Here is a 60,948-nt window from a genome sequence, read left to right on the forward strand (position 1 = left end):
TTAAAGAACCAGTAACATAAAAGTAATGTTATATATTTGCTGGGAGTAGCTGGGTGGTGGTGCTGGTGCGGTATGAGGTCCGGGGCAGCTGATATAACGCGGTGTGCTGTGTCCTGGTGTTGTGTCTCGCGTCGCGGTGCCGCGTCATGCATCAACGTCCTCCATCTTGTAAGTGCACAGTCAGCGCAGCAACACAGGTATACATCAGCTCGGACCGCTCCATTTGAAAAAATGAATGGGGGTGGCATGGGTGGCGCTGTCCAAACAATTAAATGGATTCCACGGCACGGTGCCCAATTGTGTCTAATCGGCCTAAGGCCGGCACTGCACATGGGCTGTTTTACATGATTTAGTCTTACAAAGACATGCAATGTTCAGAGGGACAGTTCCCTGTGTTATTACTCTGTCCAGGAAAGAGCATAGGCTTTCATAGCAAAATACATATATTTAATTGTTACTGTTCCTTTTAACCTCACCTTTTTGTATGTGTAGCTGAGCAACGGAACCAGCCCTGGCCAAGGTTTTGCGGTCGAGGTCCTCACAACAATGCAGCTGGTTCTCTGTATATTTGCCACAACTGACAGTCATCGAATGGACAATATTGGATCTCCATCTATTTCCATTGGACTTTCAGTTACACTGGGACACTTCCTTGGGGTTTGTATCTAACCGTGCTACAGTTAAAAACACAGTCTTGCGGATGCTACTGAGTTGCAAACTCCTGTTAGTTGGCTGAGAATGATGGGGCTGGTCACATCTATGATTTAAGTCTGTGATTCAAATTCTTTATAGTGCATATTATATTAATATCATATTAAGTGGCTTATTTAAAAATCTTACCAAACCGGAATATATATATCAGTAAATATTGCCCTTTTACATCTTTTCCCTTGAGCCGCCATTTAGTGATGGGCTGTGTGCTCCCTCAGAGATCAGCTGACAGGAAATAATGCAGCTCTAACTGTAACAGGAAGTAGTGTGGGAGTAAAAGACAGAACTCTGTCCATTCATTGGCTGATGGGGCCTAGCATGTATGTGTGCCTTGGCTTGTTTGTGTGCACTGTGAATATACATCATCCCAGGGGGGGCGGCCCTTAGTAATTAAGATGTCAGTTTTCTATTTAGGATTACCCGATGGCACATACTACTAAAAAATGATATTTTTATGAAAATTGTTAATTTAGATGACACAAGGTTTTACATATGGGTTGTTTTTAGGCAACACATTTTTAGAGACCTAAATTGTTTGGGGGTATGGTTTTCCTTTAAAGTATTTTCAGTATATTCTAGTAAATACATTAATACTGCCTACAGTGAATACATATTCATTGATTTTCCATTTTCAGCTAAGCTGAGCTGCACACATTTGCAACCAAACTATTTGGGTTTGTGTTGATCATAGTTACATGTTCCTTTTATCGTATCAAAAGAAGATTTGGGTCTCTGTAGACAGAGACGACAGATGCACCTTGTAATGATCATGTCAAGCATTTTTCTTTTTGTGCTACCTTTAGATTTACTTCACTGGCTGTTCTATGAATCCTGCCAGGTCTTTTGCTCCAGCATTGATCACAGGAAATTTTACCGACCACTGGGTAAGACTCTCCAGATAAGAATCAATAACTCAGCCGAGTGGCTACTATCTGTCCTTATCTATGTTAAATGGCAAACCTCACTGGCAATTAGCAGTTTTGTAAAATAAAGTATGTATTATGATTCTGAAGGCTCTTATAGATGAGAGTGCACTCCTGCGTGCCTCTGTGGTGGCTCTTTCACACATTTCACCACAAGGGAATGCGTCAACAGTCTATTCTTCCCTATGGGTTTGTACTCACTGTGCCGCTGGAACCATGGAATTTCACTTGGAATTGAACTTGATGCATGATGTAAACATGAGTGTACATTCAGTATACAGTATTATAGGTTTACAGGAGGAGCTAAATAAAAGAATAAGAAAGTTGCAGTCCAAGACGACAGTTTTTTCTGCTGATTCACTGCACATTCTCTGTGCTGCTGTCAGTTATCTGCGATAAGGGACCCGCATAAAGCAATACAAATACTAAACAGATTAGAAATAATAAGGATTTATGTTACATGGCAGCACAGAAACCAGTGCATCCTACAGTAGAATTCATTTAATGATTTGCTACAACCCCTAAATTTAGCTTCGCAGCAGCCCAAACACAATGAAAATGTGCAATAGCACTGGCAAATAAAAGATGGCCTAAGAAGCTCAGGGGATAGGGAGCTGCTGTTGACACCTTTTAAGGTATTGTGGTACAAAGAAACATGTTTTTTTACAAAAGGCATCAGTTAAAAAAGCTCCTCTGACAGAATTTTTCATTGAAATCCATTTTTCAAAAGAGCAAAATTTTTTCATATTAATTTTGAAATTCAAAGCAGGGCTAGACATGTAGCTTCAGTTTCCCAAGTGCCCTCAGCCATGTCACTTGTACTTTGGTAGACTTCAGTCTCTCTTTACTGCTGTGCTGCACAGCTGCACTGTTACCTCCTCCCTTTTCCCCCCAGTAGCCAATAAGTACATAACGCACTGAGATGGCTGCCTACACACCAGTATTAAAACTAAAAAAAAATACATTTATTGGTTTAAGAATAAAATTTTAAATGGTAGAATGAATTATTTGCAATGTACACGGTGTAATTTAGTAATAAAACTACACCATAAAATCATGACAGAATTCCTTTAAAGTCATGGATCATTACTGTTGTAAAACCTCTGAGCTGGTACAGTATGGTATGTACAATATATAACATTTATATAGTTGTCCTATAGTGTTTTAGTGTTTGTGGCTATTACAGGACATTAAGGTGTGAGGGGACCACAGTGCAAGCATCAGTTGCTTTAACACGCACTCCCCAATGCAGAGGTTAAGTATCATGGGTGGGATTAGAGGATGCAATTAAGAAAACTGCTGGTTATTTAGTTATTTATATATGAAATCCAAGTTGGCTCTATGGACTAAAACTTCATGCTAATTTACCTGCCACTTGTGTCTGGAGCATTGCTGCATTTAATGCCCACCATTGGCAGTAAGTATGGGTTCTATTGTATCTTGCATCTGCAGTTACTCCCTAACTTGCCAATCTGAATGATGTGTGAGTTAGGGGGTAGAATGCCACTTCCAGGATTTCATTTTATTGTAAATTTTGCACCTGACTTTGTCAGGAGCAGTAATGATGCATGATAATATTTTTCAAAGACATTATTAGATATTGTTAATACATTTTGGTGTCCTTCATGTTTACCCCAGGTTGTCTGGGTTGGCCCCATGGCTGGTGGAATCTTTGCCTCTCTGATCTACAACTTCATACTTTTTCCATCAAAGATAAGTCTTCGCAACAGACTAGCCATTCTACAGGGTAACTATGACCCTGAGCGGGAGGGGGACAGAGAGGAGCACCGCAAGCAGTCCATTGAACTGAATTCTATGCAAAACAACATGGAGACAGGCTAAAACATTGGCAGAATGAGATATCTTTTGAAGCTGTGAACCTTTGAATCTAAAGCACTTTTTTAATAAATCTAGGTTAAACTAATGACAATTATTAACAATAGCTCCGAGTCTCACCAGGGGGCACCATGCCTGGCACATGGTTCACGACATTTCTAAGGTTTCCAATTAGAGGGTCAGGAAGACATGCTTATACGTAAATCCTTGGGGGGATAATATAAAATAGTTAAAGGGATAAAGGGTATATAAAGGATATATTTTCAGGTATGAAGAAGCTACTTTGAGTAGAGTATTTACATTTATTTGAGATGCCACTAAGAGCATTATATATTAACATATATAAATACATTTTAAAAAGTTATTCATTCAGAGTATACAGTGTAACAGTATATAAATAGATGATTGATAGCGGATACAGATGTTTATATATATATTATAAATATAGTTAGTTCAATTCAGCAATGTTTTATATACAATATATAAATAAAGCTTTCTCATGCTGTGTATTTATAATATTTGACATGCTTACACACAATACATTTTGTATCAAAGATACAAAAGTACCTATAACGTCTGCTAGCAGCTGCTATTATTCTGTCTTTTGGCTCCTTTATTTATTACAGTATGTTGAATCATACCTAGAGCAGTGTTAGATTTCTAGGGAAATAATTGTTCAGGTAGAACAGGTCAATAAGCTCTAACGGGGACACTTGTTGGTAGGGTTTGCAAGTGCAAGCAGGCAGACTGTTTGGCCCATTTTGCCTTTCTATAAATATACATTTCTAGTAAAATGTCAGAATACTTTCTGGTTATTGTATAGTTGCTGTAATTTGCTCATTTCATGCTACATAAATAGGAGATGTTGACAAGTAAATATTATTCCTGAATCAAAAGGCAAACTTCTCTTTCACTCTTTTATACACACCAATACCAATACGATTTTTGCGGAAAAACGCGAGTTTTTCGTAGCCATTCCGAAAGTTGCGATTTTTTCGTAGCATTAAAACTTGCGCAAAAAGTTGCGATTTTTTTCGTAGTGTTAAAACTTAAAAGGCGCGACGTTTTGCGCAAGTTTTAACACTACGAAAAAAATCGCAACTTTTTGCGCAAGTTTTAATGCTACGAAAAAATCGCAACTTTCGGAATGGCTACGAAAAACTCGCGTTTTTTCGCGCAAATCGTATTGGTAACGAAAAAGTCGCGATAATTTCCGAAAAGTCGTAAAGGCGCCGAAAAAATTGCAAAAAATACGAAAAAGTCGCAAAATGTTCGTTTTCCAATCGGAATTTTTCCAATTCGGTCGGAATTCGTGTCTTAGTAAATCAGCCCCTTAGAGTCCTCCCTCTTTTCCCCTCCCAAACCGCAGCACCTGGGCCACCTGGCACAGTTTGGGAGAAGGAAAGGCTCTGAAGGGAAGCCCATTTATTCCTCTCGCTTTAATTCTACATTATATTTTTGAGTATGTTATTAAAAAGTGAATGAGTAGTTTGCCTTTTGAAATTAATATTCACTTGTCAACATCTCCTATTTATGGAACATCATAATGAGCACTAAATTACAGCAACTCTTTTCTCTGTAAAAACATAGTAAAGCCCCCCCAAAAGCACTAGGTCTAGCATTGTTCATAGCTGAGTTATTGTTATTACAGACCATATTGGTGGTGGATTTCTATCTGAATCCCATTGTCTATACCATTGCATAAACTATACCCCCAGAATGAATACTTATCCAACAGATTTTATAATAGTTTATATTATGTTAAGTGACCTATTAAGGAATCTTGCCAACCTGGAATACATACAGTATATGAGTAAATATTGCCTTTTACATATTTTCCATTGAGCCACCATTTTGTATTGGGCTGTGTGCTCCCTCAGAGATCAGCTGACAGGAAGTGATGCAGCTCTTACTGTAACAGGAAGAAGTGTGGAAGCAAAAGACCTAACTCTGTCCATTTATTGGCTGATATAGCCTAGCATGTATGTGTGCCCTTGGTTTATTTGATTGCCCCGTGATCCCAGGAGGCGGCCCCTTATTCTTAAAATGGCAATTTTCTATTTAGGATTACCCAATGGCACATACTACTAAAAAAGTATATTTTAGGAAAATGGTTTATTTAGATGAAGCAGGGTTTTACATATGAGCTTGTTTATGCAATAAATAGTTTATAGAGACCTACAGTATTCAGAGGTTTAGTTTTCCTTTAAGTCAATGGCACATTGAGCATTTGGATTCATAGCTCCTTGTGTTTCATAGCTCCATGGCCAGGGGCAAATCACTCCAGATCATTCCCTGCCCCACAAAGCAACAAAAGTGCAGGGTGATGAAAAAAAGTATGTATAAAGTGCCAGCATATTCAGCAGCAGCTTATATATATTTAAACACAATAAATCCACAGTAATTTCAAAATATATTATAAAAACTATATTTATTTAACCAAAAAACATTCATTACTAAATAAAACTACATGCATGAATTAAAACTTCCAGTATGATTATTATCCTTTATTTTATACAGGACATATTTGCAGCGCTTTACAGACATTATACCTAGTACAGGTATGGGATTTCTTTTCCAAAACCTGTTATCCAGAAAGCTCCAAATTATGGGAAGGTCATCTCCCATAGACTCCATTGTTATAATAGAATTATATCTTGTGTACTTGATTTCAACTAAGATAGAAATGAATCCTTATTGGAGGTAAAACAATTCTATTGGGTTTATTTCATGTTTAAATGATTTTTAGTAGCCTTAAGGTATGGAGATTCAAACTACGTAAAAATCTCTTATTCTGAAATCCCAGGTCCTGAGCATTCTGGATAACAGGTCCCACACCTGTATCCCTTTACATTTATGCCTTCAATTAATAATAAAAAAAAAAACAAAACTAACCAGACGTGTGGTCTGTTCTGCCTGTAAGTAAGGGAAAGAATCATTAGTTCTTACTTTCTGTGAATCAATCCAAGAGGCTGCCATGAGATATCTGCCCTGCATGGGGTTAAACAGAGGAGAATATTGAGTAGTGGTTTGTCACAGCCAGAACCTTAATTGATTCTCATCCCAGATACAGGAACACGCGTAGTTAACTCTATTCACCAACACGGTATCGGTCTGTTTGCTGTAACAAATGTCCCGTCTCTTCATCTGAATATGTAGCACTTCTCTCCTAAAGAGCCCTATGTTTTATATATTTATGCAATGCTCTCTTTCAAGCATTTCTCTGGTGACTTTTCAGGTTATGTAAATATAGGAAAACCGTGTATAAACTATGTCCAGTAAATCTGCTGAATTTATCACGGAGTACATCTGGTCTTTTCTCATAATATTTTATCTAAGTATTTTTGGTTCCTCATCTCTTAACATTAGAGCCGCAGAGACCTCTGACTAATGGATGCTTCATAATTTGTTGCAACTGAAATGATTTTGCCTAATTTAAATGATCGTTAATGCTGTGCTTGTCATGTCCCTGATACCAATGCTGCGCATAGGACACAAACCAATTTGACTAACAGCGATTTGTAACATAAATGTTTAAAGGGGACCTGTCACCACCACATAAAAAGTTGTATAATAAAAGTCCATTGCAAATTAAACATGAAACCCAAAGCCTTCTTTTTATTAAAAACATCCTGTTATAAATGCATTTTAAAAACCCAGCTGTCAATCATATATTGCTTGCCCCTCCTCTCTGCCTTAGGTATAAAGATGGGGCAGGTAGTTCCTTTCACTTTACATTCTGTACTTCCTAGACTGGTTGCCCTAGGCAACCCGGTTGGCCACCTCTCCCCTACACCTGTGCTAATGCACCCCCAAGCCCCCTCCCCGTTTTTGCCGTGCATGCGCAGTTCGCGGGGGGGGGTTGCGAAGGGATAGTGGGGGCGGGGGCAATGAAAACGGAGCACACAGACAAGGGGTAGGCAAGAGAGCCTCCTGCTTGGCACCCCCCAATCGTTGCGCCCTGGGCAGCTGCCTCTTCTGCCTACCCCTAGTTCCTGCCCTGTTCCTAGATGTCCCTGCATTCCTCACTTTCTCCCTCCCTCCTCACCACCTATAATTGTGTATCCTGGATTGGCATGGGCATTAGGTCCCCCATTCTTGCATATACACAAGATTATGGGGTGATACAAAACTTGCCATAATAGCAGTGTCCACAAAATGGTACCTGCCTGCTTGTTCTGATTGTTAATTCCAATACTGAAGGAAACAACATTTAAATACTTATTATAATGTGAGTAAAGTTTATATTGCGCAACTAACATGATAAAAAGCATTTGGAATTACTTCTTATGGTAACAGGTCCACTTTAAAAGATGAAAAACGGAAACTTTAGTATTTAGTGACGTCACATACACAAGTTGGGGGCCTAAATACAGCCCTGGGCCAGAACATATACGGTGCAATGCCAACACATCAAAGGGAATGGTTTTCAGTGTCGATCTTATTCGAGCTTGAAACATCTGAATACATTGGCAATTCCAATACGTCTGAATTGTGATTTTTATTGAGGTAATTTGGTCCTTTTATGTGGAAATTTATTTAGAATGTTATTCAAATCTAAAAAGGAGATGCTTCAGATGCTCATTTACAACCGCAAACGCAGTGGGCAACCTGCACTTTTCCCCGCATGGAGCTGCATATAAAATCACTTTCATTAAAGGTATTTGCATCAAAATGAGCTCCTTGCTTCACCCTATAGTTGCACTCAGCGCTGTGTAGTCCTTCTTGCCACTGCTGCACCTATTGATGCAGGGAGATCCCTGGAGGTACAGCCACCTCTGGACCAGGCCTTAGCTCCTGGATTCCCTCAGCACCCTAAATCATTAAGTGCAGCATACTGGTGCTGAAAAAATACGATGGAAGTCACTTGCACGCTGAATACCAAAAATTATATTAGCAAACACCGGAAATTATGCCAGACAGACTTCAAAAATTGAGCCTGATCTGTGACAAAGCAATAATTCAACATTTGAATCACCCACAACTGTGATAGGCGAAGTGAAATCTCCTGTTTATGACACTGGACTTGTGATGAAAAATGGTGCATTGTGGGGAAAAACCATTGGGAAATTGCACTTTGCTCACTGCACTTAAGGACGTAAATGAGCCCTGTTATTGAATCATTTAGCCACAAGTACAGTGGCTTGCAAAAGTATTCGGCCCCTTGAACTTTTCCACATTTTGTCACATTACAGCCACAAACATGAATCAATTTTATTGGAATTCCACGTGAAAGACCAATACAAAGTGGTATACATGTGAGAAGTGGAACAAAAATCATACATGATTCCAAAAACTTTTTACAAATAAATAACTGCAAAGTGGGGTGTGCGTAATTATTCAGCCCCCTGAGTCAATACTTTGTAGAACCACCTTTTGCTGCAATTCTAGCTGCCAGGCTTTTAGGGTATGTCTCTACCAGCTTTGCACATCTACAGACTGAAATCCTTTCCCATTCTTCTTTGCAAAACAGCTCCAGCTCAGTCAGATTAGATGGACAGCGTTTGGGAACAGCAGTTTTCAGATCTTGCCACAGATTCTCGATTGGATTTAGATCTGGACTTTGACTGGGCCATTCTAACACATGGATATGTTTTGTTTTAAACCATTCCATTGTTGCCCTGGCTTTATGTTTAGAGTCGTTGTCCTGCTGGAAGGTGAACCTCCGCCCCAGTCTCAAGTCTTTTGCAGACTCCAAGAGGTTTTCTTCCAAGATTGCCCTGTATTTGGCTCCATCCATCTTCCCATCAACTCTGAGCAGCTTCCCTGTCCCTGCTGAAGAGAAGCCCCCCCAGAGCATGATGCTGCCACCACCATATTTGACAGTGGGGATGGTGTGTTCAGAGTGATGTGCAGTGTTAGTTTTCCGCCACACATAGCGTTTTGCATTTTGGCCAAAAAGTTCCATTTTGGTCTCATCTGACCAGAGCACCTTCTTCCACATGTTTGCTGTGTCCCCCACATGGCTTGTGGCAAACTGCAAACGGGACTTCTTATGGTTTTCTGTTAACAATGGCTTTCTTCTTGCCACTCTTCCATAAAGGCCAACTTTGTGCAGTGCACGACTAATAGTTGTCCTATGGACAGATTCCCCCACCTGAGCTGTAGATCTCTGCAGCTCGTCCAGAGTCACCATGGGCCTCTTGGCTGCATTTCTGATCAGCGCTCTCCTTGTTCGGCCTGTGAGTTTAGGTGGACGGCCTTGTCTTGGTAGGTTTACAGTTGTGCCATACTCCTTCCATTTCTGAATGATCGCTTGAACAGTGCTCCGTGGGATGTTCAAGGCTTTGGAAATCTTTTTGTAGCCTAAGCCTGCTTTAAATTTCTCAATAACTTTATCCCTGACCTGTCTGGTGTGTTCTTTGGACTTCATGGTGTTGTTGCTCCCAATATTCTCTTAGACAACCTCTGAGGCCGTCACAGAGCAGCTGTATTTGTACTGCCATTAGATTACACACAGGTGCACTCTATTTAGTCATTAGCACTCATCAGGCAATGTCTATGGGCAACTGACTGCACTCAGACCAAAGGGGGCTGAATAATTACGCACACCACACTTTGCAGTTATTTATTTGTAAAAAATGTTTGGAATCATGTATGATTTTCGTTCCACTTCTCACATGTACACCACTTTGTACTGGTCTTTCACGTGGAATTCCAATAAAATTGATTCATGTTTGTGGCTGTAATGTGACAAAGATGTGGAAAAATGTGGAAAAGTTCAAGGGGGCCGAATACTTTTGCAAGCCACTGTATATTTGGAGGTAATAATACCATCAGTTGCATTTTAATCTTTACTTTACATCCACAAACGATTATGGGTGGAAGTCCCAAGCCTGTTATTTAGTGTATGGAGACTGCTTAGGCAGAGAAGGATGAAAGAAGACCAGAAGATTTTACAGGGTTAGTAATTATCCTTGGGAAAGTGTACTTAAATCCTTATTTACTACACACCTATGAGTCAAGAGAGTGAAGTTGCTGTAAAAATGAATCCACACCAAGTAGTCATTGTAGGAATATTTTAAATATACATGGGGGTTGTTTAAAAGCAAACATCTCATTGGTTTTGGCACATTTTATTCCATAGGGGAGTTACTTGGCTACTTCTTAAATCGTGGAGAATCTACACTATGTAAGTACACCTCAATGAAAGAACCACTTCAAATAATTAAAAGGTAGGTTGGACCTCAAAGGAGGCACTGAACAGGAAAAAGTCTAACACCTCTGCCTTGAGTCCCTGAGAGATAATAGGATAATTTAATGAAGTTCTTGTTTGCTAGTTTTTAATATCTATAATGGATATTGTCTAGTGGATAATGCTGAAGGTATAAAACGCTGTTGGTTCAGACCCAGACTATCAATCTGTAGATTCTGGCAAATACCAGAGGGGCTGCACATCCAGAAGTACAAAACGTTAGAGATGGACATATTTAGTATATTATAGTAATCTACAGCTTTGTTTGAGGAAATGACCACTAGAATTGCTAACAAATGGAACAATATGACAATACTTGATGTAACTGGGAATATTATAAGACCTCTGTCTTAAAATACTGAGGCCTTTTGGCCTCCAATATGTTTACTTCTGGCTATGAGAAGTGTTATTGGGATGATAAGATGAATGTCCCCCTTAATCACTTAAACATAAGTCCAAATAGGTTCAAATACAGAAGTGGGACTCAGCCTTGCCCCATGTACCACATACCACAATGTTCCTGTAAAGGCTCCCTTCCTAGACTTGGTGATACTTACCTCTTCTCCTTTTCCTTATGCTCTTATATAAGTTATAAAAAAAACTTGTTCTATCTATGTTTCTTTGATTGTAATTGATACAAATTTGAAACTTGGACATTGTCAATGACATTTCATGTACCACCGATGTACATGAAACGTAATAAAAAATGCAAGTTACAAAAAAAAGGTTAAATTTGGTGACACAATGGGGGTTATTTATCAACACTGGGCAAATTTGCCCATTGTTGATAAATGAGCCCCAATGTCTATATCAGTCATGGGGTGAAAATGCAAGGAACTTTAATGACTCTTCATGATAGTTCTATACTTAGATATAAGCTGTTATAGAATGGGGAGCATGAAACAATGCCATAATATAACGTTTTTGGTAGATTCTGTTTCAGTTTTCCAAGTGAGAATATTTGAAATCCATTTACTTAAGCATAATGCTCTGAATGAATGCATAAATTAAATAGCTTGTCAGGGATCCTGGCTGACAGAAACACTCTGGATACTTTTTATCTTTTTCGTTGTCCTTTACAGAGAAGTCATGGCTTTGCATGCTTAAGCATTTTGGCTTCATAGGCACTAAATGCTTTGTACATCTCAACATGTCAGTAATTTTTCTAAATGATTTTGCAAATAAGCTGTGATTAATAGACTGACTAAAATGCGATCATCTGACCTCTGTGAAACTACTTTCAATTATCAGAGGAGACTTTACAAAGAAGCAACCCATAAGCCAATTTCCATGTTACAAGCGTATCTAAAAGTCGTCTTTCCAACAGAATAACAAAGCATGAAGGGCTTCCATTATAGCTAGAACTGGGATATCCAATGCAGAGGAGGACAAAACTAGGGCACCTTCTAGGCTTTACTGTGTAGAGAAATATGAACTAGAATATTCCTGCTCCACTATGTAAAAGAATTACTAAGCACTAAACTATTCATGTTTGCTGGCCTACCGGGGCTTTGTTTGCCTTTCTTTGGGTAAATTGGTAGTGAGGTTTAGAAGGACTAAATGTTATCTGATGTCTACCTTCTATGTTACTATGTAACAAATAACATTATATAGAGGACCGCAGAACTGAACATATCTCTGCATGATCCTAGCCAATGTTAACATAGCTTTGCCAAATCTGTCCTGCACCATTGATATTAAACCACCTTTTCTACCAAAGTCTTACATATGTATCACAGGCTCCACCTGAAACTCCACTTAAAGTTATGTGTCAGTGCAGAACAAGAGACTGGCAGTTTTGACTTTAACAGATATTGCTAGTGCCATAGGAGGAAGGTGTCAGAAAGTGCTTTACCTGCTTTGCAAGAGCTCCTCACAGTTTGAAAAACAATGTATAACAATGTACTGATATGCCATGCTTCCTGAAGCTTTAGAAAGTAGATTGTAAGCTCTTTTGGGCAGGGCCCCTTCACCTCTTGTATCGGTTATTGATTGCTTTATATGTTACTCTGTATGTCCAATGTATGTAATCCACATATTGTACAGTGCTGCGGGATATGTTGGCGCTTTATAAATAAATGTTAATAATAATAATAAAGTATGCATTCCTAAAATAGTTGGGTGCTCTTCATGACCTAAATATTCTAGTGATAAGCAAAACTGTCCCATGCTGCTTCACTGAAATATTCACAAAAGCACAGAAGTTAAAAATACTCAAGAACTAATTTTGGAGAAAAGACCAAGGCGTCCTTGTGGATAAGAAACTTAGCTGGAGCAAGCAATGGTAGTCAACTGCAGGAAGGTCCTGTAAGATAATGCCCTGTATAAAAAGGGCCATAGATTTACAGGGGGAGAGGATGATTCTCCCCTTTACAAAGCACTGGTAAGACCCCCATCTAGAATTTACTGTGCAGTTTTGGTCTCCGGGACTTAAAAAGCATATTCATGAAATAAAAAAATCAAAAGAAGAGTGGCTAAGCTAAAACAGTGTAGAAGGTCTCTGGTATAATGAAGTTGGCACTGTTTACATTGGAGAAGAAGACCTCAAAAGGAGATATAATAACCATACAATATGCTCTCTGATGCTTTATTCAACAAGAAATCCTTCCAGCAGACATGTGGGCACTAGGCATCTATTTAGATTAGAAGATTATATAATGTGGAAAGGGTTGTATTGGCAGATATGTTAGATTTAGATCAACACTTTAGAAAGTGAAAAAATACAGGGTAACTGAAATTTGTTCTTAGTACGAAGTTAATTCATGGACTGGCCCGACTGGCATCTTGGAGTCAGGAAGGGATTTTTGTCCCACTTTGAAACAAAAAAAGAGAGGCTTCAGATTTTTCACCTTCCTTTGGATCAACAAGCAGTTATGCAGGCTCACTTAGAAAACAAAGGTTGAACGTGACGGATGTGTTTTACAACCTCAGCTACTATGTTACTATTTTATGCTAAAATACATTTTGCCTATTCTTTTAATTTAAAATATTCAATTCAAATATAATTCTTATTACAAAGTAGTAAAAGAGCATTAGTTTGCATTCACACTAATACAATATCCAGTGGAATTAAGTCTAAAGTAACCGGACTTTGAGTTTTCTTAATAACTTTTCACCACTCATTCGAGTGGCTTCTTCAGTTTAGCTGAGCGGAAGAAAATTCCTCGGCATTTAAACCCTTAGGGGCCAATTCGTTAAAACACGAGTTCGAATCCCGAATGGGAAAAATTCGGATTGGATACGATAATTTCTGAAGATCGCAAATATCACGAATATGCTTATGAAAAAATCGTATTAGTCACGATAATATTGTATTGGCTATTCGAAAGTCACGAAATTTTCGGATCCGACTGATCGTAAAATGCAGGAAAACCTTTCCGACTTTGATCCTTCTGTGCACGATTTTGGAAGCCTCCCATAGGGCTCAATGGCACTCTGCAGCTCCAACCTGGCCCAAGGAAAGTCTCCCATAGGGCTCAATGGCACTCTGCAGCTCCAACCTGGCCCAAGGAAAGTCTCCCATAGGGCTCAATGGCACTCTGCAGCTCCAACCTGGCCCAAGGAAAGTCTCCCATAGGGCTCAATGGTACTCTGCAGCTCCAACCCGGCCCAAGGAAAGTCTCCCATAGGGCTCAATGGCACTCTGCAGCTCCAACCTGGCCCAAGGAAAGTCTCCCATAGGGCTCAATGGCACTCTGCAGCTCCAACCCGGCCCAAGGAAAGTTTCCCATAGGGCTCAATGGCACTCTGCAGCTCCAACCTGGCCCAAGGAAAGGCTCCCATAGGGCTCAATGGCACTCTGCAGCTCCAACCCGGCCCAAGGAAAGTTTCCCATAGGGCTCAATGGCACTCTGCAGCTCCAACCTGGCCCAAGGAAAGGCTCCCATAGGGCTCAATGGCACTCTGCAGCTCCAACCCGGCCCAAGGAAAGTCTCCCATAGGGCTCAATGGCACTCTGCAGCTCCAACCCGGCCCAAGGAAAGTCTCCCATAGGGCTCAATGGCACTCTGCAGCTCCAACCCGGCCCAAGGAAAGGCTCCCATAGGGCTCAATGGCACTCTGCAGCTCCAACCCGGCCCAAGGAAAGTCTCCCATAGGGCTCAATGGCACGCTGCAGCTCCAACCCGGCCCAAGGAAAGCCTCCCATAGGGCTCAATGGCACTCTGCAGCTCCAACCCGGCCCAAGGAAAGTCTCCCATAAGGCTCAATGGCACTCTGCAGCTCCAACCTGGCCCAAGGAAAGTCTCCCATAGGGCTCAATGGCACTCTGCAGCTCCAACCCGGCCCAAAGCAAGTCTCCCATAGGGCTCAATGGCACTCTGCAGATCCAACCCGGCCCAAGGAAAGTCTCCCATAGGGCTCAATGGCACTCTGCAGCTCCAACCTGGCCCAAGGAAAGTCTCCCATAGGGCTCAATGGCACTCTGCAGCTCCAACCTGGCCCAAGGAAAGTCTCCCATAGGGCTCAATGGCACTCTGCAGCTCCAACCCGGCCCAAGAAGTCTCCCATAGGGCTCAATGGCACTCTGCAGCTCCAACCTGGCCCAAGGAAAGTCTCCCATAGGAATCAATGGCACTCTGCAGCTCCAACCTGGCCCAAGGAAAGTCACGATAACGAAGCTTGAATGAATCCGAAACTTTCATACTCGTTGCAACAGTATGATTTTGTTGCATTATTTTTAACGTACAGTACGAAAAAGTAATGTGAAATAACTAAAAAAACGTTGAAAATACGCAACATACGAAAAAGTCGCAGAAAATACGAACGGTCTGATTAAACAAATGCTCGGAGCGTTCGTGGATTGATAAATCTCCCCCTTAGTGTAGCAAAGTCACAGACATCCAATCACAATGTTTCGCTGTTGCAGGCCCCGTCCTCTGTCCAGGGATCGATTTTCCAGTTTGACATAAATGGCCTCTTCCACACCTCTTTCAAATCATCTGTCTTCTCAGTCTAAAATGCATGTTACAGTCCTTCTTTGAGGTGTAGATAGACTGCCGATTCTTGTCCTGAGAAGTTAGCCTTCCTGTGTTGGCCCATTGTCTTACAGAGCGGTTGTTTTGTCTCCCCAGTGTATAGTTCTGAGCACTCTTTACTACACTAGACAGCATAGACCATGTTACTTTTCATGTGCTTTGGTGTTGGGTCTTTAGGGTGCACCAACTTTTTGCTTGATTTTGTTTTGATGAAGGCCCAGTCTGGGTATCAACGAGTTTTCAGAGCTCCTCTCAGATGTTTGTATTCCCTCTCTTTAGCCGCGGCATTGTTTGCCACAGTTTCATCCCAATGATGTAGAGTTCTGGAACATAAACCCCCAGTTTATGTTCCAGAGGGTGGTGGGAATCAATTAGCAAATACTGATCGGTATGAGAGGGTTTCCTTTATACTTCAATATCCAGGTCCCCCCCCCCCCTTTTGATCACTATTGCACAGACTAATATGCATGTTTGCAAGTTTGTTTCACATCTTCCCTTGTGAACTTTTGTCCACCAAGTTTATGTGTCCAGTGAAGGCTGAAACCTCATATGCTTTAATTTTGACCAAGGTGTCAGCCACATATCTGAACCAATGACTTGATGCAGAGTTTCAAATTAAAATCACCCAAAGTGCATGAAAAACACACAAAAGTGCATTAAGGGTGCAGGCAGACCCTCCCTTAATAAGACAAGTTCCTAAAAAAAACTCTTGTCAATAACTTGAGTCTTCGGCACCCACCCTCGCCTAAGCTAAGAAGGGGCCCTTTTATCCCCGATTTCCCCGGCCAAAAGGCACAAGGGAGGCAAGGGTGAAAGAGGCCATTTATGCCAAACTGGAAAAACCATCCCTGAACAGAGGACGGGGCCTGCAACACTGTACCATCATGATTGGATGTCTTTGACTGTACCACACTAAGGGGTATATATTAATCATGCTGTGTAAAAAGTGGAGTGAAACATTACCAGTGATGTTGCCCAGAGCAACCAATCAGCAATTAGATTTAGATTTCAACAGTTAAAAAACCAAAGCAAAGCATCTGATTGGCTGCTATGAGCAACATCACCAGAAATGTTTTACTCCACTTTTTACACAGCATGATAAATATACCCATAAGGGTTTAAAATTCCAGGGAATTCTCCACCACTCAGTTGAACTAAAGACGCCACTTGGAAGAATGGTGAAATGTTTTCAAGAAAACTCAGAAAATACTTAATTCTACTAGATACTGTATATCATGACCTGGATGAATAAATGTCTTCATAGATATTCACATTTAATATCTTTAATCTTTTAATTATCAAAGTTAGTTAATACTGAGCTTTATATAAACAATCCCCCCCCCCCCCCCATTTACCTTTAATTGTTACTGTTTTGGCTTATAGATAACCAGGAGTTCTGTTTTCCCTTCATAGCTTGTAAAATAACAAAAAAAAAACACTTTTTTGCTTAAAACAATAGATGTAAAGTATATTCACTTCAAGCCCTATTCATTAAACCCAAGTTGATCAAAAGGGTATACTGCCCCTTTAAGGCCATTTTAAAGACTTTAAACAATAAAAACCTTTAAACATCAAAATAACCGCAAAATATTGTTTAACATAGACTGATGCAGCCTATTAGACATTTAGTGCAAACTAATGTTATATTATTGCTTTGAACAATGGTATCATCACGGAAACACTGTGATATATTATTTATGTGTAAAAGCTTAATCACTTTCATTAATAAAAATTATTGCAATTTAAAACACAACACAACCTAGTAATGGAGCGTCTGAAAGTATCATACTAGTCATACTGCTGAAAGCTTAAATCCCACGGTAATAACAATGAGTAACCGCCAAACAGTACACATTAATATCTTTTTGTAAAGTACATTCCATATAGTGAGGTGGTTACAATGAGAATCAGGTATTTGCAGCAATCTATAATAATGCAGAATACTAAATAACATAAATAATAATAATGACAGAATAAGAATTTAGTTTAATTAATAATACTGAAACGTTGGAGGCCATCTCCTATAGACTCCATTCTAATCAAATAATTCATATTTTTTTAAAAATATATATTTTTTTTATTAATAAAAAAAACAGTATCTTCCAGCTAAGATATAATTTATCCTTATTGGAGGCAAAACAAGCCTATTGGGTCTATTTAATGTTTAAATCATTTTTTAAATAGACTTAGTGTGGAGATCCAAAATACAGGATACAAGATCTCTTGAAAATCCCAGGCCCCAGGTATTTTGGATAAAAGGACTCATACCTGTATAACCTGACTTCAGTCTTTGATGTGGAATCTCTGTTGAAATAAAAGGAAATTTTCTGTCTACCCATTTGTACCTTCAAGGCTGCAACAGATGCTATTTAATTGGCATGTTTCTAAATACATTTCTGGTCAATTTTATCAAAGTTCAATCGACTCCCAGACGTTTAAATTGTGATGAAATCCATTTAACTGGCCAATCTTTTAATAGGCAGGTTTGATAGATTTGTTAAATCAAAATCAGATTAGACAGATATGGATTTGGTAAAGAGAAATTATATGTATCTTTGCCCAAACCTGCTGGATTTAATACCAATTTCAATAGATATCAATGGACTTTATCCCAGTTTAGCCAAAACATTGATCAGGGATATCAAATCCCATTAAAATTATATCAGCAAAGGATTTCTTTTGGTCTCTGTCTCTTTTGGATTAATTAATATTGATTCTGATAGAATCTACCTTACTCTTTTCAGACTGTTGATGTTGAAATTCTATCAATAAACATTAAATAGACCCAATAGGAAAAGGATTTCTTTTGGTCTCTGTCTCTTTTGGATTAATTAATATTGATTCTGATAGAATCTACCTTACTCTTTTCAGACTGTTGATGTTGAAATTCTATCAATAAACATTAAATAGACCCAATAGGATTGATCTGCCTCCAATAAGGATTAATTAAAAAATGTTAATTATTTGATCAAAATAGAAAAGGGCATTCCATAGATTATTGTAGCTTTCTGTATAGGAAATGAACTATCGGTGATAGATTTACTAATACAGGTAGAACGTTGTAGAAGAAAGAATTGTTTTCATGCTATTTTATGTTCATGGATCTCACTGATGTCTTCTATACTTGCAGTACCCAGCAGGGAAGATATTATCATTACATAAAGTGCAGGTGTAACTGGTGATCATGGAAGGCTTATCTGCCCTTCAGTTCCCATGACTAAAGAAAACTTGACAATGAAATCAGAAGCTCTCTCAAAAATACTTGCTTTAGAACGTCTAAGGGCTCTGGTACACGGGGAGATTAGTCGCCCGCGGCAAAACTCCCTGCTCGCGGGCGACTAATCTCCCCGAGTTGCCTTCCCTCTGCCATCCCACCGGCGAACATGTAAGTCGCCGGCGGGATGGCAGACGCGGCGAGGCGATTTCGGGAAATCGCCGAAAAAGCCTCGCGAGTCTTTTTCGGCGATTTGCGCGAAATCGCGCCGCCGTGTCTGTCATCCCGCCGGCGACTTACATGTTCGCCGGTGGGATGGCAGAGGGAAGGCAACTCGGGGAGATTAGTCGCCCGCGAGCAGGGAGTTTTGCTCGCGGGCGACTAATCTCCCCGAGTTGCCTTCCCTCTGCCATCCCACCGGCGAACATGTAAGTCGCCGGCGGGATGGCAGACACGGCGGCGCGATTTCGCGCAAATCGCCGAAAAAGACTCGCGAGGCGACTAATCTCCCCGTGTACCAGAGCCCTTATAGGAGGTCGGCCTCTCACCATTATATGTGCTTTAGGCCCAGGGTTCCCTATATAGGCTGATGCTGGAGGGGTTTTGACTGCTGTTGGTTTATTAAGTGGACCCTTAGTGAAGTTTTACTTTACCAGTGCAGCAGGCAGATAAAACTCACAAATTTCAAAGGCATCTTCTTTTTTTCTGTTTTATGTTACACAGCGGCATAATCAGCATGGGGGACAAATAAATGTTAGAGAAATTTAAGTCAAGTGTTTTACTTGTTAGGCTGATGACATGATGAAGTCTGATATATGGGAAGAGCCAGAAAGCAATTAAGCAAGTCACTAGAGACCAATATGCTAAGTCTTGCTTTCCTGACATAAGCTGCTGAATATCAATAAAGGATATCCTGCAAAGCAAACAGTTAAAGTACACAACATGCTATGCCATAAAACAGACTATATTGTATCCCTGAGCACCCTTGAAATTAAAACAAACATCATGCCCCCACATAAAACACCACAGCAGTATTATAAGGAACCAGTAATTAAATTAGGAATTAATTAAATTAGGCATGATTAAATGAGCTCATTTATGCACTTTTGTAAATGAAAATGCAGGGGGAGGATGAGAAATGATATGTTCGCCGTCACATATAAACCTTCTGTACCAGCTGAAAATGCATTTGTGTTACTCAGATAAGGTTAACAGGAATAAACATGGTTTGTTAGAATAATGCTCAGTAAAACCTAGAGGCATCAGCTATGGTGCAGAGAACTTCTGAATCTGTATGTACACGGTTTTTGCAAATTAGAAAATTGTTGCAAGTAGCTGAAATGGAGAACTGACTGTTGTGATTTATGAACAACCAAAGAGCTGATGGCTGTAATTCTCCAACAATTGGAAAGCTGGTTGTTGAAATTAACCATCAACTGGAGGGCTAAAGGTTGTAATTCTGTAACAACGTTAGAGCTAATGACTGTAATTTACCAACAACTGGAGACCTGACAGATGTAATTTTCAAACCCCTGAATGAGATGATGGCTGTGTTTCCCCAACAACTGAAGAGCTAAAGGCTGTAATTCTCCAACCCTGGAGAGCTGATGGCTGACAACTGGTAACTGTAATTCACCAACACCTGAAGAGATGATGGTTGTGATTCTCCATCCCCTAGAGAGCAGTCAGTTGTAATTCTCCAATACCTGAAGAGATGATTGTTGTGTTTCACCAACAACTGATAAGCTGATGCCTGTAATTCTCCCCCTGAAGAGCTGATGGTCAGTCCTGGACTGGCAATCTGTGGATTCTGGCAAATGCCAGAGGGGCTGCTGTAAGATGCCATAGACACTCACTATTTAGTGGGCTGGTGGGGGCTCTGTGTACTTGAAATGCCAGGGCCTATTGGTCTTACTAATGGTTCTATTTTATCAACAACTGAAGAGCAAATAGCAGTGATTGTCCAACCTCTAAAGAACTCATAATTGTAATTCACCAAAAGCTGAAGATCTGGCTATAGCTGTCCACAACTGTAGAGATAATGGTTGTTTTACAATAAATGGTCAACGGAGATCTTCAACATATTTTGTACAGCAGCATCTAACTTTCTAGGGGAGGGAAAGCTGAGGTAAATTAGTCAGTTTACTACTATTATTACACCCCTGTCCCAGCACACCAAAATTTTAATATACCTTTACAAAACATTTTAAAAGGACAGCAAACTGTGAAATGAGAGATGCCTGCAGCTTTGGTGCCAGTTATTATATTGTACCGTCATTTCCGAAATAGGGGAGGCTATTGGCACAATTAAGTCTTGATTTGTGATATAACCGCTATGTGATAGCACCCAGGTCTTGGGGATTAAAACCCCCATAATAATTAGCAGAGCGCTATTACTTTCACCCATGATTGCCTGCAAAGAGAAAAGCAGCTTATATTACTAGCCGGGCTTGCTACTTATATTGCCAGTTAAGATGGTAATGTGCCTTGAATTACTCTGCTACAAATTATGATTCATTATTGCACATTTTATAGCAGGCAGGGCACATGCATTAACATCATCTTAGTGAGACAAATGTGGATTTTTACTCAATCGTGGCTTTGGGATCTGTCTAGACTCAGCCCTTCAGCTCAGAAGCCTAATTTGCAGTACCCACTAGTTTATTAATATTTCATTCAATCTTAGGTTGATCTTTCTATTAAAGTTTCCTGCAGAATTGATTTGTAGTAGCTGTTTTATGTTCAGAAGTCTTTGAAAGTTTCAAAGCTACTAACTGAAATTCAAATTGGTATGCATTAACAATATACAGTCTCTTGGGTGCTCTGGTACCTGATAAGGGACGTCTGCAAAACTGCAGTCAAGCCACATTTCTAGGATTTTAATAAATAAACCCAGTTTAGTAATGTAAGACACATGTACAACAGCATGTGCTTGTCTTTACAGCAATTGCACAATTCCACCTGACTGGCCCATGTAGTTCTTGCTTATTTAGCTTTTTTTCCAGGTTCAAACATCTTCTTAAAGCACAATGGGGAAATGCCCATGGGCAGTGCAGGCCTGTAGAGTGTCTTGCAGGTCTCTGAAACTGCTTTGTGCTCCTCTGTAAAGGAATGCTCCACAACTTACATCTCAAATTACATTTGAACTGGGTTATCCTGTCAAGAATTAAAAGGAAAATATACCTTAATTTTGCTCATTCATTTGATCGTATGTAAAAAGGGTGCATAAACACTATCTAAACCACCATAAATATTCAAAGACATGCCTAAGATCTAACTGGATTAAGAGGAAATCATGATGGACCCACCCCACCACCACCACCATCCAACCCCTCATGGTGTTCCAGGATGAAGTGATGGATCCTGGGACTTAAAGTCTCTCTGCTTCCCGGAGATTCTGGCACCTCCCAGTTGCACCCAGTGGTGATATGCAAGCCCCCCATCAGTCACCATGAGGCTCCATACTACTAAGTTATGTAGACCCCAAAGGAGCCCCAATTATTAGACCAATGGTCACCTAGGACCCATGGTGATGAGTCTGATGCCATTTGATGGATATTGCCATCACATTATGCCAAAACACTGCTGATGATCTGCCCAAACCATGTGTACTCCACTGCATCTCTCGGGCCTCCTCTGCTACACTCTGATTCACTATAGCACTCTCACTTGCAGAAGCTCTACAATACTAAAAGGCTTTGCTTGTACTGCTGCTAGGAAAAAATTGAAAATAATTAATTTTATCTAATAGCTCTACCTGATACATTTGAAAAGTTTGGCTGATTAAAAGCATACGTCAGAGAAATGTGCCTAATATATTTAATAAACCCCCTTGGCAATATCTGAAACCTTGTTAACACACATTGAAATATATGTTCCAGGACACCTGTAGATGGTAAGAACAAAAGAGAAAGAGTAAGTCAGGATTTCAGTAATTACAACAGGGAATAAGCGTTTATTGTGAAGAATCAAAAATAACTTCTGAAATCAATTTCTTCCACGGGGCACCAGGTTTTCTATAGCAAGCTGAATCTATATTATTGAGTTGGATAAAAGGAGCCAACTGAACAGCTAAAATTCTTTTCATGCTACATAGCTAGATAGAAAGCTTTACCAACAGGCTCAAGACATAATGTTAATTGCAGTAGGTGTGAAACTTCTGGTTAATGGACAGTACACGTGAAATATTGGGATAATTTTAATTTCTTTAAATGTGCTCTTCTGTTGTAAATCCTTCTGGAACACAAACTACTTTCTCTCTTTAATTCCTTTCAGATCCTGAGCCTATAGCCCCCTAAAAAGGCACTACCTCCTATCCTATACAGATACAACTAAGCAAAAATACACATCATAAAAGAATCTCAAGATAAAACTCACACCTTTACACACATGAAAGTACCTGCCCTGTAGGCTGTCCAGCGTACTATAAATATACATTTATATTTGTATAATTATTCAAACCAATTAAAGTTTTTTGAAACCACAACTAAACTCATTTCCATGAAAACCATGAATGTCTAGTCACTTATTAAAAGATCCAAACTGAAAAAGCACGAATGAAAGAAGATCCAAACAAGACGCAAAGCTGTTCATTTTTTGTATTGTTGCAGAAATGAAAGCATAAAAAAAACAGAAAAACCTCTAAAACCACAAAGCAAAGAAAGATCTTCCAGTTTTTGATTTTGGATTTGTCACAGTTTTGTCTCTTAATAAATCATGTTGTTTCTGTGATAAAATTGTATTCTGTCGCAAAAATATGAATTGTGAAAAAAACCTTAATAAAATGCGTTTATTTAAATGTAATTTGTAATAATTTGTATTTATGATTGTACTGACCCGTTTGTTCAGTTTAATTATTGTTCTGCTGTACAGAGCTGCGTACATAAGTAGAACTATATACATAATTATATACACTCACCTAAAGGATTATTAGGAACACCATACTAATACCCTTCTCTGACCTCTAGCATCAACAAGGCATTTTCGCCCACAGGACTGCCGCATACTGGATGTTTTTCCCTTTTCACACCATTCCTTGTAAACCCTAGAAATGGTTGTGCGTGAAAATCCCAGTAACTGAGCAGATTGTGAAATACTCAGACCGGCCGTCTGGCACCAACAACCATGCCACGCTCAAAATTGCTTAAATCGCCTTTCCCATTCTGACATTCAGTTTGGAGTTCAGGAGATTGTCTTGACCAGGACCACACCCCTAAATGCATTGAAGCAACTGCCATGTGATTGGTTGATTAGATAATTGCATTAATGAGAAATTGAACAGGTGTTCCTAATAAACCTTTAGGTGAGTGTACATACAAAAGCAAAAGGATATATCTGTGTATTACTGCATATTATGAAAAAAATGCCACCATTCTTGTGTAGAGACACTGCATCTAGGCGCAGTCAATATAATAACAGATGGCCCCAGGTGTTGAAGGAAATACGCACTCAAAAGCCTTATCTTGGTCAAAAAGTCAAATTTAATACATAGCCAACATTTTGACTGTTACACCAGCCTCCCTCAAGGTTCTCAAGCACCTTGAGTAAGGCTGGTGTAACAGCAGATGTGTTGGTTTTGCATTAAATTCATCTTTTTGACCAAGATAAGACGAATTTGTGTAAACTTCCTTCAACACATAGGGCCATGTTATTATATGGACAAGTGTATTACCCAGCACAGCTAAATGTCCACTGGCTTTTCTTCAACTTTAAACCTAGGAATATGCCGTATGATTGCTTTGGACACTGGGGCCACCTGATATGACCTGAAATTGCCAATGCCCACTGGGAGAAGCTGGAGGGGCCCAGTAAGAACCAAAATGATTGTGCTCTCAATTCCTACTTGTTATGGACTGCCATATAAGACTACTCTAGTGCACTTGGATAGTGTTTAACTGGCCTGACTGGTAAAAATGATGCCTGATTCCAGTGATATTAAAGGAGACATATTGGATAAATGGGGAAAAACGCCTATTTTGTAGGCAATTATGAATAATATCCGGTGCTGGTTTCCCTTTGGGCTAAAAATGAATCCTCTCTGTAAAAATGGCCCCTTTATTGGAGCTCCCTATAGATCCTCTCACTTCTCCGTCAAGTGTGAAATGAAGAGTGGGCGTGTCCTAACGGTCCCTGCCAGAAGCACAGTAGGAGGGGGAGAGCCAATCACAGCCCTGCAGTCACACAAGCACAGACAGGCTTCAGTTCCCTATCAGGTCAGCCTAGCTGCTGATTGTTTCCTATCCTACAGTGCAGTGTACAGAGGGCCGCTGGCCCCCCAGCTCATCCAGAGAATTCAGCCAGCAGGAAGTGGAAAACAGATGGGCGGGGCTAGTGGGGTTTTGGTGGAATTTCTCAATAAATCAGCCTGAAACACAACTTTTTTAAGCACAATCCTTCTATATCTAGAAGAGTATAATTCCCTGGTACATTCATCATTTATATAGGATATGTCTCCTTTAATAGGGAAGACCCAGATAAACATTGAAAAGCCAGTATTTGTTTCAGAAATGTGGCATCATTTAGCTCCAATAAAATCTGATGTGGTAATAATTTGTTATTTTAAAAATGATGCTTAATGCCAATGTTATTAATAAGGTAAAAATATAGGAAGTACAGACAAGTTTAGTTTTCCAGAAAAGGAGACAACCCTAGTCAGTGGCAAGGGACTGATAATCACTTTATGCACAAGTGAGATACTGATCTCACACACTTTGGGTTATTTTGCCACCAGCCAGTATAGACATCAAGGGGACAATCGCCACAAGTGCCACTGCCTTAAGGCAAGTATGGGGAAGCAAATGATATACTTGTAGTGAACATATTTCTTGCTCAAGCTCAACTAATTATAGTTTAAAGGCACGTAGAGAAGTTTGATTTCTCCCTTCTCTCACAGTCACACGATCTCCAACTTGTTGTGTAAGAGAAACTATCATTGTTTCATAACAGGGGCTGCACTCTCGTCATGTGACGCGGCAGTCGCACAGCCCAGGTAAAGAAGCTCCCAGCGATTGGCTATAGAAGTCGGCGCGGCTTCTGACTGGGATCGCTGTAAGCATGTTGCTGCCGCTGTTTGCCTGCCTTGGGCTGAGTGTCGGGATTCAGTGGGTTCTGTGGGTTGTAGCCGCGCTGCTTCACACGGAGAAGTTTTATGACTTGGCTGGTAAGAATCTGCCCCCCTTATCCCATACGCAACTCCACCATATTTGCTACAGGAGTCATTATTTCATACTTTATTCAGAATTGGAAATTATTTGCGTAGTAACGTTTTGGTTCGCCCTATAGTTACAGTGGCGGGGCTGAATCTAAATTGAAAGCTGCACCGACAAATTAGATTACATAATAAACGCTTTTATGTAACCTAGCAACTGGGGCGGGATCTTGCCGCGTGATATGTCTACTGCGCATGCGTGTCATGCATTCCTTTAGTTGACAAATTTTCTTCCAGTGTTTGTCCTGTTGTGTCAGTCAAGTTTCTGCTTCTCTTAAATGAACACTATTGCTACAGACCCCTTCTAATAAGGAATATACTCGCAAAAGTATTATATAATCAGTACATAATTGGACAGCCTATATGTTTATTTAAAGGATGTATAAAGTGATATTCACTTGGGGGATCATTATTTAGGCACCCACCTGTATTTGTAATATTTGAGGTTGGACCCTAGATGCCACCATCTTAGAGAAGCTCAGGCTGCGGGTGCTCACTTTGGTTTCTTGCATCTGTTTTGGGTGCCATGAACCAGAGCATGCCCATAATAGTAATATCGTTAGAGTCCTGTGAGGAACCAATTTTTGAGACCCACAACCCACATTTTTACTTGCTTTGACCCGCTACCTAATTTACAGCTGCCTTATTCATGACCCGGACCACCAAACTGCAAATGACTTCATCAGAAGTGGGTGGGGGTAGAAAAAATGTGTAAAGGATTAAAATATAGATAATATAAGACCTGCATCTATACCCACATCTGAAAATCCTACCAGCAACCTGCAGGGTATCCCATGGGCTGACTTCACTCTACTATGCATTCACTGGTCCCAAGGATCCAGGTGCATCTTGGCCAAGCTTGCCCAACCCCTGTCCCTGTCCGTTCTGATGGGAGGGTTGTGCCTATGTGCCTTCCCCAGCCGGCACTCATGAATACAGAGCATGCCGGTTGCAGGCAGTGCTGTAGACACCTGCAAAGCATCAAGACAAAATCCTCAGCCTTATTCACAAACCTAGCTTTACTAATAATAAAGCGATGTGTACTTTTCTAATCTTAAAACATGACCTGATAGGGTTGCCACCTAGCCGTATTTAACCATCCTAGCCTAACAAATCACCAACTAGGGTTGATGCTTGCAATACAAATTTATTGGCAATGTACTTGCCTGTAAATTTGTAAGGATGGCAAACCTACCTATAAATCCCTTCCTGACTCAGACCCTCTCTGCTGCTGCTCAGCCCTTATAAACAAAGGCCCGCCTCTGTCACACCTATTTCTCTGTCTATCCCACCCATTTCCCACCCTGTCACCTGATCACCCCGAACCCCCCAAGTGACGTCACTGTCTGCCCCTGACCTGAAGGCCAGTAATATTGGAGCAAAAAGGTGGCAACCTAAGGTGCTGAGCATTGCCTGCTTTATAAAGTAATTGCAGTGGTTTAATAGATTTTGGGTTATAACATAATAGGAGGACTGTAGGAGTTGATAAGAAAAGCTTGTGACCACAAGGTCTGGACTGGGATTCAAAATAGACCCTGGCATTTCAAGTACACAGAGGCCCAAACAGACCCCACCAGTCCAATAAATAGTGACTGTCTATGGCATTTGCCTGAATCTACAGACTACGTAGTAGCAGCTTGAGCAGAGGGTAAAACTGCCAAGTCAGCCAATAACCAGTAACAGCTGGGGGGGTAGGGGTTCAGTCATATTCTTTTATGGTTTCTATTAGACAACAACTACAGAAGGGAAACAAATACATAAATACATTATAGTGATAACTTTTTAAAGAAAATCAATAAAATCTTATTGTTTGCACTAAAAAACTCCTTTTAAACTCTGTAAAGCATACTACTGAGCCGGTCACAAAAACTCTAATCTATTTAAAATTGCTATTAATCTATGTCTATAACAAACAATTTTTTCTCATGTATGTGTAGCACTTATTTTAGCACTCATGCTGATGCGTTCATCCGAGTTCTCATGAGTGCACATATTTTCAAGATTCAGACTATTAGCTTCTTTGTTTGGCTTTGCCAGGGATATCCACACTGAGAAGCTCTTCTGTCCTAATAGAAATATATTTTCTCTGAAAGCCAATAAACTACTAAAGAGCAAGGTCCCATCTTGTAAATATAATAGTACAAAGGTTAGTACAAGAAAGCATTATATACTTTGTTAAAGGTCAAGTAACCAATCAGTCTCTACAGCCAAATTGCCTTTTGCTGATAAAAGTTTTTCCTCAGTAAGCGTTTCCTAAACCTTTATCTATAAAATAGAAAGCCAGTAAAATATTCTCCTTAAATAGGGATCTAGTGTCCTCTTGAATAAAATATTTTAATGGTAGTCTGAATTAAAAGGTGGCTGCTGGTAAATATTGTGTGATTTGGTCTTCCACATGGAAGGCTGCCAAGTACTATTGCTTTGCCACTATGGATCTAAATGAAACTAGGAGTGGGGCGTAGGCTCTTACATCAACATCATTATCTACTGATTCCCTAGCATGGCACCTTATGTGGGGCCAGACAGGTCACTGATTGGTTAGAAATGAACCCCTGCCGCTTAGTTGTGGGTGATTACACAGTGGTCCTGTGTGAATCTAGGGCTTGAAGCCATGAAATTTAAACCTGCACTTAAGAGCCAAATAGTACTGAATTTCACCCAGTTATTGGGCTGTATTGTGCATATTTACTAAGAAATGTCTCTCACTCTTTCTTGCCAGTGGTTAATGTTTTTCCCCCACACATAAATATGCAAAGTAATATTCTTGAGCAAGTGAAACTTTCCCACAACCTTTACCAAATGTTTTACCCAGCTCCAAAACATTTTTGCCAGCTCAGTTTATGGCAGATTTGCAAAGATTTTGCCCACAGGCTATGCCTTTCTGCTGAATATTTAAGGGAGAAAAACTGACAGAAAGTGACAAAAACTTCATGAATAATAAATATTTTCTCTTGTGGAAACTGCTATCTGCCCCATGAAATCTGCTTCTCATTATATTACTCATTCTACAGAACTGCAGAGCTTAAAAATGGGCCATAGCTGTGTAGGATCAAGTTTTACGGACTTTTTATTGATTTGGACAAAATTATTGACTATATTTTCTGATTTATATAATACCAGTATTTATGGTAACCAAAGAGCATTTGTCCATGCAGGTTTCCATGTAATGTGATTTTTATACATTTAGAGCAGTTCGATAGACCGTAGTAAAAAACATAAAATGCTCACAGCCATTAAGGGTGATGTTCCACAGGGAAATTAGTCACCTGCTGTTAAATCTCTGCTACCGCAAGCAACTAATCTTCCTGTAATAATGTGAATCGCCAGTGGAAAGGCATACGTATCGCTAAGTCGCCCAAAGTTTCCTCACGAAGGAGGAAACCGTTTCTGATCTCCAGCAAGTCCTTCTCTGCAGAACATTGGGTGCAACCATTACTGCTGGTTTGGTGGGGTGGTGCAAAAACCTAATAATCTCAAGATATCATTTATATGGTCTGTCTCCTTCAACTTCAGCCATCATATCGGGTTTGGCTAAATCATTTGTATAAGATTTGTTATTTGCCCAAATCCTAAAAATAAAGGATAATTATAGCTTATGTGATATTTCCCCAGGCAGTGGAACTTTCATCCTTTTGGCACATCTCAGCCTGCAATGGACAGGAGCAAGATATTTGCGGCAACAGATCCAGACAGGGTTGATCACAATATGGGGTGTAAGGTGAGAAGGTATATTGTGAGACTAGTGAGTTTGTATTTAAGGGGCTGCCTGCAACATCAGTTATTTTTATTATCCTAGACTTGGTACATTTTTGTTCCTGAGAATTTTGCGTGATGGCCATGACAGGCGATTCAATGGCGTGCGTGATAACCCCAGAACGTTCCTCATTTACTGGACAATGCAAGGTGAGGAGGCATAAGGTGCTGTGTTTGTAAATGGATGCTTGGCAAGCAATGTTCCCTCTAAGATCAGATCTCATGCTCGTGTACACAAATTTTGAGTCCAGTGCACACAAAGAATTACAAAGAAATACAACATTTTGTATTCATTCTGACCTGAGCAGTTTTTAAAAATGTGCAAACTAAAGAACTTTTTTTTTGCCCACATAGCCAAGAAGGACTTAGCAGGAACATTGTTGGCAGGTAGTGCATGTTGGGAAATAACTAGCATTTTATTTGTGATCAATGTGTGGCTGACCTGGATACTCCTCAAGGGTCTAAACCATCTTGGCTGCATATACTAAATCATGCCCTAGCCATTCTAGTTTAGTCTGCTGGATAATGGGCAAAATGCTAGTCCTATGTGCTTTCATCCTTAATTTGCCTCCAAGTTACAATGGGCACCTACTTTATCAAAGGGGATGGAGAGCAACATGTTACTCAAAAGCCACTGCCTTGGGATCGCTGGTCTATGTTGTCTATGCATCAGGCACGTAGATTAAACCCATCTTTCTGCCCACATAATAATTATTAGGTGAATGTAAGAATGTGTAAAGAAGTAACTAGCTAATATAGCCATAACCACACCTGTTGCTGTAATTGCTTTCATTTTGTTTGTTTCAGGTATTTGGATATTTGTAACACTTCTGCCATCTCTGATGTTAAATCTGGAAAAGCGAGACAAGCCACTGGGACTGCGTGATTTTTTGGGTTGGTCGCTATGGACAGTTGGGTTTATAACGCAGGCGACTGCAGATCAACAGAAGTGGAGCTTTAGAAGTGACCCTGACAACATGGTTAGTTTTGCACATACAAAATACATTATACAAATAGAATGCACAAGCGCTAGGAATATCCTGTAAATATCCTTATAAACAGTGCCTAGAGATCTAATTTGTCACAAAACTTGTGTATTATAATTATGTACCCCTCTTGTAAAATATGGGACGTTATAGGTCATTTTGAAGTTATGACCTGTATAAAACATGCTTTTATATGGTCATGAACTCCTCAGTGCCTTATACTTTACAATAGGGAGTACATTAATCATTATCACCAATTGTAATAATGGTATAGCTTAAAAAATAAAATCAGCTGCTTCATATTACAGTGAAATCTAAACATGTACACAACATGATTTAAGTTTTTCCTAATTTTACACTATTTTCTAGTTCCCTAAAAAACAAACTGGTGGTTCTTGCTTTTAGTGTTTTCTAGTGTTTGTGTTTTTTAGTGTTGCCAGAACATATACTCTGACATTAGCCTGAATGCCAAACCAATGGGGTGCAACCTGCACTGGTTAAACTTCATATTCTGTCAGTAGCTGCTTGTGGAGAATCAAGTTGACTTCCCAATACTAAACTATATAATCTGCCCATACAATTAGATTAGTAGTTGCTACTACATGGGTAGTAACAACCAACCAACCAATAATTATTTTCCTTGTGTGACACAGCTATTTCCTTAGTGGCTAAATTACTAATCTATCCTTTATTTAATATATGGGAAATTGTCCTTTAGGATTGGCATTTTTTGAAGTTGAAATGTTTATGCTGTACCGAGCACTCCATTTACTTTCCTTGCATTTATTTAAAGCCAGATGTTTTGCTTTCTTTGTAGGGTACATTTATTCAGAGTGGTCTGTGGGCATACAGCCGCCACCCAAACTACCTTGGAGAGATCTTGCAGTGGAGTGGGCTCTTCCTTTCTGCTTCCACTGTTCTGAGTGGTTTCCAACTTGTGAGCATTATATCTCCAGTTTTTGTGTGGTTCTTGCTCAGTTATGTGAGTGGAATACCAATTCTTGAGAGGCAAGCCTTGAAAAGATGGGGCAGTGAAGCAGCTTACCAAAGTTATGTCCAACGGACCCCTGTGCTCTGGCCTTTTAAGTTTTAATTTTTCAAAAACTCTAATTTAGAGGCCAATTTACAAAGGATCTTTATTTTTGTTTGGGGTGAAATTTGTTTCTGCTGAAATAAAGAATGTGTGTTTAACAACTTCTACAAATATTTTTCAGTTTAGTAAGCCAAGTAAAGCAAGAAAAGGTCTTGAATTTCAAATTTCCCCATAGACTAGCATTACAAGGGGAAGTATTTTGGATATAAATGTATCCAAACAGTAGTATGGGGGGGGCGGGGGAAGAGAGAAGAACCCTCTTATATAGTTTTTTTTTTATTTTCATTTTTTCTTCTCTTTTGCAGTATAATTAGTAGCATTTTTCCTACTGCAAACAACTTAGTAATGCTGTTTGTCAGTATTGAATAGCACATTATTGATTCATGCTGGAAGCAGCCAGCTCGAGCAAAAATTTGTCATGGACTCCTAGCATTGTTGGTTGCAGCCAGAATAAAAAGGTTGAGAAACAGACAAATGCATCAATAGATGACTTGCTTGCATCTCTGGAGTGAATCCTTTATTAATTACAGGAGCCTCCAGCCAGTATTGTAACAGAAGACTCTGCCTCCCATACATTATAAAAGATACCCTCAACAAACCTTTAGGTTTAATTTAATATATACAAAAGGTTAAGTCCTGGGAGCTAAGCAATCGTTATTAATGTTAAAATGTAATGTTGGTGAAAAACTGGCCTCCACAACTGTGCTGGTAAGAAGTGTAATCTAGGGACTATTTTCGGAGTGTTCTGGTCCAACAAGCATGTAAGAGTCAAGTAAAGTTTTTTCAAGCTTCTGACCATGGGTCAGCCCCAGGAGAATTGCCTATAATTAATAGCAGGCCACATCGCCACATTTGGGCTTGTACACAGACTGCTGGCAGTGAAGCCTTTAGGCTAAGGCCCACTAAGCCATGAACACAACACAATTTTCCCTGCCTTTCATGGCTTCCCAATCAAAATGCCCTTCCCCATCTCTCATTATACTAACTAGAAGTGATAACTGTTGAGGTTGCGAATGTTAACTGCCAAAAGGGCATGGTGGCAGTCAATGCCTGTGACCACTACAGTGATGCTGAATAAGCCAAATGGCAATTGTAAAAATATGGTAGGGGTGCCCTGCAGTGGACTCCCCACCTTATTATATGAATTAGAAGGCTGATGAAACTTTTTGTAAACCCTGATCCATAGTACAGTCTACCAACTAGGGAACACACAGGTAGTTATTACACACTATCATCCAGTCCAGTTACTTGTGCGGTGTAAGAAAAAAAGAAACACATTAGATTAAATGATAATTTAGCAGTATTGTATTTACAGAGTATTACACAACATAACATACTAAAAAGCTAAACATGAATTATGTTGGTTAATACAACATCTTGGATTCACTGCACAGTTTAACTGTTCTTTTTTTTCTAAAAATATTTACAGAAGGATAAGGGTACTTTTCCAAAATGTCCTACAATTCAAGATTTAGGAGATTTATGTCAAACCGTATTGTGTGCTTGCTCGCACCAATATAATTGGAAAACAAAACATGTAGACCTTGTGATAAAACAATTTACAACAATTAAAAACTTAAAATGAGTTTTCTACAATGAAGATTTTATAGCAGCCAACTAAAATGATAAAAATGCAGTTATAAAATTGTTAATGGCTGGCAGCATACTTGCAATACAGTACAATGTTTTATATATATATCCCTTCGGTAAAATGCATTAAAAGTGTTTAAAAGCAAGTGTAGATTAGTAGACACCAGGAGTAGTGTATAACTTGCACCCTCCGGACTTTTTATTTAAGCAGAGGGGAGGCGAAAAAGTTTCCTTGTCTGGGGATGCTGCTTACGGATTTACTTTTGCTTCCAAACCTAAAAAAAAAAAAAAAAAAAAAAAAGATTTAAGTCATCAGTAACATCAGAGTTTAGGAAACTTCAAACCAACCTATTATGGTGACTACTCACATTGGTGTGTTTTTGCCAATTGTGGATTTCATCCTCTGAGAAAGGGAGCTGGATGATGGAGTTTTATTGAATTGTTGCTCTGGAGTGGTAAGGGGTCCTAACATGCTGACTGGAATTTGAGGGATAAAAATGACACACATTATACAAAGTCCACATTTAATTTAATGCAGAGTTAACAATTTTCCAGAATTTTAAAGTAATTTCAGTGCCCTGACAACATGTAATCACTGTCAAACTGCAGCAGATGCTAAATAATTATTTTGCACAAAGATGTTTAATTTCTCTTATAATCCAACGTATCAGCAATTTAGAGCTAGGGGTGTGCTAAAGCCAATATTTAGATCTGGACCAATCCTCTGAGGAGTTAGTATTGCATCAGTTCTGGACAGTCACATGACTAAGGGATTTGATACAGCTTTGCTACATCTTAAAAAGAAAGTTCTAGGACGTCCATCCTTAAATTAAAATATGACTGACCACACAAGTCTGGTTGCAGCCACAAAAAAAAAAAAAAAAAACAAACCTATACAGGTTTCCATTATCTGGAAACCCATTATCCAGAATGCTCCAAATTATGGCAAAGGCCATCTTCCATAGATTCTATTATAATCAAATTTAAATTTTTAAGAGTGATTTCCTTTTTCCCCGTCATAATAAAACAGAACCTTGTACAGGTATAGGACCTGTTATCCATAATGTTCAGGACCTGTGGTTTTCTGGATAGAAAAGATTTTGAAAATCTGAATTACTTGATTAAAGTTAAGACTAAGAGACGGCTTTCATGTTTTTGAGCTTTCAGGGCAGGGTTTTATAGATAATTGATCCCAACTAAGATTTAATAATACCTTATTGTGGCAAAACAATTATATTGGGTTTATTTAAATAGAAATATATTAAAGTGGATATTTTTTTAACAATCGGCATTCTGAGAACATTTGGAGAACAGAACAGTCTGTTATTGCTCTAACAGGCGGAAAATCCAAATTCTCCAGCAGGGGTGCTTAGAGCAGGGAATATATTTAGTGGCATCTCTGTATAGGCTTATGAGGAAACCCAGGGAGTTTCCACCTGCTGTAGATAGTACCATTTAGTACCAGAGCATTGCCAGATGTGTGTTTCACATGGCCTGTAACCACTGCATGAATGTCTTTTCAACTAGTCCCAAAGGCTGCAGCCTTTTAGTGCCTATGATACCCCACAGGGGTATCAAATGGGTGGGGGGGCTAGTGGGACTGTGAAAATCCAAGCAGTCAAAATATATGTCTTGATATACAGCAGTAGTCTATAGCTAAATATAAAACTTTAAAATGGATTCATCTACTTTTCATTCCAGTTTTAATCCCCTCTTGGGAGCCAATTCAGTTAGTGTTTATGTACCTTTCTACAAAAGCCTAAACTCACAGAATATTCAATTCCACAGATTAAAAGGAAACCATGATAATCTGTCTGTACTGCATGGACTGGTCCACTTCCCCAGCCACCGCCACTGTTAAGTAATGGATTCTGGAACAAAGTCACTCTACTTTTTATGGTGGGTTGTGCACACATTCTCTGCAAAGCAGTTGGACTTTAAGTCCCAGAATCCATCATAAAACTGTAAACCAAAGTGATGCTGGGAAGTGGTTATCACAAGTCTGTGTAAAACAATACACTAATATTTTTTTTGGAGGACTAGATAGGTGTTGCACTTACATAACTATGAGCTCGTCAAAAAGGGAAGTATTTTTACTTTAAAGGAACTATACCTCCAACCAAGGTAGTCTCTATAACAATATATTGCATAAACAAGCTCATATGTAAAACCCTGCTTCATCTAAATAACACATTAATAAATATACAGTTTTCCTTTAACTGTACAATTTACACCTACTATGGATAAATTTCTGAAACCAATTCCATGTATATATTTTATACACACAATCCTAAATCAAGACTTTGATTTGTCAGTTTTACAGCTGCTATTTTACACTTATAAACAAGTCACATTTGCAAGAAACAATTTAAGAGTAATCAATATACAAAATTAAGTAGTGTATATTTACCTCTGGCGTCAGGAGTCCGAGGAGTGTTAAAAACATTGGCATTTTCAATAATGTGATTGGGGTCAATATTTTCTACCATCATGAACTGATTCCAGAATTCTGCAGGTAATAGCATCAGCCTTTCAACAACCTAATAATAAAATGTTAAACTGCATTAAAATCACATTCCCAAAACACAAAGTTCATAAATCACTGTTTTAAAATACTAACCATAGGTTGTCGCCTTGTATCTTGAAGAATTGTCATGGGGTCAGGATCTGGCACTGCATGACCAACAAGAGTTGGGCCAAATACCTTGGACAGATTGCTCACATCCATCTTACAGTCTGGGCTCTGGGCCACTCTGGAAAATGTGACATTTCAGTATGATGCTTTTAGGATTCACCCATAAAATAACTGGCTGAATTTGCAGTATCGCTCACCTTTGAAGATGGATCATCAAGTAAGCTAGCGTGTCTCTGTTGGGTGCTGGCAACTCATCTACAGCTTGGTAAATAGCAGCAATGCTGCTCTTTTCATCTGTAATTTCTGATAAAATATGTACATTGAAGTTTAGGTGCAATAATATGAAATGAGTCCTGAGCTATTGGAAAGCGCAAGGTAGGCCCCTTCTCGAATGCTCTTGAAAGTGTTGAATTGTTTATCAATCGCCCTATTACATGCAAAACAAGGTGATGTATTGTGAATACAAGTACAGGTATGGGACCCCTAAACCTGGGGTCTTCCGTTAATATGTATCTCCATATCTGAAATTCTATAAAATCATTTAAACATAAAAGAAACCCAATAGGATTGTTTTGCCTCCAATAAGGATTAATTATGTGTCTTAGGCACTGTTATTACATAAAAAAAAAAATGGAAATTTCTAAAAATGAGAATTGTTGGTTTAAAATAGACTATGGGAGACAGCCTTAATTCTAAACTTTCTGGATAATGGGTTTCCGGATAACAGTTCCTATACCTGTAATGAGATCATTGTGTTTAATAAAGCATGCTCTACTATACGACAACAAAATTGCTTTGGACAGAAGTCAGACAACCACTCACCAGCTGCTTCCATGAAAACTCTATTTAGCCGGAAAGTGAGAAGTGGCTCCTTGAGATTCCTCAGAAAGTCCTTCAGGAATCCACACACGGCATGAATATCATCCACTTTACTTAGAAGAGGAACACTCTTTCCTCTGAGGAACTTTTCCTTAAGTTCCTTCACTGTACGGTCGCAGCCAGAAATTCGATACAAACCAGTCTGAAATACATTACAAAACAATTTAGTGGAATTTTAGTACATACCACAAGGCATCATTAAACATTTCATTCTTTAGATACCTCATGGAGTCCTCTCTGCTGAATTTCACTGACACAGTGAACAATTATTGGAGGAATCATTGGAGATGTCAGTGGAGCAAAATCCGCTAGGGTGCCCTATAGGAGGAAATAAGGAATGGTTCAAAACAAACATTAGGCATGTTCAAGAACCTGTGGAGTATCACAAAAGCATGCAAAGCATTATGAGAATAGGCACATCAAGACTGGCACAGGCGGATACTACTTTTATTTGCAGCTGTACTTACAAACATTGGAAAGGTTGCTTACAATTTCCTTTTATTATACTTTTTTCCAGTTTTGATGAAGTTCATTTTTTTAAATAGGTTGTTCACCTTTGATTTAGGTTTTAGTACGATGTACACAGCAGCACAGCGGTAATTTGGAAAAAGTGATAACTTTACTCAAGTGCCAAAGGCAACATTTCGGGCTTCAATCCAGCCCTTGTTATTTACCTACACAGGCAGATGGTACAGCGTGCACCTGGGGCTACAAGAAGCCTTTTTCCACTTTGTAGCACATCTTAACTGGTCTTAGAAAGATGTAGAGAGCAACATTCTAAGAATTTGCAACTGGTCTTTATTATTTGTGAGTTTTTTTTTTTTTTTTTTTTTAAATATATCACTTTGTTTAGTAATTCAGTCCAATTTGGTATTTCTGCAGTTATCTGTTTCTACCATTCAAATTACCTTAGCAACAAAGAGTGGTTTGAATTAGAGACTGGAATATGATTAGGAGAGGGCCTAAACTGAAAAATAGGTAATAAAAAGTAACAATAAAATTGTAGCCTCTCAGAACAACCAGACAGATTTAAAAGCTGAAGAGAAGAAGCGAAAGGCAAATTAAAAAAATAATAAAAGAAAATAGAAAATCCTATAGGAATGAATAGAATGTAGGTGATTTTTTTTTTTTGTGGTAAACTCACATCTTAATTAAAAACAAAAGAAGATAAAAAGGAGCAGAAGATAGGAACAAGTAAGCCAGTAAGCCAGAAGACACCCGTATAGTTAACAGCTTCCCCCATTGAGAGGTTTCACAGACCCCACCATTTTTCTTAAGTATTTTGGGAAATATTTTCTGACCAACATACAGATTCTTAACTTACACTGTAAATACTATAAGTATGTTAATTCCTTTGCAACACTTAAATCTGTAAAAAAAGTGCCTTCCTAAGGAGGGTTTACTAAAACTATATTTCATGGTTTATAGCTACGGTGCCAAAGTATTACTTCTGGCAGTAGCAATTAGAGTGGTTATGCTTATACAGCACCAGAAGTGAAGAGCAGCATGCTCCTCTAACAGCTCAATGAATCAGCTGCATCACAACTAAATGTTTCTACCTTAAAGAAAAACACTTTTCTAAAACAGATTCACAAATAGTATGTAAAAAAAAACAAAAACAAAAAAACACTATTCCAAATTTCAAAATGCTATCATACCTCTCCAATACGGACAGGTGTGCCACCCACTGTAGGAATACAGGGAAGGGGGCATCGTTCTCGACACTCTGGATGAGCTACAACACGACAATCGCGACACTTCAAAGAAATTTTTCCAAATTTTATTCTTTTACCGCATGGAACACACGACTCAGGTTTAATTACCTGGAAGAGAAAACAGAAAATAAATGTTACCAATTACCGTTACGAGAAAAGGGAGCCTTTCACCTATTTTTAACACAGGCTTACCGTTTTTGATACAAATTCATGTAGACGCATGCCTCCATTCTGTGGAGTTCTGCAAGTGTCTGCTTCACCTTTATGGTCAAGGTGCCGACTCACTAAACTGGAATCACTGTTCCAGGGCTGCAGTGTTCCTAGAAAGGTAACAGATGGTGAAGCAGTTAAATATAAAGGCTGAATTATGTTCCTGTAGGTGAACAGAGCTTTTGCTAAACTCACCAGTCCTACGGCTCCGAGTGTTATAATATGGTACAGTCTCAATTGAAGAAACAACATCAATAGGCCCTCCATTGTTTGGCACAGTAAGCGTTGTTTTTGCAATAATGGATTCATTGGCCTGTAAACAGAAAATTACATTATAAACAGTTCAAAATTTGTGAACTAGCATGAACTGATGTTGCCAATACTGCAAATTTCATGATATTCTATTAAAAGTGTACACCCCCATCTTTTTCTAATCAGGGCTATCCAAATGGAGGCTGCAAGCTACATTAAGCCTGCAGGTGAAGCTATTGTGGTCTGCAACTGCCCCTACAAAGGGTAGTGACAAATCTCTGCAGTAATAACTTTAGTGGGTAAGTCAATTTTTTTAAAAACTATACATAGGCAAACAAGAAGTAGGCCAAGTTAAAATGTAATTACCAACACCAGTCACAAAACATTTATAGCAGCAGCAGCAGATAATTCACACCTACCTGATCCATTGCAATTTCTATAGAACGATTTCTCTTGCTTGGAACTGGTGGTCCTTCAGTATGCTGCCTGGAGGAACGCTAGAAAAAGTACAAAAGGTAAATGTAATACTGCTGGTGTCGGAACATAAATTGGCACTTTAATATTGAATTACTGTTTTGTGTATGTAAAAGTTTTAATGAACACATTTTACACATGTTTACATGTTCAAACTAAGTTACCGTTGCAGAATTGACTCTGTGGAACATTTAGTGCTTAAAATACACTATATATTGTTTCTACCTTCCCTTTCTTGCCCTTTGAGTGCCGTTTTTTTTGTGGGTAAACACAAGAAAGTTAAAAAGGAACTTACCCGTTTCTCTCGTTTCTTAAGCCGCACATTTCGTACAAGAGAAGAATCCCAGTCCTGTTGATATTATGTAGAGTTAGGTTAATTTCCCTTTAATATACTTCTAAACCAGAAAGATCAAAAGGTAACTGCATCTTGCAGCAATGTAAAAATGTATTGATAACTTTACACACAAATGTCAACCTCAGATCATCATATCACCATTACCAGACCACATCTCCACCATCATCTTTTATCCTCTAGAAACCAATTTCCTGGCAAATGGCCAGAGTAGGAACACAAACTAGTGTGAATACCGCAGCCTGCCACTAAACAGCATTCTACACTGTAGCCTGTATAAACAAAAATGATCTCAGGACCTGCCATCAGGCATAATAATCCAGGTGGTCATCTAAACATGGAATCCGCATGATTAGCCTACAGCTACAAATGACTAACATTGACACTCAAATAGGATATATGGAAAAGATGGAAAGAGTAGCAAACATACACGCAAACGCATCTTGAATATCTAAGAGACAGTTTCCTGGCTCAATGGCTAAAGAACCTAACAACGCCTTTCAGACTTGGCTTATTTAAATCTAAGGGCAAGGACAAGTTGGGAGATTGAGCCAGCATTCAAATTAAAAAATAAATAAATAAAATACCGCTAACTACAAATCTCTGTGCGTCACTGCCCTAAGGACTTGCTGGGGCAGATCTTTGCCATTCAGGGATAATGAACAGCTTTGGAAGAAACTTCAGTTCCTATGATGGCACCACATAAGAGTCCAGAAAAAAACAACCACCATGTTTGACATAAGCAAATGATAGTGTGTATCCCTCTGATTACATCTAAAAGCATCACAGTAAAAAAATTTGCCCAACACTATTAACGTACATCACCCCGTATAGTGGAGTTAGATCAAGACAATTTTTTAAAATAAAAACCAAGGCAGCTTTGACATAATCCCTATCTACCAAAACAAAATGGCCTTAAACAATGCCTTAAAAAATATATGGCTTATTACCAATGAGTCTTCAGTCTTGTCAAAGCTGATGTCTGAGAGAATGGAAGCAGATTCATCTATTGTTGAGAGCCTAAACAAATGTGAGGAATCAGGGAAAATTAGCTAACGCATTGCAATGTAGAATTAAACTTGAATTTTTGCACAGCTATAAGCTAGTTCTTGCTACAGCTCAGTAGCAACAATTCTGTATTTAATAGCAGATTTTACATATACATGCACTGTGTATAGTAATAATGTTCAAGTGTGCTTATTAATATGTGGATTTGCATATTTCAGTTATAAGAATGGACAGTGGCATGTAAATTGCCATGTGACGGGGGGGGGTCTTCCAAAACTGCCACATGCACCCAGATGGCGGGACAGATTGGTGAAAGCTGAAAACTGCCCTGGACGTGTACGGCTACCTCAACTGCCAACAAAATAGTTGTATGTTTTTGACAGCATTACTACTGCTGCTACAATACAGTTATGCATGCAATAGTCCAAGGCGCAGTTACTGGCTTCATATTTACCTCCTAGTGCCATTTCCATCAGCGGACATTTGAGTCCTGTTATTAAGAAAAGCTAAAGCACTTCTTTGCTGCTCACTGAGCTGAATGCTGCCAGATGGATCACACATTAGCAGTTCCCGTATCAGCTGTATTTGTCGTTCCTACCATAAGACAAAACAGGTGTTACTAACAGCACAGGTTGATGTCTTGTCTCCCCCAAAACTGTCGCACACAAATTCTCCAATCTCACCAGTTTTTCACATTCCACCTCTGCACGTTGTCTCCTCTTTATCTCCACATCCACCTGATTGCGTGCATGCTTTAGCTTAACTTCCAGCGCACTGCGCTCAGTTTCAGTCTTCATCAGCATTTCTTTATTTTTTATCAGTTCTTGCTCAGATTTTTGCCATTTTCTTCGAAAGTCTTCAAAATTCTTAGCCAGCTGAATAAACTCTAAGGAATAGGGAGAAAAGGCAATGATTGATCTCTACCATTCAGAAAGAGCATGACAATACCACTCACAAATAAAACCACACGTGAACTGTGCCTAGGGCTATACTGTCAAACTAGAACGCTTTTAAGTTCCAAACAATCAATTGCTCTCCAGGAAGAAAGGTTTGATTTTAGTGTGTTGGCATTTCCAATTATATTTACTCGCAATTTAGGATGTCTAGCTCATACAAGTTAGACAGAAACGCAATATAAATTTAGTTTAAAAGTGAAATATCAGTTTACAGTTATTTTTTGGAAAATTTCCTGTAAAGTTAATACTATGACAAAAATGTATGTTTTCAAAAAAGCTGATCGACATGAGCATGTTCTGTCATTTTTTTTGGGGGGGGGGGGGGGGGGGGAGATTTACAGAAGAATATGCAAAATCAGAGGGCTGGGAAGCCAGATACTCCCGGCTGGTGCTTCTGTTGGCAGAAAACTATACCAGCCTTCCGAGCGAGCAATGTGGAGCAATATTTTTACCTTCGCATTGGGTGCACATGTGCAGTAGAGTGAAAAGGCAAACTTTAAAAGGAGAAGGGCAGCTTTTTCACTATACTGCACGTGTCCTGGCCTGGGCCACTGAAGAATAAAGAAACAGAAGACAATGATTGTCCCATGGTGCTTGCTTTGGAGTACCCCAGACTGGCCCGGGGTATTAGGTGAGCGATTATAAGCACTAAGAGGTGCCTAACATTTGCAACATTTTGGTGCCCAGTTTTAAAATGAGGCAGTACTAATCAAATCAGTATGGGGGGGTCACACCACCACAAACAAAGAAATTCAGCTAACCGACTGTTATATTACCATGAAGATTGAATAACGTTACAGCCAACAAAGCCGAAGTTCTAATATGCAGAGACAGCAAAGCTTCCATCTTGGGATGCATACTTACGTGGCTCTATACCCTCATTCAGGCCATCTACTTGCCGCATTAATTGCTCAAAAAGATTGCGTAGGTTCATCAGGTTTGTCGCCATCTTCCTGCAAAGAATTGTCGATTAGTAGAAAATCACAACTTGGAGCATCAATAGGTGGAGCAGTGCTCGACTCGAAAGTTCTGGGAGCACATTTTGACCAAGGGAGATTTGCAGGGACTGTTTACATAAATACAGACATGTAAAAACCATATATACAAGTATGCTACTACACTTTAAGCCATTAAAACAGCAACTGAAAACTACTTTTTCACAACTCCAGCAAACCCATCATATACCTTGCTAATTGGCCAAAATTATCAAGAAAGCTCAACCATAAAGTTCTAAAAGGCTCATATCCAAGCAAAATGAAAGATAGGCAGACAGACGGTTATACACAAACTTCTACAATGTAAACTTGCATATAAACACCATACATCTTAAAAACTAGTACAAAACCAAGCAAAAATGCCTAAAAAAAATTATACGAAACAAAAATATTTACAGAAACAGCACAAAAACTTATGTGCCTACGACCATAACACACATAGCACATTTAACCTTATGGATATATAAAAAAAAAAAAAAACTACAGGTATACAGGCTCAAATTACAGAAGTCAGCCTCCTTATTTTAAGAAAATAAATCTTATTTTAAAAATGATTTTCTTTTTCCCTAATAAAACAGTACCTTATGCTTCCTTGATAGTAACCAAGCTGCATAAAAGAAGCTCTGAAAGCTTGTAGCCAGACTGGGCTTTTGTTAAAACAAAACCAAAGTCAAGCAAAAGGACCAGACCAACAGAGGGGTGGAACATAGAAGGCAAAGCAACATAGTCATCCCATATGTTGCTGGAACATAAGAAAAAAAATCAAATTTTTCAATCGCATTCCTGTGTTTTTCAAACCCAGCAACACTCAGACGGACCTGGCAGCGATACAGTTTTTAAGCACGGGCCCCTTTAAAGAGTTACAGGCCCTTGGCTCATTGGTGGTCAGCGGGTAATTTTATTGGTTGCGCCCTGTGCGTACGTGTCACGTCAGCACGCACGGGGCGCAACCTAATAAAAGATCTGCAGCTGCGGGACCTAAGAAGAGACAGCGGACGCAGAACGCTGGGGGATGTTGGGGAGAACGCTGGGGGGAGCTGGAGGATGTTGGGGAGGACACTGAGTGGGGGGAGCTGGAGGATGCAGAGGGGGGAGCTGGAGGATGTTGGGGAGGACGCTGAGGTGTGGGAGTTCATTTTCACTACATTCCACATTTATTAAAGCAACTGTTTTTATTCTTTAATTTGAAATTGATGCCTCAATTAATGTCATTTTATTGGTATTTATTTTGATTATTGAAACTTAGCAGTTGCTGCTGTATTTCCCACCCTAGGCTTATACTCGAGTCAATAAGTTTTTCCCGTTTCCTTAGGTAAAATTAGGTACCTCGGCTTATATTCGGATCGGCTTATACTCAAGTATATATGGTACATAAAAAGTAAGGTGGTCTATGCTGTCCAGTGTAGTGAAGAGTGTTCAGATCTATATATTGGGGAGACAAAACAACCTCTCTGTAAGAGAGGCCCAACATAGGAGGGCTAACTCCTCAGGACAAGACTCAGCAGTCTATCTACATCTCAAGCAAAGAGGACACTTTTGAGGACAGTAATGTGCTTATTTTGGACCAAGAAGACAGATTTGAAAGATGTGAAAGAGCCCATATATGAAAAACTGGAAAAAACATCCCTGAACAGAGGAGGGGGTCTGGGGCACCACTTGACATCCTTACCCTGGTGATCTCACAACAATGCACACTTCTAGTCATGTACTTTGAAAGATTAACACCTGCATCAATGAGAATCATGGTACCATTGTGACTGGATCATACTTACACCTGTGAGTTTCAGCCAACACCTAACTGAATAAGTTTAATGGAACCAATTTGATTGGATGACTGTGCCCTCATGGGTTTAAATGCCTGGGAATTCCCTTACATTTAGGGAAGTGGCAGACGGGGAGATTAGTTGATACTGTATATCATGACCTGGATGAATAGGAATCTGCATAGACATGTGTATGTAGGTCTTCTGAACATTTCTGGCAAGTTTGATAAACATCCACTCTGTCAGTGGTTTTGTTTTTTTTTTTTAGATTTAAACTATTTCTTGCATTTTAAGGATTTAGGTTATTGTACTGCTTTGGCTATTTGGGTCACCTAAACCAGCGGTGCCAACTGAAGTCTAACACTGAAGTCACACACTTTATGAATTACTGGGGGTAAGATTTTGGTACAGGTGAGGAATCAGTTTAAGGGGTTAAATGCCAGGGAGTTCCCCAACACTTATTTGAACTGAAGAAGCCACTCGGATGAGTGGAGAAACATTTTCAAGAAAACGCAAAAAAGTCCAGCTGTTTTAAACTTAATTTTATTAGATACATACACATGCAGTCACCCAGCTAATTCAATTAATCAAGTGTCCTTTAATTTACAAAGCCCAGCTTGTGTTAAATTGCTTTTTAGCACAATCATATCACATTATGTTTGGATAATCTTACGTGCAAGGCTAAGCAAGATAATAGTCCGTAAAAGCCAGCCCTGAAACCCCACAGTAAGCAAAATATTGCAGTTTGTGGTTGTAAACTTTCTAACTCTGGACATACAGAAACTACTGACTACAACGTGACAGAACTCAGGCCTTGTAGGATAGGACATGTGCAGCAGTATAAATCTGATCCTGCAACACTAAACACTAACAGCATCTCACCAGTGGCAACTATATAACATACTTGGACCTGCCATGTTTTGTGAATGGGGCTATTGCAGAACACATTTCAGTGACTGCTTGTTAATTCAAACATCTTTGGCATGACACTAGTTTGACACTTACATGGTCAGAGTATTCCAGAGATGGAGGCAATGCAATAAAGGGTACAAAGATTGCTACAGGTCCAGTAATGGATATCAACCAATCAGCAGTTAGCATTTACTGTTCACCTATCTAAAACTATATATCTGATTGGTTGTTGCAGGAGACCTCTCCAACCTCTCCTGTGCTGTTGGCTTATTTTTTATTTTCTTGATAACTGCTCTTAAAAACAAATTACTGTGGGGGTAGTTAACATATGCAGTCTAAAAGTATAACTATTTATAAAGCTCTACAAGAACTCAGTGCTGTACAATCTTACAATGTATAACAGTGCACAAACATTGTAATAAATACAATAAATAAGTATAGATACACAGATTAAATGCCATGTGGTATGTAATCTACAGTTTAAATGCATCTATACACCATGCACATTTATTTTGGGTGTCCAGAAGTCAAATGGTTTTATGTCAAATCGGGCACAATTGCCCATGCCATGTAACCTATAGAATACATAGGGCCTTCTTTCTCTATAAATACAACATTCAATCACTAGAAGCCACCTGCAACACATTTTCCCAGGCATGCACCACCACAGGTGACCAAAAATTCTGGCCATACTCATCTCATATGATTTTCAATACATTATGGTGGCCTATCAATCCTGACAGATATTTTTTGCCTGCGGATATCTGTCAATAGGGTAGATTGCCAATACACAATTTTAGCCAGTGTATGTTCGACAGGTGAGAAAGCAAAGACCAGCAACAGCTACTCTCACCACCTGCTGTTGCCTTATTCAGGCTGTCAGGCCAAAGTAGAAAAGAAAGGTGACCACACTGTGTAAAGCAGTGATCCCCAACCAGAGGCTCGTGGGCAACATGTTACCAATCCCCTTTAAAAATGGGCACCAGCTTTGAGGCCAGTGGGAGCAATATTAAATTTCTTTGAAGGCATAAAGAACAATGTGTTTGTGTTGGTATGTAACTGGTTAAGAATTATAAACTCGACAGTCTACTTTAAGTTTAACTTTCACTTGATAAGTGCTATCATTATAACGTCTTGGGTTGTAATTTCCTGATGCATTTAAAAACGGTCTTGCAAGGAGTTACTAGATTCAGCTTATGACTGGAAGTGAGACTAATGCAAACAGATATAAATGCTTAATTAAAGCCACCACACTCCAAGGCTCTCTATCAAACCAGTCTTGTAGCAAAATGAGTCCTGTTGAGAACAGAGCTTTTTACAATATATTTATCAGAACAGGCCTAATTATATATTTATATACATTATATACAAGTTTTATTGTATGTAATGGACCAGTTAGTAACCCTGACATGTGGTTAGCTAAGAATAAAAACTATTGTTTGGAGGAAAATGTAAAATAAAATTACAGGTGTTTTGCCTGGTACCTATTGCTTTTTTGGTCCAAGTCCCTATTGAGATGCATCATTTATTGAGAATTTCTCTAAATAGCTCAAAACAAGGAATATACAGCTGAATAGATCTGTGGTGTATTTAACGCTGGCCATACTCGCACCGATGATATTGTACAAAATCTTGTTTCATGTGATATTCGGTGCGTGTATGGGGGCTCGACCGATATCACAAAACGCTGCAGATATCAGTTTACTCGTCGATTGGCCAGGTTAAAAGATTTTGATCGGGCACCCAAGCAAAATGGTCACATGAAAGATCGAAAATTGCTACATGTATGGCCATCTTAAGAAATTAAATGGGCGAGTCTTTTTCGGCGATTTCCGGAAATCGCCCCGCCGCGTCTGCCATCCCGCCGGCGACTTACATGTTCGCCGGTGGGATGGCAGGGGAAGGCAACTCGGGGAGATTAGTTGCCCGCGAACAGGGAGTTAATCGCGGGCGACTAATCTCCCCCGTGTGCCAGAGCCCTAACTGGCCTTTACACTGAACCCCCACCCCCAAGCACCACTAGAATGCAATTTATTGCCTGTTATATAGCAGCAACACAGTTACTCTTTACAGAGACTTTCCAGTATTCAAGTCAGTCCCTGCCACATTCACAGAAAGTAGGTTAATTTTATGAAAAGCCTAACCTAATGTATATACATGGAAAACATGAACTCCCTGCAGACAGTGCCCAAGCTGGAATTGAACTCAGGACATCTATGCTGCAAGGCAGATATGCTACTGGGAACCACTAAACAACATGCCCACTTTTTGGCAATATATGAAAATAAACTCTAGGGATGCACCAAATACACTATTTTTGGGGTTGGCCGAACCCTTCATGAACGATTTAGGCAAATACTGAACCTGCAAGATGCAAGGCCACTGAAGGGTTTATTTCCAAGATCCATATGAGATGTCTCTCCTTCCTAGTTTTGTACAGTGAACTCACAGACACTAACAGACAGACTGGGCTATACCTACTAACAAGCTGGGATGTGCAGAACACCACAGGCACCCTATGAGCCTGCAGGATGCATATGGCGTGCCCTCTGCATGTCCCATGGGTGTAATGTTGCTGCATTCTGCCCACAGTAGTGGGCAATATAAAGTTAAATAGCATTTAGTCATGGATTTTTAGGGCAATACATATTTTACATGTCTCTTCTCAAAGAACCATGACAATTTCAAATGTTTTGCTTTTTTCCCCCCCTCAACCTGAGACATGTGTGTACCTTAGTGCTGGGCGGTATACCGGTAAAAACCGATCACCGGTTTTTTTTTTTGAAACCGATATGAATTTTCTACATACCGGTGTGCTGAATACTTCCGGGTGCGCACGTGACGTCAGCGCGCACGTGACGTCAGCGCGCACGTGACGTCAGCGCGCACGTGACGTCAGCGCGCACACTCTACAAAAGCGCCATCGCTAGGACGCATTCAGAGTCGGATACCAATGTGAGCTGTCGGGGGGGTGCCTGGCCAGTAATTATATTTTATGTGAAGGGGATGGGGTTGTGTTTGGGGGGGGGGGTTATATTTATGTGAAGGGGATGGGGGGGTGTTTGGGGTGGGGTGGGTGGTTATACTTATGTGAAGGGGATGGGGTTGTGTTTGGGGGGGGGGTGGGGTGGGGGGTTATATTTATGTGAAGGGGATGGGGGGGTGTTTGGGGTGGGGTGGGGGGGGTGTGTGCGGATGGGGGGTGTTTGGGGTGGGGTGTGCGGATGGGGGGGTGTTTGGGGTGGGGGGGTGCGTGCGGATGGGGGGTGTTTGGGGTGCGTGCGGATGGGGGGGTGCGTGTGGATGGGGTGGTGGGGGGGGGCTGCGTGCGGATGGGGGGGTGTTTGGGGTGGCGGGGGGGGGTGCGGGTGGCGGGTGTTTGGGGTGGTCACCTAATCATGCATGGGGAAAAAAAAATACCGTCAAATACCGTGATACCGATATAATTTTGAAAAATACCGTGATATAAATTTTTGGTCATACCGCCCAGCACTAGTGTACCTGTTTACAGACTGTATCAGATGTAGGAATTGAATTACTACTACACATATCCAGAGAGTCAGTGGGGCCACAAGCAGGGCAGGAACATTGGGGCTCTGTTGGTTGGGGGGGTAACTGAATTAAGGATGCGCAACCTGCAAACCCCCACAGCTACCGATATGAAACTCCCAGGAGCAATGCTGAAGAAAAGATTGTAATTGTAATGTATATGGGCACCTTTAGGGGTGTGAAACTCCCAGGAGCAATGGCTGAAGGAAAGATTGTAATTGTAACGTGTACGGGCATCTTAAAGGTGGCGATTGGACCAGTTTGAAAATTTTGATTGGGCGCCATAGAAGGTGCCTGACCAAAATCTCCCTTCAGTGCTGAATCGACAGAAGGAGGTAGAAATCCTATTGTTTCTACCTCCTTATCCGTTGATTCAGCCCTGAATGGTGTGTGGCGGATCTGACAACGTTTCGTGCGACCATCGAAACATTGTCAGATCGCCACGTGTATGGCCAGCTTAAGGGGTGTGAAACTCCCAGGAGTAATGGTCATGGGAAAGATCCTAATTGTAACGTGTAGGGGCATCTTTATACCAGAGCTGTTCCACTTGAGGCCCGCAGGCTGGATGTGCCCATCTAAAGGACTTTTACCCCCCCAGTCTGCTGTAAGGCTCCATAGACATCACTGTATGACAGGCTGACCAGCCAGCAGGGCTGAACGGATTGCAGTTTATTTAAAATGCATTTATTACATATTAATTTATGTGATGTGGCGCACAAACTCGCTGTATGAGAAATAATGGGCCCATTTCATGTACATACACCGAGTCAGCCCATTGCTTTATATTTCCAGTGAAACTCGCCCCCACCCCCCCAGGTTCCTCGGTATTGCACAGGCCCCGGGGCAGATGCGCCACACGCTGATCTGTTCATACATAGGCTCATGTACAGAGTTGAAAAGTTAACGCAATTCAAACTAAAACAACTTTCCCCTTAAGCCCCATTCATTTTAGGAGCAGCCGATCTCAGAGGGGCGCAGGGACTCGGATCCCCTCAGTAGGAGTATCTATGGCTGTACCTATATGGCTGCACCTATACGGCTGTACCTATACGGCTGTACCTCTATGGCTGTACCCACAGGCCGTGTGCCAAACAGACTCGGGCAACAACCAGGAATAATAACCTGAGCGTTCACCCCGTCCCGAACCCCAACAACTTACGCGCGGTTCCCCCGGTCACACTGCAGGCCAGCACTTTATAGAGGCGCCGAGCCGGATCCCTGCCGCGGCTCCCCAGCTTCCGCACACTGCTCTCTCCCCAACCGTTTCCTCTCAGCGCGTCGCGCTCAAGTTTGAATTTCTAGCCCCGCCCCGCCGGCCTGTTACCTTGACAACGCGGCGAAGAACTGAGCGGCGGAAAGCACAGAGTGTGATTGGCTGGGATAAGGCCGGGAGGAAAGGGGAGGGTTGTTGCTTGGGCAAACAGTGTTGTTAGAGAATAACTTGCAGCTTAGCTCATAGAGGAAGCGGAATGCTGCTGGGTGTGCGTATTTTTGCAGAGGACTATTTTTTTAGGCACAATCCTGACTTGTAGTTTAATACAGCGAAACTGTGGCTGTTAGTGCATACTCTGCGATATTCAGAATAAAGCGATAGTCGTGCATGTTAACCGTGACTTCTTCATGGTACTATATGGGTCCAGGGAGGTTGTCTCAGGCCCAGACGGCAATCTGGCAAAAGGGCTGCTGTAAGATGCCATAGTGAGTTAATATTTATTGGGCTGGGGGGGCTGTGCCAGCAGCTGTACTGCCAGGGCCTATTCTGAATCCTCGTCTGGGCCTGGTCACATTCTAATTCAGATCACTAAGGGGCACATTTACTAATCCACGAGCGTCCGAATGCGTTTTTTTCGTAATGATCGGTACTTTGCGACTTTTTCGTGAATTGTCGCGACTTTTTCGAGCTCAATACGAAAGTTGCGACAATTCGCAAAAGTCATAATGGCTATGAAAAAGTCGCGACAATTCACAAAAGTCATAATGGCAATGAAAAAGTCGCAACAATTCACAAAAGTTATAATGGCAATGAAAAAGTCACGACAATTCACGAAATTTGTAATGGCTATGAAAAAGTCGCGACAATTCACGCAAGTCGTAATGGTTACGAAAAAGTCGCAACAATTTACGGAAAAGTTGTAACGGCGACGAAAAAGTCGCAAAATGTTCGTTTTCCAATCTGAATTTTTCTCATTCGGATTCGGATTCTTGGATTAGTAAATTAGCCCCAAAGGCTCAGTTAAGGTAAAGAAACAGGTGAAATGGGGGATAGTAGTAAAATTGGGTTGTTATGCAGCATTGTGCCACTGTTGGCTGTTTGTATTGTAGGCTAATTTTATTATCTGCAACTGTTACTTTTAGGGCTGTGGCACAAGGGGAGATTAGTCGCCTGCAACAATTCTCCCTTGTGGGCGACAAATCTCCTCGAGATTTGCCACAGGCGAGAATGTAAATCGCCAGTGGGATGGTATATGCTGCACCACGATCCCCAAAGTTGCCTTGAAAGGAAATTTTGCCACTGCGTATGCAACCCCACCGGCGATTAACATTCTCGCCGGTGGGATTTCATTTCGGGGAGATTAGTCACCTGCCACAAGGCAGATTTGTCGCGGGCGACTAATCTCCCCGTTTGTCACGGTCCTTAGACAGAAAGGAAAGTAGAGTTTTAAGTCTGTCCAGTACCTAGGGTTGCCACCTTATCTTAAAAAAAAAATACTGGCCTTCCTATATTTTAATCATTTTTCCTTATTAATAATATTGGCTTCAAGCTGATGATGCTTGCCAGCAATGTTGCTGGGGATGAAAGTTAAAAACTTATAAAAAAATATAATAACTATATCGGTGTGGTCATTTGGCCCGTGTCAGTATGATAAGTTAGAGCAGCAGAGTCCAATGATGTCTTACAAAGAAGTCTTGGAGGGCCCTTAAATTCGCACACAAATGTACATGTGGCTTACATTTTTCTCTGAGCACCAATACATTGGCTCAGCCTGCCCTATAAAATGAGCACAAATATGTGCAAGTGCAGAGAAGAAGGCCCAGGGATGCAACAGGTTTCTCTGTCTTGCACCTCTGTATTAAAAAAATAACACCACTAGCACACACATTAACTAAGAAAAACATGCGCTGCAACTTGGGTATTATTAACCAATTTAGACGCCAAGGCGTATTTGTTTCAAGTTGTAGGACAAGTTTTCCTTTGACAATCCAAGTCCAAGCGTCTAAGAGAACAAGACTCACAAACTGAGCACTCAGACCCTTTAAAATAAACTATAAATGAATTGTATTTTATGCAACTGATAACTGACTGCACACATATGAAATGTAATTAATAAAAACAATTTAAAGGAGACATATCCTATAAAAATTATGAATGTACCAGGGAATTATACTTCTCTAGATATAGAAGGATTGTGCTTAAAAAAGTTGTGTTTCTGACTGATTTATTGAGAAATTCCACAAAAACCCCACTAGCCCCGCCCATCTGTTCCACTTCCTGCTGGCTGAATTCTCTGGATGAGCTGGGGAGCCGGCAGCCGACCGTACCCTGCACTGTGGGATAGGAACCAATCAGCAGCTAGGCTGACCTGATAGGGAACTAAAGCCTGTCTTTGCTTGTGTGAGTGCAGGGATGTGATAGGCTCTCCCCCTCCTACTGTGCTTCTGGCAGGGACCGTTAGGACACGCCCACCCCTCATGTGAAACACAGACAGGGACCTGAAAAGATCTATAGGGAGCTCCAATAAAGGTGCCATTGTTACAGATAGGGTTAATGTTTAGCCCAAAGGGAAACCAGCACCGGATATTATTCATAATTGCCTACAAAATTACCTTTTTTTCCCATTTATCCAATATGTCTCCTTTAACCAGAATTTTAAAGGAGACTTTTTGGATTAATGGGAAAAACCCTAATTTTGTAGGCAATTATGAATAATATATGGCGCTGGTTTCACTTTGCCCTCCCTATAGATCCTATCACTTGCACTCACACAAGCCAAGACAGGCTTCGGTTGCCTATCAGGTCAGCCCAGCTGCTCATTGGTTCCTATCCTACAGTGCGGAATTTTTCCAATTCGGATTCTAATTCGTGTCTTAGTAAATCAGCCCCTTAATGTTAAATATTTATCCAAATTCTGCAAAAATGTGCCAAGATTGCACCAAATTGTAAACTGTAACAGGTGATAGAGCCCTGTTTGTTAAAGCTTTTATGTTCTTTTCTACACAGTACAGACATGGGACCTGTTTTCCAGAATGCTTGGGACCTGAGGTTTTCCAGAAAATAATTATTTCTGTAATTTGTATCGTCATACTCTGAGTCTACTAAAAATCATTTAAACAGAAAAAGAAAATAATTTTTTACAATTTGAATTATTTGATAAAAATAGAGTGCATGTAAGATGGCCTTCCCTTCATTTGGAGCTTTCTGGATAACGGGTTTCCAGATAACAGATCTCATACCTGTACAAATGGTAGGTTGCTATATAATATTTAAATAACTATTCAGTAACAGCTGTAATTTTCATGGAAAGCTTTTTAAAAACAGCACTGGACCAGTTACTAATACATGTTTTATGGCAAACAATGGAAAAGTGTAGTACTTGAAAAAGGAATGTGTTTTATCTCAAAAAGTTGTTGTAAAGTTGTGTCTTTTTGATAGTTGCCTGTTGTGTATACTCCCCTCCCTGCAGAGGTTCATTTTAAATTTGTATGCTGATATTAACATTTCTGGAAAAATCAACAATGAGTCACCTATATGGAAAACACCCCCTTTCAGCAAGAGAACAATCCGTGTAATGGTAAAGTCAGACTACACATTGCTTATTTGCAAAAGGCTTTCTTGTAACACTGAAAATGTGGAGTGTGTGCATTTTCCCAGAAATGACCATTCTATATACCGAGTTCTGCATGAAGTAGTAAGTGAATTTCTGCGAGACTAAGTTGGAGTGGCTTGTCTGTTCACCTTCCTTACATTCCAGAAAATGTTTTTTACAGATATGTGTGGCTTATGTTAACCATATATCTAACTTTGTTGCTACAGTATATATTGAGGATTAGTTTGGAGCCAAATAAATAAAATGTTATTTCAGTTTCAGAGCCCTAGTCCCATGGAAATCTGTGGAGAAGGCTTGGGGCTTATTTTTTATTTTCTTTTATAAAAAAGTTATTTAAGTATACAAATCAGTTACAAAAGCACAGTATTTTTCTTTAGTTTAACTGCTACAGCTAAATAGTGTACCTCTGTGTTGATATTCACATATAGCATTCATGTGTATTAAAAACTCATGTAATTATGAAATTCTACCTTTCCATATTAGGGACTCATAGTCCATATATCTTTTCTAAGGGGCACATTTACTAATCCACGAACGTCCGAAAAGTGTCCGAATGCGTTTTTTTCGTAATGATCGGTATTGTGCGATTTTTTTTGTAAATCGTCGCAACTTTTTCGTAGCCGTTGCGACTGTTTCGCAAAATGTCGCAACTTTTTCGTAACGTTACGACTTGCGCGAATTGTCGCGACTTTTTCGTAACCTTCACGTCGAGTATGAAAGTTTCGGATTCATTCAAGCTTCAATATCGTGACTTTTCTTGGGCCAGGTTGGAGCTGCAGAGTGCCATTGAGTCCTATGGGAGGCTTCCAAAATCATGCAAAGTCTGAAAGTTTTGCCCGCCGTTTCCGAGCGCTCAATACGAAAAAGTCGCGACAATGTACGAGCAAATCGTAACGGCTACGAAAAATTTGCGACTTTTCGCGCAAGTCGTAACGGTTACGAAAAAGTCCTGACAATTTACGATAAAGTTGTAACGGCAACGAAAAAATCCCAAAAAATACGAAAAAGTCACAAAATGTTCGTTTCCAATCCAAATTTTTCCCATTCGGATTCGAATTCATGGATTAGTAAATCAGCCCCTAAGTGTAAATTTTTCCACCAAATATGGGGTGCATAAGCGTGTGCTCAGTTTAAAATATATGCATGAAAATGTAAGCATGATTATGAGCTAGGTTTGCACTCATGCTGGTACCGTGTAATTGGAGGAAGTAGTCACATTGTGCCTACATTCTTTTTGCGAGTATACATAGTATATATATATACAGGAACATAGTAAGTTAGGTTAAAAAATGACTCACATCCATTAAGTTCAACCTTTTATTGAACAAACATTACATCATGGTTATGCAATGATTCAATGGTCAGGTATTCCCTGACTTAGGGTGGTCATATACTGTAACTTTGCCAAGCGAGCAGATCCTCTCCCGATATGCCCACCTATGGGCGATATTGGGCTAACTCGATCATTTGACTCTAGGGCCAAACAATCTAATTAAATGGCGGGCATAAGCACCGCCGGTCTGGGGACCACATTAATAAGCCAATGCAGTCCCCGATCCAGAGATCGGCCAGATCTGTCGAGGAGGCCTGCCAGTGCTGAAATTGATATCAGCAGCTGAAATCAGCCCCTGTATGGCCATCGTTAGATAAAATGACACTTTTCATATTAAAAGGCTATGTTTTACCCCAGGATTTGTTGCATCTTTGATTTAAATTGGCTGTAGCACCCGAACATCTTCTTTTTCCGTATAATTGCTTCCACAGTGTATTGCTATCAGCTTTCTTCGGTCTCTCCATTTGTTGAATCCTGCATGAAGGCTGCCTTCACCCCTGCCCGTGTATCATTTCGGTTCTGTGCCCTTTATTTCAAACCACAGTTTGATTTATGTTGTGAAATCTATGTTATGGAGAGTGAAACATCCCTTCATCAGGATGTACCCTCTGTATTATTTTATGAATATACATATGGTCATTTTTGCCATGTTCTATCATGGAAAATGTTAAAAAATCTCATGTACTCTGACAGACAAATTCAATTTGTTCCAATAGGAAAGCTCCTTTTGGCAGATTCTTATACTCGTAGATGGAGATCTTTCAAGAAAGCATCTTCAAATAAAACAGTAGTGTGGAATATATTTGGGCATTGTAATCACTGCTAATGACAGTAATATAAACATAATTGTTGCCAAAACTACTTGCTTAGACAAAACCCATTGCATTATTATGGTTTGCCCTGTTTGTATTTTAAGCAAGATTTAAGAGTCCTTCTTCAATTTTCTGTTAATTTACTTCACAAAAGAATATGTTCCTTGATGAGGTCACGAAAAGAAAACAAATAAAGGACTTTTTGTTCCTTTGTCTCAGAACTTTCAGAAAAGGTAAACATAACATCTGACAAGAAAGTCAACAGATCCATGCAAGAAGTCAATATAATTATCCTGGGTAAAGTTTAAATAGATAGTATTCTAAAGGGGACAGTTATAATTGTGAAACAATTATAAATGCTTAAAGGAATACAAATGTAAAATGTTTTACATTTTATAAATTGCAATTAAAGTTTGCAATAATTTGGATAAGGAAGAGCTAACTGCAGCTTACTGACATTTCTTTAAAACTCTTTGTCTTGGGCTTTTGCCACAAGGGTCATTCATGTAGGTTTTCCTACCCATATTTACACAGATCACTTTGATGCTAAATTCCATAGTAGAAAATATGCACTATTTTATGTCTTGAAAGCATGCACTAATACACAAATATAGTTAATATTTGCTCAAAGGAGAAGGAAAGTAATTTTGGCATTTAAATGCCGATAGATTTGCAGCATTAGTGCCACCCAGAACAATATATTTATGCTGCAGAAAGCATTGCCATACCTGAGTAAAGAGCCCTAGAAGCTTTCCCAATTTGCTTTAGACAGGAGCTGCCATTTTAAATAGCTTCCTGCTCTAGTTCTAGCTGTTAGAGCTGAGATCACACATTCCTAAGCGTGGGGGAGCAGGAGAGAGGAGAGAGCTGCACAGACTCTGGCCACGGGAATTAAGGATGTTTCTGAGAGAGGAAGTCAGACACCTGAATAACAGGTTTACAAAAATGGAGACAAGACAGCCTGTGTTTATTTTGATAGAGGACTTTCTCTGAGTGCTTATGGCTGTATTTACATAGACCTTTCTGATAAAGCTTACTTAGTTTTTACCTTTCCTTCTTTAATCATACTAGGTCAGTGCTGCCTGGACACTAATGTAATGGACTTTCCAGGCACAGATGTAGGGAAAGAGAATAATTTCCCTAGTTCAGCAACAGCTGAAGGGCTGCAGGCTGTCCAGGTAGGGAGCCAAACCATCTCATTTTCCTGGGGTCTCCTCCTCACCAACTCTGCTACTGGGACTTCTCAACAGTGTTGGTTTCGCATATTAAAGCCTATTCATGCACTGTGCACAGTTCACAGTTTCAAGAAATTGTTTACATTGTATCTTGTTGGGTGCACAAACCACAGATGCTTAAACAGTGACATTTTCCATCTACTGTAGCAGTCACTTAATATGAGCATGAGCCCAAATTTTCTGGTAAACACCTGTGTCTTATACATCCACTGTTTCTTCTAATTATTTGTAGGTTTTGCGCTCAGTAAATATATTATTGTTATATACTTAGGCATTACATTGGTAAATTATATTTGACATGAACATGTTTTCTGAGTATTTCCTCACTTTGTTCTGTGTGTTGGTATCATAATCGGGTTAAAGGGAACCCTGTGTAAATATGAAATACAGATTAGTAAACCGTGGCAGCCAATTAGGAATTAACATTAACTGGCAATGCAGTAAAGATTCAAAGAAACAGTAGTTAAAAGTGTCAAATCTCTGTGTCTTTAACTTTATTCTCCATACTTCTGCAGTTCCACTTTTTGTGGTTTAATGTTCCCAAAGATACCTGTAAGGAATTATGGGACTGCATATAAAGACACAGAGCAGGAATTGTGCATGGATGTATAACCAGTCTATTAACAGAAAATCCATATTTTCCTGGGAAGAACCCTCAGGATCATTACAGAATTACTGTTCTTCCTTCCATATCATGATGTTGATTTTCAGTTAGTTACTGTCTGTGGAGTCATAATAAAAGATGAAACACCCTTGCATAACTTATTAACTAATTCATGTGTGAGGTTCTTCCCTCAATATGTCATTACATGTCATTACATGTTCGAAAGTATGTGGGCCTTTTCCTCAATTTTCAGATTATAAAGCTCTTATAGTAGCTCAAGTGTTTCAAATAAATATTTGTATAATGTTTACATCAAAAAACAATTTAACACCATGAAACTTCATAAAACACCTAACTTGAAAAATGTAAGAACCAAAATTTAACAGTAAATTCAGACCATATATAATATATATTACACATCAGATACAGCAGTTAATTTCTTAAAACACTGTTTTTTTGGCCAAACACACCACAATTCATAAATCCAAAATGCTTCCTTTTGTAGATGCTGTGTATTCACATCCCCACCTCTAGGGGTCAGTGGGATGTAATCAACTGGGTAATTTGAAACAGGACACTGTGTGCTTTGCAAGCATTAATAGAATCTGCCATCACAACATCACCTAGCAGGGCATTCCCCAACCTCACTGCCCTCACCATGAATAACTACCCATGCTGCTTCAAATGAAAGTTCTGTTCCTCAAGTTCCTGATTGGGGTGGCCTGTGGCATTGATCTTTTCTATGGGAGAAATTATCTACCACTACCTATCTATGGGGGAGATTTATTAAGACCTGAACGGGTCCGAACGCGCCGAGCGGATTTGCGCCCGATTTTTTCGATCGGGCACACGAAAAAGTCGTGCAAAAAGTTGTGTGCCCGCGCGAAAAATTCGGAAAGACTGCCGCTGTTTGCAATGGTTTGGTACGAAAATTACGTGACTTTTGGATCGCCAATACGATTTTTTCGTGACTAATACGATTTTTTCGTAAGCATTTTCGGGATATTTGCGATCTTCAGAAATTTTCGTTTCCAATCCGAATTTTTCCCATTCGGGATTCGAACTCGGGTTTTGATAAATCTGCCCCCTCTGTCCCCTGAATTGCCTTTTCTTCACAGCAAAAAAACCCAACCATGACAGTCTTTTAATTCCTCACACTGCTACCAGTTTATTTGCACGTCTCTGCATTCTCTTCATCTCATTAATTTCCATATTAAGGACTGGAGCCCAAAACTGCACTGCATACTCAAGGTAAGGTCTTACCAGGGACCTATAATGAGGCAAATTATGTTTTCATCCCACAACTTAATGCACTTTCTTATGCAAGACAGAATTTTTTTTGCTTTAGTGGCACTGGCACGTCGTCACTTCTTGTTACCGACAAAAATCGACCGATCGTTATCAATTAAACAAACCCCCAACATTACATTTAGTGGGTAACTCACTTTTATATTATTTCTACCAAAAGTACATAACTTTGCGCTTATCAACACCGAACCTTACTTTCCAGTTTGCCATCCAGTTATCCATTTAGACAAATTGCTCTGCAAAGTGGCAGTATCCTGCATGGAACTTTTTGCACAATTTAGTATAATCAACAAAAACAGAAAAAGTACTTTCTATGCCCACCTCCAGTTCATTAATAAACAATTAAAAAAGCAAAGGACCAAGGACTGACCCCTGCAGTACTCCACTTACAACACTGGTCCAATTAGAAAATGTTCCATTTACCACCACTCTTTATAATCTAAGCTTTAGTCAATTTTCTATCCAAGTACAAATATGTTCCAGTTCAATATTCCTTAATTTAACCATTAAACTTGTATGTGGTAATGAATGAAATACTTTCACATTCACTGCCATCCCAGAGTCTAGGCACCTAAATACCTCCCTCATAAAAGGCAATTAAATTAGTCTGGCACTATGAATATTAATGCATTATCTTATATGTCTTGCTGTTTTTCCCTAATACACAAGGTCACACAAGCATTTTATTAAATAAATTACATTACGTGTTGTACATGTTAACCTAAGTTTAATATAATGATTGTTTGCTACTATGCAGATGACAGAAGGTGTCTCTCAGGCTAAAGTATAATGCAGTATAATACAGTTACCACAGTGGAATACAGTACACTTTTTTAAATGAACTAACAGCAGTTTATCACATACTCGTTTAAGAAGTTATATTTAGCAAATACAGGCATTTTGCCACTTGGGCAAGAAATAACTCTGTGGGTAGGCACTAAAATTATCTGCATTCCTCCCTATTGATATGAGCACCAATCACTATAATTATGGGTATTAGGTGACTATTGCGTGATGATTGCCTTTGGTGGTGAATTGAAACAGTTTATCTCCTATAGTTGCTACACGTCACATCGTCCTCAGTTTCAGTTCCTACAAAGATATTTCTCCACCAAGATCCCTGCAAGAAGAAAACATCAGATACAAATAAGGTGATCAAATAAAATGTTGTTTGATGTAACCATTAAAGTGAGCGATTGTAGAGTGATCTGTTTATATATCTATATAATTAACACCTCAAGAACTCATTAGGTTCCATTCATTCTACTTTCTAGTGGTATTCACTTCATGTACTAACTCTTTTGAGTTCAAGTGAGAACAAGAGCACACAGGGTTATCTAAATAATGTCCCTGTATATTCTGGCTCTTTCTCAAGTGATGAGTTGCCTTATCTTTGAATTCATATTATTGCTGATTTGTATCACATTCAGCCACTATTTTAATTGCCTGGCTGTTATTTTTGATCTCAGCAGTAGAAATCTTTATTGAATATAAAGTAATTAAATCATTGTTTACAAATGCAAACATGGTTCAAATATGCACAATACTATCCTAAATAATACACGAAAATGCATATGAGATAAAATAGCATGTTTTTCAAAACAGAATTTTAAAGAGCTCCATATATCACTGTCCTTACACACAGC

The 60,948-nt window shown here is 39.7% G+C and overlaps 3 protein-coding genes across 3 annotated transcripts in view; 2 read left to right on the forward strand and 1 right to left on the reverse strand.

Moving 5' to 3' along the window:
• The window catches only part of LOC100491830 (aquaporin-5), a 6,877-nt gene extending 3,029 nt beyond the window's left edge, over positions 1–3,848 (forward strand). Inside the window, exons 2-4 of the mRNA XM_012958316.3 lie at positions 493–657; positions 1,515–1,595; positions 3,273–3,848. Coding sequence (XP_012813770.2) covers positions 493–657; positions 1,515–1,595; positions 3,273–3,476 — 450 coding nt within the window. The 3' untranslated portion in view covers positions 3,477–3,848. The remainder of the gene's footprint in view (positions 1–492; positions 658–1,514; positions 1,596–3,272) is intronic.
• A 21,760-nt stretch (positions 3,849–25,608) lies between these two features.
• On the forward strand, positions 25,609–31,992 carry LOC100145110 (uncharacterized loc100145110). The gene is made up of 6 exons (NM_001126625.1): positions 25,609–25,634; positions 25,801–26,014; positions 29,675–29,780; positions 29,859–29,965; positions 30,623–30,795; positions 31,619–31,992. The coding sequence occupies exons 2-6, from the start codon at positions 25,909–25,911 to the stop codon at positions 31,892–31,894; spliced, it is 768 nt and encodes a 255-aa protein (NP_001120097.1). The 5' UTR covers positions 25,609–25,634; positions 25,801–25,908; the 3' UTR covers positions 31,895–31,992.
• Positions 31,993–33,181: 1,189 nt separating this feature from the next.
• On the reverse strand, positions 33,182–50,420 carry racgap1 (Rac GTPase activating protein 1). Its single transcript, NM_001001236.2, is given in 17 exon segments — positions 33,182–33,759; positions 33,853–33,961; positions 35,895–36,024; positions 36,105–36,237; positions 36,317–36,422; positions 36,942–37,140; positions 37,221–37,316; positions 38,657–38,821; positions 38,906–39,033; positions 39,119–39,236; positions 39,595–39,672; positions 39,945–39,998; positions 40,952–41,021; positions 41,464–41,603; positions 41,693–41,895; positions 42,830–42,918; positions 50,344–50,420. Coding segments are annotated over 16 exon segments (1,890 nt in total). The 5' UTR covers positions 42,915–42,918; positions 50,344–50,420; the 3' UTR covers positions 33,182–33,683.
• Positions 50,421–60,948: the final 10,528 nt, after the last annotated feature.

Source organism: Xenopus tropicalis, chromosome 2 (assembly GCF_000004195.4).
Source record: "Xenopus tropicalis strain Nigerian chromosome 2, UCB_Xtro_10.0, whole genome shotgun sequence".
NCBI classification, from domain to species: Eukaryota; Metazoa; Chordata; class Amphibia; order Anura; family Pipidae; genus Xenopus; species Xenopus tropicalis.

Bases quoted from the DNA above. Each gene is read 5' to 3' on its own strand.
- LOC100145110 (NM_001126625.1), top strand. From the start codon at position 25,909: ATGTTGCTGCCGCTGTTTGCCTGCCTTGGGCTGAGTGTCGGGATTCAG. The intron at 29,966-30,622 runs GTGAGGAGGCAT...TGTTTGTTTCAG, and splicing joins CATTTACTGGACAATGCAAG to GTATTTGGATATTTGTAACA. The intron at 30,796-31,618 runs GTTAGTTTTGCA...CTTTCTTTGTAG, and splicing joins GAAGTGACCCTGACAACATG to GGTACATTTATTCAGAGTGG.